At 37.6% G+C, this 72,089-nt stretch overlaps 2 protein-coding genes across 2 annotated transcripts; one reads left to right on the top strand and one right to left on the bottom strand.

Annotated features, from left to right (window-relative positions):
* Positions 1–3,363: 3,363 nt before the first annotated feature.
* On the bottom strand, positions 3,364–5,517 carry LOC136248449 (protein asteroid homolog 1-like). Its single transcript, XM_066040232.1, has one exon. The coding sequence runs from the start codon at positions 5,324–5,326 to the stop codon at positions 3,590–3,592; it is 1,737 nt and encodes a 578-aa protein (XP_065896304.1). The 5' UTR covers positions 5,327–5,517; the 3' UTR covers positions 3,364–3,589.
* Positions 5,518–34,238: 28,721 nt separating this feature from the next.
* On the top strand, positions 34,239–59,579 carry LOC136256085 (uncharacterized). The gene is made up of 9 exons (XM_066049014.1): positions 34,239–34,426; positions 38,733–39,027; positions 39,346–40,442; positions 40,538–40,874; positions 55,759–57,170; positions 57,233–57,376; positions 58,679–58,880; positions 58,934–59,005; positions 59,203–59,579. Exons 1-9 carry the CDS (start codon positions 34,367–34,369, stop codon positions 59,493–59,495), a joined length of 3,912 nt encoding a protein of 1,303 aa, XP_065905086.1. The 5' UTR covers positions 34,239–34,366; the 3' UTR covers positions 59,496–59,579.
* The last annotated feature ends 12,510 nt before the right edge of the window (positions 59,580–72,089 follow it).

The raw sequence follows: 72,089 nt of genomic DNA, 5'->3' as shown, positions 1-72,089 counted from the left end.
TACGCATGTAGGGTTTAGAACATTTTGCTAGGCAAGTGTCTAATTGTCAAGAAAAATGATCCAGTGTATTGTGCCCAACAAATCAAAGCATGGTACAATCCGTTGCGTTTTTCTCAACCTACAATTACTTTACAGAAACATTGTTAATGTATAAATTACTCAGAAAGTGCTCAACTGTTTTGAATGAACTGGTAAGGATTATTACAGGTCTTGTGTACTTTTGTGTATATAAGGCTTAACTTGTGCTTAAGCATACCTTATTATTTATGATTTGGTATTCTGTTATAAATGAGTCAAAAGTGTGTTGTTATAAATTCAGTGACACTGCAATAATTTTCCTAATGATGCAAAAAAATTTAGAATTCTTGTTATTGTTATTAATTGTGTTGGATTACAGTAATTAAAACGCTATTAGTTATTGTTTGTTATTGTTGACAAAAAAATTTAAGCTGTTACAGAAACTATTTTTGATTTAGGTATTGTTTAACAATTACAACACTACTATGGAGTTTCATGGGTGTTTCATAGCTTAATACAGCAACATTGTTTTTGTGATTTTTCATGCATTTTCGTGGCTTTGATTTCGTATAAATTTCACAGCTATTTCATTTCATATTTCATCGCTTTTTACATGTAATGGGTTTTTTATAGCTCAAATTTCATGGGTTGCAATGTATGAATATTCCATTTAAAAAATATTTGCATTATTTTCATGGGTAATTCATGAATAAAATTATTTAGCAGTGTTACTTTACTTAGAGATGCAGCTAACACATTACAAAAGTAAGTTACTTTACTGACTCGAATAGTAAGCAATTGTATTACTACAAGTAAAGGTACTAATCTCATTACTAATCCACTGCATAGCACCTAGCCACAACAAGTATAGGTAAGACAGGCAGTATTAGGATTCTTCAGTGGATTAACAACCTTGAAGGAATGATGTAATAATCATTCCATCATTATCACATCATTCCATTCCTGATTCCTGTAAGTAACCCACATAGTATGCAATTTGTTTGTCAAAGTTTGTGGCTAGGTGTCTAACTGTGTAAGACACCTAACTATGTACAGGTCATTTACCAGAATGATAACCCATAATGCATTACGACCAACACTGGAACTAAGATCAGATTATTGTCGAAAGGAAATTAAACATTTACTACAACACTTTTGTGTGATAAAATACTCATTTTACTTCTAATATCACTTGGAACTGTTCCCCCGACACCTCATACATGATAAGCACCTCTAAAAACAATTATCATTTTGATGTTTTCTACACTTGGTTTCACTTGCATTATGGTAAGATTTAACAGTGAAGCAGAGTGGAACCCTGCTCTCTAAAATCTGTATCCGCCTCTTCAACGATTTGGAAAATTAACAACATAGTAATGTCATGAATGTAAATTAAGTTAAGTTCGTATATCCATGTAATAGAGATATAATTATGTGCCAATTTTCAATAGATCTTTAATCAAGACTAGTCAAATCATACCTACAAACATGTAACAATTTAACTGGATAGCTACGTGGTTACAACCAGCTGAAGGTCTACTGCAGAAATTGTGAATGGTTACAGATATTGGTTTTATATGCCGAGTCTGTCTGTCTGTCACATTTCTCCAGTCTATCTATATGGTGACCTGGTGTCAACTGGGGAGGCAGCCCACCCATCAATGGGTATCTGGTGTTAACCAGAGGAGCAAATACCGACTGTCCATGTCTTGTATAGTGGGTGGAGGTCCAGGTGGGACTTCAGGTGCCCACATTTTCACCTGTGGAACATGGCACAGCCTCCTGCGGGTTACTAGTCCTGCCCCAGGAGGATTTTCCCATGTTGATTCCTAGCACCTGAGTAATGCACAGGTGTGCCAGCGCTGGTTCTACACTGGATAGACATGACTGCATTAGCGGTAGCTGAAAATTTTGCTTTGCTTTGTGGGTGTGAGTGTGTGTGTTTGTGTGCATGTTGTGTGTCTATACTTGCAAGGTTTTATATTTGAATAATTCAAATAAAATTAAAGCAGCCATTGTATGAGAAAGGAAGGCTGTATAGAGTCTGTAAGTAAACTTTCAGACAGGTAGTAACTACCTCCCTTCTGAGGTGGTCCTGTCATAAGGTGAAATAAATTTGAACAAATAAGCAGCTTATAATTTTCTATTTGGCTGTGCAGTTTATGACCGAAATTATAGCATGAGACTTGTAGGCTACTGGAAATAATATCCTTCAATTTGAAAGGGGTGTGTTTGTCTTAAATGTATACAACAATTGGCAGACTCAAGGCTTTGTTGAGAAAGTCAGTTTATACCACAGCATATGAAACAGTTAAAAAGATAATTGACTTTTCTATGTGATTACAACAGTTTGTTCTAACTGGCATAATGAGTTGGAAAATAGTTAATGAACTGCAATAAAGTGCAGTAAATGTTGTATGTGCAAAATTACAAAATCACTTAATTACTAATATAAAGAACTCACTATAGTTATACAGCAAAGGATTGCACATTACGTAGAGTGTGATACTGACACAATAAGCTCGACAATAGGCTTGACTTTTGTTCTTGCTATATAGAAGAATTAGTAGTCATTGAAACTTAGTCTATGAATGCTATTAGCAACTATTAAACATTCTTTGTGTAATTTCCACTACAACACATCATGGCAATATTTCAAGAAGCTATTATTTTATCAATGCATAGTATAAAATGTGTGGTTAGTGTGGATATATGATATGATAATTCTGATTCAATGAAGCCATTATCTTCATTGCATTTTGTGCAGCTTTAAAATCTGTAGTATGCAAAAACACAATAACGTATTAAGGATTCATAATGTAAAGGCATGTACAAATAAAACTGCAAAAGGTGACTATTCTTTTGCCATTGTACCAAGGTACTGCACGAAAGGAAATTATAATCGAAAGATTGACAAATTAGTTAAATTTGTCAAACATCTAGTAAGCACTCCTAAAATATGCGTTTAGACCACAATTACTGGATTTTTGTCAATATTAATAATTTGTCAGTGCTGATGAAGTATAAATTTGTCAAATTTTCCTTTCGTGAAAATTTCCTGTCGTACGATATGAGAACCAGAGCATGTTGAACCATGAAATATCATGAATGCTAGAAAACGTGATAGGGACTACAGGGGATGGGGGCCTACACTGTTAATAATCTTGGGGGAAACATTTCAGCATACTTAACTATAGATCGTTAGAAACCATCTTTTGGTACATTATAATTTAAAAGCATTTATGTATAGTACAACTACAACTCTCATTAGTATGACATACTGTACAGCTGCATGTATGGGTTGGTGCCCCAGATCCCCTGCAACTCCATCTCTGAGCAAACTATGCCCCCTCCCCCATTTTACTTACGTAACAATCAAACTGCAGCATGTTACAAAAGTTAAATATTATTTTACTGTTGCAGCTAAAAGGAAAAAAAAACAGCGTACTGCTACAAGAGGCTTGAGTCTATAAAAGTGCATATACAATCAATCAAACACAAAGATTACTACATTTGTGCACAGCTAATCCTATTAAAACTTCACATGCATAGCTATAATTAATTTATCTGGCTATTTTTTTGCGACAGTTCCAATGGATGGATTAACAATTAAGCTAAACAAGTCCTCGTAAACTTTCTTGCAATTGTCATCTAAGTTCATCTCACATATCAATTTTTGGTCACCATGATCAGTGATGAATTCAAAGAACTTGACTACAGTTGTGCAGTTAAAGGCCTGAGATATCTGCATGGGTGGCAAGGGCTCCAGCAGAAGTTGGTTAAGACAGAGAAGATCATGATAAACCGACTGCCACTGAGACAGTGCATGGACGACTGCAGGGATGGGCTCATTAGGCAAACTAGGTAAATGTGAAGTTGAATATTTAATTGACAGTATTTTTCTCATTGCATAAAGAATAATGGCTCTCAAAACATCGCCTTTACGTTCTTTGAGGCCAAGAATGATGCTCCTCATTCCACTTTCAACAGTGTCATCTTTTGCATTCCAATACCAATAATAGGAAACTAGGAAAAAGAACCAAAACTCTCGCTTTGTAATACTTTTCTTTATTTCAACAGTACAATTTGCAGCTTCAAGGATTATTTCATCTCCACAGGTTTTGATAACACTTGGGTACTGTGGGTTCAGTATAGCACCACTACCTGAGGTGAGCGGCCAAAGCTGACTTGGTATTTTGGTTTTTATCAACTCATCCTGAAAATAGTTTGCCATTCCCTGAACCCGATGGTGTTCAGTCACTCCATACACCCCTCTGATAATACCATAAATGATCTCTCGTATAGGAAACCCTATCAAATGACACCATGGGCGTTTTATGTCTTCAATTGCTACCCGGTGGTCTACTTCACCAAAACAAATAGCATCCATTAACATTTTAGCCCATTTACCTTTTCTGAATTGATCTACAACAAACATTGGGACCTCTTTACCAATGTATCCTCCTCCTTTTAGACGTGTTCCTTCGTGTGGTCTACAGCAGTATATATAACAAGCTGCATGAATATTATATTGGATTTCTGGAGTATTGTGAGGTTCGTAAGTTTTGCAACTGTCCAAAGTAGAAAATTGGGATAAGTATCGCACAACAGCAGCAACCGTTTCTTCTGCTGTATTCTTCACTATAAGACGCAATGATTGTATGCAATTATCACCAAGAATAGCAGGAATCATTACTAATAGGGAAGGATCCTGCAAACCACATTGATGTGCAAACTCATCATAGTAGTAAATACGAGCCCGAACGCTATCTTTCTCCCAGTCTAAACGACCATATGGAATGTATCCCCCTGAGATGGGAAATATGTAGAAATCTGAATCCACACTTAAAACAGGACATTTACGTTCGTTTGCAATACTAGCTATGTAAGCATCAGCATCTCCATCAGCAACATACAACTGTTCCTCACCCAAAACATTAGTAACAGTTTCTATCATCGCCAGTCTGGCTAGATAAGGTAAGTAATCAATCAGTGTATGTAGTTGTCCTTGAAAAAGTGAATACGCTCTTTCAGCATTCTGTTTTCTTCTTTTTTCGTGTGTCTGCCTTTTCGTTTGATCAATGTCGACACCGTCAAAAACAACGTATGGTTTGATGCCGTTTTTCTTCAAGCACCGAAGAAATTTGCTGACGTGTTTAGCAAATGTCACATAATCACCTCCGTAGCCGTCATTTGGTCTATACAGCTCATGACAAAGCGCATAACCATCCACGACAAGGTCACCTGATAGGTGAATCAGCTTCCAATTGCATTTCTTCTCCACGAAATCAGACAATCCTCGTACCATACTTGATGGGTGTAGCTTTAGGGTGTGGCAAATAGAAGGAATATCACATGACAAGGGGTAGTCACTTCCATTCCGCCAATTGATGCGCTCGCGACCGGGATCAAAAAGTTTGATCGCCAAAATATTGCCTTGATCACTTGATTTCAACTTTCCAAGAGCCTTGATTCTTGATCGTCAACCGTAAAAGCTTAGTAAACCCTCGTGTTGTTCAAAGTTAGCTTTCCAAGGGTACTTGATCGTCACTTTTTCGGACGCCTTGATCGCTAGATTCACTGCAAAAATACCCCTTGATCACTTGATAAATCTACCAGTACCTCTTCAGCAGCCTTTTTAGGCTCTTGTTTCAGCTCCCAAGAATTGTGTTATCGTCTGCTCCAGTCTTTTAGTGGGGGTCCTGACGTGTTTCCTTCCATCCCGGATCAGGATGTTGCTACCTCAATTCTGCTGCCCTTGATTAACAGTGATTCCCTTCCTGATCTTATCCATCCAGCTTGTGGGCAGCGTGTTTTCCAACATGAACTTGATATTGCTCGTCAGACCCTTTTGCTTAATTCACTTACCATTCGGGACCAAGCCAGAATTCGTTCAATTTCTGCTGACCCCTGTACCAGTTCATGGCTTCGGGCCATTCCTTGTGATTCTTTAGGCCTATCCATGTTCTCACAGGAGTTTGTATGTTCTCTTCGATACTGGCTTGGTGTCCCTCTCTTTTCTGCCACTTCTCCAGTTCGCTGCCCATGTGGTAGTGTTGTTGATCAATTTGGTGATCATCTGCTGGACATGGACCCATGCGTATACGTAGGCACGATGCTTTATGTGATGTGATATATCATGCTTTACTTCAGGACAACACTGGTTGCCGTAAAGAGCAACGGTGTGCTGGTTCCCGATTGGATCGCCCGGGTGATGTTTTTCACCCTGACTTTGTGCATGGGAAGCCTGCGTACTTCGATGTTACTGTGCGTTGTCCATTACAAGAATCTCTGTTGGGTCGGTCTGCAGTTTCAGCAGGTGTGGCTGCTGCTAAGGGAGAAGAAGATAAGGATGCTCACCATGATGAGCTTGTACAGGCTGCTGGAGGTGTTTTTGTCCCCCTGGTGGTTGAGTCCTTGGGTTTGTGGTCTGCTGCTAGTCCAGCGTTGAAACCGGGTCGGGTCATCTGGGTCAACCGGGTCACATTTTCTCCGGGTCATCCGGGTCTGACCCGGTTTACAAATTATTAGGGTCTGACCCGGATTGGATCACGTGAGAAATGAAATTGATCGTTTAACGACGTGGAACCTATAAACGCTAGTCGCGTAGCTCTTTCGTGAGCCACGCCCACTTATCGCGTTACAAACATACGCTCAGCCACGCCCATTTATTAGTAAGTGCAGTCTGTAGCATGAAACTGTGTCCGTTTCTGTCTGCAAGCTTACGTGGAGCCACGCCCACTAATCGATTAATGTATGAGTTGTATATAGTCTAGGTCTAGTCTTGCAGCAGGATAAGTGTTTTGTGAGCCACACCCATTTTAATATATTGGGAAATTGCAATACTAAGTATGTATGAAGCCACACCCAATTGCTGTCTGTAAACTCACAGTATTATTATTATTATATTGTTTAATTAGCAGAGCCCGCCTGGGGCATAAGTGCTAATGTACATTAAATTAAAAGTGATTGTATAATAATTGTTTGAAGCTGTCAATAGTTTGTTGGTTGATGATGTCTTGTGGTAGTCCATTCCATTCTGGTATTGTTCTTGGAAAAAATGAGTACTTATAATTGTCTATTGATGTATGATAGTGTAGGAATTTTTGTTCATGATTAGATCTTGTAATAGTGACAGGTGATAATGTTGGTAAGTAGCTGTTAGGTATTTCAGTTAGGTTGTGGATAATCTTGTATAGTAGAGATAATCTTGCACATTTTCTCCTTAATTGGAGTGGTGGCCATTCTAATGATGTTAGCATATCAGTTATACTATCTCGCATATTCCTTCTCCATGGTCGATTCAGGACAAATCTAGCTGCTCTATGTTGTATCATTTCTATTTTATTTATGTCCTTTAGGTGGTATGGGTCCCAAATTGCAGCAGCATATTCCAGCACAGGTAAGATAAATTGTTTATAGCTTAGTTCTTTAAGTGCACGTGAACAGCTTCTTAAGTTACGTTGTAAAAAACCGATTAGTCTGGTTGCCTTGTTGCATACATGGTTAACTTGTGGTCCCCAAGAAAGATGGTGATCTATTATTATTCCAAGGTAAGAGTGCTGTTCAACAACTTTGAGGGGTTTGTTTGACATGTGATAAAGAAATGTTGTTTTATGGTGGTGTTTGGATAACTGAAGAATGCAACACTTGTCAACATTAAATTTCATTTGCCATGTTTTAGCCCAAGTATTTAGTGTATTTAAGTCTTGTTGTAATAGCTGATGATCGTTAGAATTTATTGGTCGATAGATAAGACAGTCATCAGCAAATAAACGAACAGTGCTCTGAATATTTGATATTAGATCATTAATATATAGTAGAAATAGTGTTGGTCCTAAAACTGTACCCTGAGGTACTCCAGATGTGACTTTACATGGGGATGAGTATGTGCCCTCAATGACTACTTGCTGTGATCTGTTGTGTAGAAAAGATGTAATCCACTGAAGTGTTTTCCCTCGTATTCCATAATAGTCTAATTTCTTCACAAGCCTGGCATGTGGAACTTTATCAAATGCCTTTGAGAAGTCCAGAATTCCAATGTCGACTTGTAACCTGTTATTTAATGCACGAGCAAAATCATCAATTGTTAGCAGCAGTTGTGATTCGCAAGAGCGTCTAGCTCTAAATCCGTACTGGTTGTTACACAATATACTATTTGTTTCCAGGTGTTTCATAATCTGACTGACTAAAATATGTTCCAACGTTTTGCAGACAATTGATGTTAAGGACACCGGACGATAGTTAGATGGATCATATCTTTTGCCTTTTTTAAATAATGGAGTTACAAATGCAGACTTCCACTCCTGTGGTATATCGCCAGTAGTCAAAGATTGTTGAAATAGGTGTGTAAGCATTGGTGTTAACTGATATGCAAGTTCCTTAAGTATTCGAGCTGGAATGTTGTCTGGCCCCCCTGCTTTGTGTGGATCTGTCTGAGATAAGAGAGCAAAGACACCAGGTTCTGTGATGGTTATCTCTTCTATGGGTGGATGAACTGGTTCTGGTAATGTAGGTAAGGAAGTTTGATCTTCTACTGTAAACACTGATTGAAATGTACTATTGAGAATTTCAGCTTTACTGCTTGGTGTAGTAACTATTCCATCAGGGGTTTGTAGTACACTAATTCCAGTGTGGTCACGGTTCTGAGATTTAATGAAGTTCCAAAAGGGTTTGTTTCCTTTCAGTTTACTTGAAGAATTAAGAATATTGGTAAGGTAGTTGTTATGTTGTAGTCGGATGGATCGGCGTGCTTGTTTTTGAATCTTCTTAAATTGCTTCCAATCAGTAGCTGTCCTGGTTCGCTTTGCTTTATTGTAAAATCTCTGCTTTTTCCTTATTAGTCTTTTAAGGCAAGGTGTCATCCATGGAAGTTTTTTCTGGCTAGAAATATATTTCATTGGTATGTAGGTGTCAACAGCTTGTAAGAGGTTTCCACGTATATAATTCCAGTTTTCTTCAACAGATCTCGAGTTGGTTTCATTTAGTTGTAAATAATCTGCAGAAATGCTGCTTACTTTGTCACGGAGAGAGACCCAGTCTGCTCTTTTAAAACAGTACATTTTCTTTCTAGGTTTGCTATTGCAAGGAATACAATTTAACAGATCAACAATTACTGCATTATGATCACTTAAGCCGGAAACAGTTCTAGATTGGCAAACATAGCTAGGATGTGATATAAAACATAGGTCTAAAATATTTTCTTCTCTAGTAGGATCGGTAACTATTTGCTCTAATAAAAAGTCTTGGGATAGCAAAATTAATGATTCTCTAAATGCTGCTGGCAAATAAGATTCAGTTAAACAACCAAAAGACCAATCAATTCCTGGGCAGTTAAAATCACCCCCAAGAATGAGTACTGCATCAGGAAACATTTGTTGAACTTGTTGTATACATTCAGACAGTTCTTCCCAAATTGATATTGGAGAATGAGGAGGACAGTAGAAGGATCCTAAAATTATATCGGGATGGTTCTGTACATGTACTTGTGCCCACACTACTTCACATGGAGAATCTATTAACACTTGACTAGATGGAACATTTTTGTCAACTAATATGAACACTCCTCCACCATGACTGTTTCGGTCTTTCCTGTATGCATGATAGTCTTTTGGGAATACTTCTGAATTTGTAATTTCTTGATGCAAATGTGATTCTGTACCAATTAAGAAACGTATACTATGTAGAACTAAGAATGTTTCTAGTTCAGCGTGCTTATTTGTTACGCTGCAAAAGTTAATAATTGCAAGATGTTGTAGCAAATTTTTGTTTGGACTACTGGTAGAATTTACAGGTGAACTACCACAGTTTATGCCTATAGTGTTGTGACTAGGGATTGATTCTGTAGGGGTAAAATAATCAGGACAATGATATCTTTTATCAGAATTTAGTCATTGGGAATCAGTGGAAGTAGTGTCCATAGTTTGAGATGGCTCAGGCTGAGATGTATTTGTACTTGTAGCGTCAGAGGAAAGAGGAGCAAGCTGGCTGAGTTGGTTAAACTTTGAATTGGTGACTATGCCATGTGGCTGATTATTGACATAAATGTGAACATTACGAATTTTGATAGATTTGCGAGAATAGCCTTGTTGGATAAGCTTCCATCTTTCTTTAAGTAGTAAGGATTCAGTGTTTCTCTCTTCAGGGGTCATATCAGGCTTGGCAAGTATAGGAGGAGAAAGTTTACTTCTATCATACAGGACAGCTTGAGCATCTAGTGCACGGAGAAACTGTACTAAAAGTGGTCTTGGGCGTTGCTGAGTTGGTTTGAATTTCCCTAGTCGGTGTAAATCTTTAATTGCTGGGCTTTCGATATTGGGTACAGCTGATAGAATGTTTTTAAGATCAGATTGTGATCTAGCAGGTTTAGATGTGTTTGGAGGGCATTCTGCGATACCATAAAATACTACATTGCACTTCCTGTCGGATGACCTTTGCTGATTGATGAGGGGAGTTGTAGGTTGATTTGGGGGATCAGGCAATTGGTTACTAGGCAACATTGGCTGCCGGTGTATAGTTTTAGGATGGCTAGTCTGGTTCCCTTCTAGCTTGCTTATTTTGTCAGTTAGGGTCTTTATGGTCTCTTTTAAAGCACTGATTTCATTATATTGTTTGCTATAGGTGCAGTGTGGACACAAGTATGGAGCGGACTCACTTAGTAACTTCTCAAACACAGGACGAGTAATGCCAGCACAATGTCTATGAATCCACCCCTGACATTCCCCTTCGCAGAATACAGCGTCGTGACCATCTGTGTTTTCTCCAGGCTCTAATATGATGTTGTCACAAATTAAACATTCAATCTGGTTGTCATCCTGAGTTTCCTTAGTCTTCTTAACAACACTGTTGTTAGGAGGAGTGTTGTGAATGGGCTTTTTCCGTTTGATCTTTCTAGTACGTCGACTAGGAGTACTCATTTCATGTATTTCGTATGATGACTGCAAAATAACGACAGAAAACACACAGTTCAATTGTTTAGAATGGTCGAACCTTTACAGGTACCGTTAGTGATGTTAGCCACGGTACAACAGCGTAAACGTTTTGGCGGGAATAGTCCGATGTCCGGGACTATAAGATTCTTCCTCGTCTGGCGTCTACGGTTACTTCTCGTGGTAATTCTTCAGTTTCAGCAGTATAGTTGAGGTATTACAACACCAGAGGACGAAGAAATACTCGGAGGTAGTTTAAGGCTGCAACCCACAATCGATTATAGGCTAGCTACGTGGAACCAAACCCACCGACTGACTTTAAATTATAAACTTACCGGCTTAGTTATCACATAACTACTCGTTTACTCAACACGAATCGAACACTCAAAACGTAGTCTCGCTCGCTCGAGAATACCCGAAACATAGCTCTTATCGCGCGCCTCGGCTTAATTTAATCCGGGTCACATCCGGGTCAAATCCTGGTCTGACCCGGATTGCTATCCGGGTCAGTGGGTCATCCGGGTCAGCAGTAGTGACCCGGTTTCAACGCTGTGCTAGTCGTCCTGTCTTGCAGGATATTGCTTTGAGGACAACTACCAGGAGTGGCATTTCTCGGGGCCTAGCATACCGCCATCTGCTAGAGCAACTCCCTGTTTGTCTGTGGCGCCACAATGCCCGGACATTTTTACATCTATTTAGCCTGTTGCCTGGCAGTCCTTTGTGGGAGTTGAACTCTGTTTCATGCTCCCACTCCCTGCAGTTTGGTCAGTAGTCTGCAGGGCTTTCTTGTTAAGGCCCCTGTCCGGGGGTTTTGCTGTGTGTATGCTGGCGGTCCATGCGGTGTTTTTGTAGGCCTGTGTAGGCTCTGTAGGTTTCAGGGGCGGATCCAGGAGCTGGCTAGGGGAGGGGCACAAACAGGGTAAGTTGTAGGTGGTTGCATGTATGGGGAGAGCCATATTCTCTATAGTTCAGTGCTGCTTTTTTGAAGCAGCAAATAATCACCTCTTAGTGGTGTCCCACTGTTAATTTTTGCCATTTTGGCCTTTTCAGATGGTTATGAAGTCTTAAACTGTTTAAAAGACTCTGAATGTCTTAAATAACAGCAACACGATAATTATTTTTAGAGGCGCTTAGTACGCACGAAGGTGCTGAGTGACTATTTTACAGTTAGTTTGACTTCAGTTTACTTTGGTTTCAGGTGAATTTGTAATAAATGCTAGTATAATGTGTATATTTTCATGAGTTTTAAACTGATCTCGGTTGGCCTGACAAAATTTACTAGCTATTTTAATCAGAAGCATGGCTGGCTCCTCCACAAGGTGGAGAGGGGGGGGGCATTTGCCCCAAATGCCCCATCCTGGATCCGCCATTGGGTTTAGCTGCTTTTTCTTTCTTCTGCTTTTTGTAATTTATAAATTAAATTAGGTTTAACTTCTAACTAGAGATCGGGGAGGATGGGAGTGCCATTAGAGCCGGAATAATTTTTTTTTTTTTTAAACTTGATTAAATCTTGATTCCAGTTGCGAGCGCATCAATTGGTGGTATGAAGGTGACTACCCCTTGCATGATCTAATTTTGCAAAAAGGATCTACTAGCGATATAGCGTTTTCTTGACTGGTCATCTTAGTCGTAATGTTAAACGTTTATTTGTTCCTAGAGTGTTTACCAACTATGGCAAACGAACTTTTTTCTACCGAGGAACTGTTTTATGGAACAACCTTATGTCCACTGTTACTGGGGCTGCCACTTTGTCGTCATTTCGTAATTATTATCTTAATTCTTAATTCCTGTGTAATTTTGTCTATGTATCCTTAGTTGTGTATGTATGTTTGTTTGTTTTTTTTTGTATATTATTAGTTATTGTATGTGTCTATTGTATGTTTGTTCAGGGCTCCACTGAAAATCAGTTTTACTGAGTGGACTCCCTGCTTAAAAATTACAATTACAATTACAATTACAAAACTAATAATTAGGCCACACCAAGTCAAACCTTAATTTCTGGTCAGCCATCCGCTGGAACCCCTAATGATCGAGGACAGTTATTAATATTACAGGCGCTTAAGCGCACATGACCTAAGAACACTGCAAAAGATTGAAATACTCTAATAGAAAAGTTAGAGATTCTAGGCTCTCGTACGGATCCAGGATTGGCAAGGGGAGGGGCACAAACAGGCTAAGCTGGAGGAGAAAAGATTCTTTTGTTAGTTGCTGTATATTTGACACAGCAAATAAGCACCTCCTAGTACTGTCTCACGGTTCATTTTAGCCTTTACAGATGGTTGTGAAGTCTTACAAAGCGGCTCAAAAAGTCTATAGATGTATCAAATAGCTACCGTACGCAAGGAAATTTTGACAATTTGACGAATTTAAACTTCGGCAGATTTGACGAATATTAAATGTTGACGAAAATCAAGAAATTGTATAAGCAAAACCTGTACTTTTAAGGGCGCTTATAAACATTTGACGAATTTAAATTATAAATTTTTTTGACGTCAAAATTTCCTTGCGTACGGTACCAGCAACACGATAATTATTTTAGAGGTGCTTAGTACGCACTGTGATGCTGGCACTGCTGATTGATAGTTTGATTGACAGCCGGCTGCTTTTGTGTTAAGTGAGTTTGCAATAAATGGTAGTAACATGCATATGGGGGGGGGGGGGCACTTGCTCCAAATGCCCCATCCTGGATCCGCCATTGTAGCTATTGATGCTTCTGTTACCAGCAACCAAAGTAACTTCAATATGTTACCTAATAGCATCAAATAGGCCATAGCTGCAATTTTCATAACAATTCAAATATGGTGACCTAATGATTAGTCTAGTAACTCTTCTAGTGGACCTAACCTTCAACTTCTACACTGGCACACTGACTAGAAAGCCGGTAGCATTCGCTGAAATAAAACTTCAACTTTTCCATGACATAACTTTATGGTCCTATACATTGGCAAGTGGCAATCTTTAATTAAAACATTAACTTTCCCACAGGATCACTGAAAAACAGTAGCCTGGAGCACTCAAAACTTTGACAGTCAAATTCTCAAGGTTTACTGAATAGAAGGTTGGAAACACATAGTGATGTTAAGACTTCACATTTGAATGAAGAGTTTCTGAGGTGTAAATGGTTTGATTTAAATTTGGATCATTGGAGACTTTCCAGACATAGCTAATTAAATAATGACACATTTTTACTTGGAAAGCAAAAATATAGTTACATGAGTAGACCTTTCCTATGGTACTTATGTAGTTAGTTATACATTGTTGTGCTTAGTAGTTTTAAAGCAGTGTAGCTAGCCATCAACAATTTTCCCAGTGCAGCATAACTACTTATGCAGCAAGAATGTTGGTTAATACACTAAAATCAACATTAATTGGCTAATTATTGAGCAAATAATACCATATAGTGTGTCATAACAGTATACATTACTGGTGTACATGTGACAGTTTATAGTCCTGAAGTCCTGATCATCCACCTGCCCACATCCTTTCATTAACTAGGGAATGACCAGAAACTAAGGTATGACTTGAAGTGGCCTTATGGTGCTTTTGCATGACCAGTGTTCTCTACCATTATTTTTGTGTAGAAATCAGTAATGTGATTAGCTACAGTGCGCAGTTGTGATTCTGATAATTATCCAGGAGGATACAAAACTGATCATGTGTGGTGGAGTTGATTGTATAGGCGGGAGGGGGGATTGAGCTACTGACCTAGGTATTTGTATTGAGCTACTGACCTAGGTATTTGTATTGAGCTACTGACCTAGGTATTTGTATTGAGCTACTGACCTAAGTATTTGTATTGTGCTACTGACCTAGGTATTTGTATTGAGCTACTGACCTAGGTATTTGTATTGAGCTACTGACCTAGGTATTTGTATTGTGCTACTGACCTAGGTATTTGTATTGTGCTACTGACCTAGGTATTTGTATTGAGCTACTGACCTAGGTATTTGTATTGAGCTACTGACCTAGGTATTTGTATTGTGCTACTGACCTAGGTATTTGTATTGAGCTACTGACCTAGGTATTTGTATTGAGCTACTGACCTAGGTATTTGTATTGAGCTACTGGCCTAGGTATTTGTATTGAGCTACTGACCTAGGTATTTGTATTGAGCTACTGACCTAGGTATTTGTATTGAGCTACTGACCTAGGTATTTGTATTGAGCTACTGACCTAGGTATTTGTATTGAGCTACTGACCTAGGTATTTGTATTGAGCTACTGACCTAGGTATTTGTATTGAGCTACTGACCTACGTATTTGTATTGAGCTACTGACCTAGGTATTTGTATTGAGCTACTGACCTAGGTATTTGTATTGAGCTACTGACCTAGGTATTTGTATTGAGCTACTGACCTAGGTATTTGTATTGAGCTACTGACCTAGGTATTTGTATTGAGCTACTGACCTAGGTATTTGTATTGTGCTACTGACCTAGGTATTTGTATTGTGCTACTGACCTAGGTATTTGTATTGTGCTACTGACCCTACTGACCTAGGTATTTGTATTGAGCTACTGACCTAGGTATTTGTATTGAGCTACTGACCTAGGTATTTGTATTGAGCTACTGACCTAGGTATTTGTATTGTGCTACTGACCTAGGTATTTGTATTGAGCTACTGACCTAGGTATTTGTATTGAGCTACTGACCTAGATATTTGTATTGTGCTACTGACCTAGGTATTTGTATTGAGCTACTGACCTAGGTATTTGTATTGAGCTACTGACCTAGGTATTTGTATTGAGCTACTGACCTAGGTATTTGTATTGTGCTACTGACCTAGGTATTTGTATTGAGCTACTGACCTAGGTATTTGTATTGTGCTACTGACCTAGGTATTTGTATTGAGCTACTGACCTAGGTAATTGTATTGAGCTACTGACCTAGGTATTTGTATTGAGCTACTGACCTAGGTATTTGTATTGTGCTACTGACCTAGGTATTTGTATTGAGCTACTGACCTAGGTATTTGTATTGAGCTACTGACCTAGGTATTTGTATTGAGCTGCTGACCTAGGTATTTGTATTGAGCTACTGACCTAGGTATTTGTATTGAGCTACTGACCTAGGTATTTATGCTACTGACCTAAGTATTTGTATTGAGCTACTGACCTAGGTATTTGTATTGTGCTACTGACCTAGGTATTTGTATTGAGCTACTGACCTAGGTATTTGTATTGAGCTACTGACCTAGGTATTTGTATTGTGCTACTGACCTAGGTATTTGTATTGAGCTACTGACCTAGGTATTTGTATTGTGCTACTGACCTAGGTATTTGTATTGAGCTACTGACCTAGGTATTTGTATTGAGCTACTGACCTAGGTATTTGTATTGAGCTACTGACCTAGGTATTTGTATTGAGCTACTGACCTAGGTATTTGTATTGAGCTACTGACCTAGGTATTTGTATTGAGCTACTGACCTAGGTATTTGTATTGTGCTGTTGTTTTAGCTGATTCTGAGAGAATTTTGAAATAGTTTTTATTTAGAATAGCCTTGTGCAGTACACCCTGAGGATCTTATAAACACTTAGTTTTTAACAATCCTTCATAGGATGGTAAAGTTATAAGCGATTTTGTCATCAAAATAGGCAAAATTTTCGGCTCTATATCTTTCCATTGAAAAGTCCCAAAAATGGCTCAAATGCTCATAACTCAGCTTTGGAAAAACATTTCGAACTTCTGTTCTCTACTATAAATACCTTAGTACATGGACCTCAGTGCAGCCTTATTGTAAGACCCTCTGAACAAAGGTCACCTCAAATAGTTGCATGTATTTACCATTAATGGATGTCAAAACAACACACACATGGTGGAGTGCAAACACTCTGTACCAGTCACCTCCACCCAAAAATACAATGTGCATGCAAAGCAAGGAGCTGTACTGTTGGCTTATATAATTATTTTTGCTCTTAATATAATGTACAGTTCGTTGACAGCTACCAAAATGGTGTGCCAAAGATAAGCTACTTGTGATGCCAAATTCACTGACTTTTAGCATAATAATACTGAAAACTACATGGACAAAAAATGTTCACCTAGGTGTAACTAATATGTGCTGGGTCGTTTCTTGCAAAGAGAACATAACTTTGTGGTAACTATAATGCAAAATAATCTTATAATTCACATAAAACACACGCAAACATAATTATTTGTCACAAAAACTAACTGCACCATTGTATTCCTTTCCCCCAGAACCCTAGAACGTAATGATCTGATTGCTTGATCAATTACTCATACATCAGCAGATTGATTGTGCCAACTAAGATTCGCAGAGAAAAATTTATGCAACATTTATGGAATTTTAGAATTGCTACTATGTGTTTCAGCATAGGGAAGAATGGCTCCACTGACTACTGTGAAGGTAAATGTAAATCAATCAACTTTTTGTGTGTGGTATTAAATAGTACCCTTACTCAAGCCCTTACTTATACCAAGAGTAAATAATGAGAGGAGAGTGTCTAACTTCATGAAGTATGAAAATGAGGGCTTGAAGTCCATAGGCTTCCCTCAAATTTATGGTAGAGGTATTAATATGATCTGTCAAAGTAGCTGCTTTGAGTTTCACTGCTGAGTATTAACTTGCTCCATCAACACTTTAATTAATCATAATTGTAGATTTACTATAATAACCAGAAAGACCTCAAGCCTTCATTTTGACAGACCATACTGAAGTTAGATACTCCCTCTTTCATTATTTACTCTTGCTTATACCCATAAAATGCCCTACTCTTTGTTACATACGTACCACTTTCATACCTCAGATCAAAGGAAAGCTAGTAATATTATATATCTCATATTGCACTGGTTCAGGAAAGTTAACGAGATATATGCACTGTAAACAGTGTGTATATCTCATTAACCCATTCCAAGAAATCCTCACATTCCTTTGATGTTCTTTGCTATCTCTTTGTAGTCCTACATCTTCAGATCAATTGTGGTTAGTTTCTCAAAGCAGCTGAGGAGTTCCTTTTACTGAAATGGAGCTGTTTTAATACAGGTGAGTTCTATAGTTAATGAGTTCTAGACAGCTGTCTCGAAATAACCTAACAAGCTCAAAGTAGATTGAGCCATTATAGCTAGTATAATTGCTTAGCTCCAGTTTTTAAGGATTTGGAGACGAAGCAGACAAAAGTACCAAACCTTTTTCCTGAGCACTTCTATCAAAACTGGAGGGGGAGCAACCTCCAAATAGTATGATTATTGTAACCACCAAAACATGAATACGTATATTATTGACTGCTCTATTAGAGAGTGTGTACAAAGTATATACGAAATTTTAATCACCTACCTATATTACTAAGACTAATATAATTACTGTCGCTATATTTATAATATACTAATGATTATGATTATGATTATGATGTGATTTGGGTTGAGGCTTAGAAGCCTGTACACCCATTCAATTACATACATACACATACATAAATTAGATGCAATAAACAAAAATTGACTATGAATATAATTAATACATTAACATAAATCTATAGTCATAAAAGTAATTATCTATAGCTGATTTAAACTAATGAATACAATTGTTTGCAAAAGTGTATCTAGGCATATTCTAGGCATATGCAAATTACGATTGGTTAGCCAGAGTCCAAATGGTTCTCTTCAATGCCCGCTTTCGACTAGTGCAGTCAAGCATACAAAGGCTCCATGCCCACAATAGTTCTTTGTTGTTATGGTTGGTGGTCTCCATGCATATTGAAGTGACCATACTTATGGAAGACATTTGGTGAGTATCTGGAGTCATCAGGATGAACAAGTGCACGATCAAACTAACAAGTGAAACATTTACAGAATCCATAAACTACTTACACTTAACAGCATAGGCTGCGGAAAAGGAGGTGCTGGGGTGCTCCAGCACCCCCAACTATTTCTGTGCACCCCCAACTCAAAGCTATATTACGTAATAGTTGTCACGTGAAATTCCAGAAACTTGTCAATCACGATCGAAATACTCTAATAGAATTAATTAATAGTCACCTCAATAGAGTAGTCCCCCTAATACAACAGTCAAGCATGAATTAAAAGTACTAGTGTTTGATTACGTGACAGCTAAAACCACCGAATATGCCTCCAAATTCGAATTCAATCTCCTGACATCTAATTTTAAAAATTATCCTGGGGGGGGGGGGGGGGGGGGGCATGCCCCCAGACCCCCTTGCATGCTTGGTGTGCTTTGCACACCTACTACTACCATCATAACCTTTGGGCACCCCCAACTGTAGCACCCTTCCGCCTCCTATGAACAATTACTATCAACAACAAGCAACTGACAACCAGTACTTACTTTAAACTAACCAACACATTTAGCTACCTACCAGCAGACTCCCACCACCCAAACTCTACCAAACAAGGAATACTTAAAGGAGAAATGATCAGAATGTTATGTAACAACTCGGAACAAACAGGACTTTCCCAGGCAGGTATTGCATCCTCAGACACTGCAGATATCTTTCCTTAAGGCATCTCACCTTACTAGAACAAAGCATGCCCCACCAAGCTAATGCTCTAGCCTTGAACAAATTTCAGCATGAAGCCTTCCTTCATAGTTAAGGTGAACACAATGATAGAAGCCTGGAGACAAGCAGCAATTGCCAAGAGTCCTAGCTAGCTACTTTTATTCTTTTGGGTACTGTCTTGAAAATTGAAATTTAGGTCTGGTTTTTGTTCAAGCTCATAGATAAAAAAAACTTCTCTTTGTATGTTGAATCCTTAGAAGCAGTATAGTGCCTTGGTATTTTGGTTTTTTGGTTTTGATCATCATAATTATGCTAGATGGATTCCTGTCCACATCCATGACATAAAAGTCTGCCTTCATCCATTCATGAGCAGTTTGAGGAATGTGGACACTGGGTAATTCAAAAAAAGCTACTAATCATTTCTCAGCAATGCCAATTGATCAGTGTCATAAACAGAAACAATTAAAGGATCAGGTGGAGCTGTAGGACTTCCATCAGCTTTCGAAAGTGGATGATAGCTGGACCAGAACAAGCCAGGCTTTGAATGTGGTTTTATGCCATAAGTGTCTGGTAACCGATTTCATCATGAGGAACGTTTATGGATGCAAAAATCATTCAAAGAGCAAGCACAAAGTTTAGTTGAAGCCATCAAAGAAATGGGTAACCCATTTCTTCATGACAGTGCAGAACTTATCCTGTTAAATACAAGAGATATTCTCAGTGAAACTGTAGTAGCTACTGCTTGCCCATTGTTCGGAGTATGGAGAAACTGGGTACAGATCAGCTAGTATAAAGTTTATTACCAATCTGTCATCACAGAAAAGACCTCTACAATTCATGAGACAATCAAAAAGAATACATTTCCATTATTTAGCCATCCAACACCTAAAGAAAAAGACAAGCAGCAGAACAAATTTCACTACTGAAGCATGGCGTTGAACTTTTTCTTGTTTATATATTGTGGTGTAGCATTGAGATGGTGGTATGGCAACATTCTTTAAGCATGACAATCACCCCTACCCACCCTCTCTTTCTGACATAGGAAAATTGCAACTAGTAAAGAAGTCAGTCTGCTACCTGAGGAAGCAGAAATAGAGCCTTTAGTAGTGTTTGATGCCAAGTTACTAGATGGTGCTGCCATAGTTCACCTTTTGCCTACAACTGGTGTTAGTACATACCATTGATGAATATGCTAGCAATGTGACAGTCTTCATACCATACATAAAGAAACCTCTACTCAAGTTGGTGTAGTATGGGATACTTATGTCATATCGAGCATTAAGGAATCAACCAGGGAGAAAGAGGGAGAAGAAAGTAGCAAGAAGTAGCAGAAAAAAATAAACTATACCAAGCAACAGGATTGATTTTCTTCATGACTCTGAGTAACTCTTCATTTCTCTCTACCAAATTGGAGTGTAGATGGCAAGCTTGTAGTCACTACAGCTGGAATGTCAGTGGCTGCTACAGGTGATACCCACCACATGCAGACATGTAACTATGAGCAAGCAGACACCAGAATGCTAATTCATCTCCAAGATGCCCTTGACCACCTGCTTGGTTAAAGTTACAATCTTTGTAGGCAAATTCCATAGTTTGCTTGAGTGACATCCTTCTGCAGATGTATGGTTGGCATTCAGAATCATAAAATAGTTTAGAAATATTCACATCAATACAATATACAATACTCTGGTGGAAAATACATCCATGGCATTGCCTGTTTTTCACTGCTTAAATTACTGATTGTGATAAAAATTCCTCTTTTTTCAATAAGTCAGCATGGGATGCATTCCCTATTGTTATGTATGACAAGACAAGCTACCTGGAGTATATCAATGAGGCTCGGAAAGAGTTGTTTTGTCAAAAAACAGAACAATGAATTCCACCAACTATGGATGTTTTCTTAAAGCACTGTAAACAAGTTGCCTACCAAGCTGGCATTTGGAACACCAGTGACGTGGCTTGTGTAAACTTGCCAAGTCCTGGAGATTTTGGATGGAAATTAAGTGAAGATTACAAATATTTTGTGTGGATAACATTTCCAGTAGCCTCAAAAGCCTGCACAGAACTGGTCAAATGTAGCTGCAAAAGTTCAAGACTTTGTAGAGGAAGATGTGCATGTAAGGCACGGTGGAAATGTACTGAATTATGCAGTTGTAACTGTGATAAATAGTTCTTATTGCTATTTTAAATGAATTGGTTTAAATAAGCAACTGCATTATTAGAGTGTTTTAAACGATTGTAAGTATTTCCCAAGCACTGTGTAATAAAAGTTTTCAATATCAGTTCACCATTAATACTCCCCTATTAGCAACTTAGCTAATAATGAAATCCTTTAAAGTGCATGCTCAATTTCGTGTAAGTATTTCCAAATGGTTTGTGCTTTATTTTGTATAATTTTTCAAATATGTTATTTTAAGATGAATCTATAACACTAATGGTGTCAATATTGCTATATCAACTGGCCTACATGCCAAACACATGAAGAAGATTGCTTTTTTTTCTTAATGATCAAGATAAATCCAAGTATTTATTATTATTATTGGGGGTACAGGTAAGAAGGCAAAGCCTAATCAAACTTATATAACACAAAAATAATTATACAATGTCATATTGGGGAGCTCAGGTTTCAAACAAGGAAATCCAATTTCAAACATTTTCTTCAAAGATGTCCAACTAGAGGATCTTGAATGTAAGTGTCCTGCATTTAGCAGGCTACACCAACCGAAATTATGTGAAAGACTGTAGCTAGCCTGGCTTGTGTAGGATGGAGTTCCATTCTTCTTAGTTCTTCTTTCTCCCTTCAGATCTCCTGTACCCCAATTTAACAGTATCTCCTAAATCTGCCTATGTTACTTTGTAGCACACAAACTCCATGTGGCTATGTAACTACGCTGATCAAATTTTCTTTTACTCCATCAGTATTTGATTCAACATCTGTTAGTAAACCAGTAGCTAGTTGTTAAAATTTGGGATATCTCAGGTATGCTGCACTCTTCTAGTTATATAGCCAACCATTGGTTGTTACTTTATGCACAATATATACATTGATAATGGAGTTAGCCAAGTTGGTGGTCATTTTAAGACAACTACATAATTATAGTTTAGGAGATTTAATCAGATAGGGTGGACACTCACGATTTCAGCTTACGCCCCATGGCCAATTTCCATTGCAATGGTTATTTCTTTGTTTGAAGCTGCTATTGCTGTATTGTGGGACCATTATTTGGGACTATTTTAAGAATTTTAACTATCATAAATATATCAGTATATTCTTCAAGTAGGGTACAGTGTATGCAATGTGTAGTGGATTTTCCTGTAATTTAGTTGTATATGTAACACGTTCACACCTCAGATCAAAGGAGCCGCCCAAGCTACATACGAAATGTAGACCAGGCTACAACTGGGCAACAATTATATAGATGTTGACGCTGAAATCGATTGTGGAATTGATTAATATTCACGTGATTAGGATAACATGTCAGTAATTCCAGGTGTGTTCAGGTAGCTAGATGCCACCACTAGCTACTTTTAACTAGCAAAACTTAATGTTGTAGCATCTATATTCAAGCAGGAAGCTCGTACTGCTGTTGCATGACTGCATACTTGGTGAGAGGATTTGCCTCATAGTATTTCCATTAGAAATGTACATGAAATAATTAAGATAACTTTGATGCATGCTATCTTCAGTAATGCTTCACAGAATTTACAGGGCAAAATAACATGCACAAATTATGTAGAATTTGTTAAAAGTCAATTATATAGCATATAAATATGTTTTGGCTTAATGGTTCTTCAACAGGTACAGATAGGATGGGTCTATCGGAGGTGGATAATGAAACCAATTTCTTCATTATTCATTATTGCATCACGTGATGTTTAAAGTATGAGCTGCTTAACAAATAATGGTATGTTAGAATGTATTTTGGTAGTACTGTATAACTACGTAGTAGGGATCATGAAGGTTTGAGCTTTCCTAAGCTGCTCAATAAATATCAACCTCGCTTTCCCTTTATGACAGCTTGGCAGTATTGGTTTGGCATAAACATTCCATCAAAGCGTACCCAAACACTACCAACAAGTTAATTTAATTACCTGAATTTTCTGCAAGCTGACTGGTGCCTTTAGCCAAGTATCATATCATGAACCACGTTAGTGGTTCATAATGGAGATCACTTGTTTTTGCCAAAATCTAATAGAAAACTCACTTAAGCACCACCTTAGAAAGCACTCCTAACTACTAAAAAAGCCTTAGAACTTAATTTGGAAGTTAAAAGGAATCAATGAAGGTACTTTTTAACAAGTGTGATAGTTACCTGATAACATGTACTGTGTCATTTACCACAAAGTTGATGCCAGGGCAACCAATGTTGTTTGCTTCCTTTAGTATCTGATGTCAACTCGCTCTGTGCTTAAAGTTATCTATGCTATTGAGCTCTCCATTCTAGAATTTAGTATGTAATATGTAGCAATATTCATGTAATTATAAAAGTCAAAAAATCTAAAGTCATTGCTTTGCACTAGAAAGAAAAAGAGATGGACATGAAGGATCCCACAGGATTTACTTACACAAAGTGATGCATGTGTGTAAAAACCAGTGATGCTAACTGTGGTTGAACTAAGCTTGTCTCAAAGTTATACATAAGTTACTGGAGTGATGTCAAGATTTATAATCATTATCATGTGTAATCACTCTTTACAACTATTACTCTTAGGTAAGTAATGGCTTGCTTGCACAAAGGCCGATCTGTATATTATCTGGACATTTTAAATATAAGCTGAATAGTATACTGAATGAGTTTGATACATTACTAAATGGATTACAAGTATGTTATTGTGCTGACACTACTGATTCAGAAATTCAACTTGAGTAGTGCAATGTAAAATTTATCTGGAGAACTAAACATGCTGAGGGCAACATATGCTTGTCTGTATGTCAATAGAGCTGGTATTAGTGATTACTTCCTTCCAGCCTTAACTTCTCAATTGCTGCTTGAGATGTAGAAAAGTGTGTACAACAACTTTTTCAGCAACAACAACAACACAAAAACAGCACCACAGTCATCACTCTAAAAGTAATAATGGAACAGTACAACAGCTTTGTATGGGACATTTGTGGGATAAGTAATAGGTGGACCACTAAAATACTGTTATTGGGGTGCACCAGATGTTAAGAGGCAAACTAAGATACCATGGCCACTTTAAAAGAAAAGGAGCACTTTCCAACAACCGTGACATGCATTATATAAGATGGTTACTAATGTCTGTACAGGGTATACAATGGATACTCAGCTAAAGAGAACAGTGCTATAATGTATTACTGTATAACCCAGAAACAGATTAGGAAGTAGTTGACCCAGTATACAGTTTAAGAAGTTTCAGAAGGAAAGTTAGGGTTACAGTTAGGGGGTTTTAACATATATCACTGATATACTTGTGTGTGTAACTGTGTATACATGTATGTACTTGTGTGTACCTGTTTGTATCTGTTGTATACTTGCAATTAGGTACCAGCCGATTATGCCGGCATAATTTAAAGTATAATAGGTGCCTGAAAGCATCAAGCATAATAGGCAGAATAATTATGTCATAGCTACTGTAAGCAAAAATGCATGCTACTGAAAGAGGTTGACTTACAGTCAATGCCGCTGGTATGAAAGAGAAACAGTAACTTGACATGACTGTTATTATAGTTTACAATATATGCAGCCAATTCTTATTGCTCAATGAGCATAACTGTTCATAAACCAAAGTTTATCATTATCCGGAAAAATTATTAGTGAAACATGGTAACTGCGGCAAAAAGTTTGAGCATAGTTATGAGCATATAATAGGCCAAATTTTTTAGCACTGCAGCATAGCATAATAGGCTAAATTAAAAATATAATAGACTGGTGCCTAGTTTCAATGCACTGGCAGTCGGCTCTGTCAATATCAGTGCATACATTGCACTAGCTATGTACAGTATGTGTATATACTTGTATACCCTGGATGGTATCGCACCAATCACCAAATTAGCCGATTATTCTGATAAACAGTAAGCAACAGAATTAGCTTATTCCAATAACCCGTCCAATACTAACACTCATACTCATCATGACTCATATTAGTGACATAAGCATTGATGTACAGCTCATTCTAGGTTAAAATGTAAAGTTAAATGTATACCACAAGTAAAAGTTATACTCATGGTAGCCAGGTTTAGGTTTAAGTACATTTTACTTTTAAAAAGTGGTTGATGCTACATAGAAACCTTTACCTCAGGCATGGTTTGTAGTCACCACTATACCATTAACACATAAATTATGTCTAGCCTCCCCCACTACACAGCACAGTGGAGATTAACATCAGCTTAGATTTAATCAAAACTGATTAATTGGCTAGTAGCCATTATCAGCCTGATACTGAATATTGAACTGATTATCAATGCAATACTATAACCCTGGATACATCAAAGTGTTCAATGGAACTTGGCCCTATATCATGCCATATCTCCTTTCCAAAGGAGACCACAAGGTAAAAAGTAACTGGCCAACAATAAAAGGGCTAACGTTCTCATTATACAAAGCCACACCTGTTTTCTTGTCTACTAAGCAATCACCTTCAGTTATTTAGTCATTTATATTAGGGAGTATATAATAAAGCCTTGTCAAGTATAATTGTGCTTATGACTAACCACATTAATCATTAAAATTTTATAGGCATTATTTTTGATCAGCCAAAACATTCAGCAGTTTATAGTCCCTTTAATTATCCTACACCAATACCTTATGTGTGGACAACTTCTGTCAACATATTTAGCACACTGAAGGACACAGAGAAACATAGAGGTTTCAGAATTGTATATTTCTTACTGAACATTCACTTCTTCTTATCTGCACTGCTCTACTTCTATATACACTTTAGTGGATGAAATTTATGATAGAGACATCTATACTGCAATCTTTGTAGTCAAACCTGGTGATGTAATCTGGTGCTTATGAGCCATTTGTTTAGAACCAACATGGCATATTTCTGTTGAAATATTACATTCATCTTTTTTGGAATAGTTATCTTATGTGCTATATGCCATATATTTGACTGGCTTGTGTAACAGTGACAGATCTAAGGGTGGGACCGAGATACTCTAATAGAGCAATCAGTCAAATATTCTGATAGAACAGTCACTGCATTTTATACCGACAATTTACTTTAGACCACAAATTGTACTCAAAACCTGTTAATAATCCCTACAACTTAAAGCAGATCACATTAAAAAAAATGCATAATTTTTTACTATGAATTTTGTGCATAAAACAGCTCTATATCAAAATTTTCAGCCCTGTAATATGAAGGTAGCCTAGACCCATTCTGAGGGCCCAGATCCCTTGCTTCAAACACATACATGCACTATATTCTCAATCATACTTGATGTTTTCTTGCTGGTGTTTTGCTGGGGTTTGTAACATACTGTACAATAATATGATTTCTTAAGCCTCCTGCAGAAGTTACACTGTAGTTTTAAGATATTGTTTGGTGTGGTATAGTGCAGCTTTCCTGTGTTCCCTGATGATGATTGGATCATACGGGGAGATCAGTATAGTAGCCATGCCATCATCTTAGTCCAGCTACTGTATAAGTCATTAAGTCTAAGTCCTTGAAACTAGGTTAGGTAATCCTAAGGCTGCAGCACACGTTGTTGTAGACCTTCAGTGCTGGTCACTGTAAAGTGTTAATAATAAATAATAAAAACGTAATTTACTTGACGGTTTTGGACTACTAACATCTCATGGTAGTGCAGTGAATAGTAGTCCGGGAATCATGTACTGGTACAGCTTACCCCATAAGGCATAACCACTATAGTAATCTGTATTATAATGAACACAGTATGGGCATCACCATGTACTGAAGACCAGCTATTAACCATCATGGTAGCTGTATTTTATGTCTACAATTCCAACCCTTTCACATTTAAAATCCCAATTCTCACAGGTACAGCTACACATAGCTGTAGAGTTGATAAATTGGTCATTATTAAGTCATAGCAAAAAAAACACTATGTCAAGTCAAGTCATTATAATGTCCCATGTCCATGCCAACAAAATTATATTGTAGCAAAAATAATAAAGGTATATTGGCTAAGAATTTCAAGGAAGATCAAAACTCTAGAGATAAGTCTGTTCTTTAGTCTACCTCCAGCATTTGCACTCATTACCATATAATTATCTATTTTGCTCTCTGTGTTATTTGTCATTTCCAACAGTCTATTATAGCTACACCATGTAAGTTGTGACTGTTCTTATAAGAATACCCTGATCTTGAAATACCAGTAGTTTTCTCATGGCAAGAGGCTATATACATAGTGATGAGATTTCAGCATGTGTGATAGCATGTTTTGCTTGCAAAATGTGTTAAACATTTATGTTTCATAGTTATGTTTCATATAGTTTCACTTCCAGTATTTTGTTCACTGCTTTTACCAGCCTACATGTATATACTCTGCCACAAATTTTACCTGCAGAATTGACACATTCCTAAATGAAATTGCAGCATTACACAACTGCGCATGCAGTATTCAATCTAGCCACACGCTTTCATCATCATCATCATCATAAACAGTAACTCTCTCCCACTGGAGATCTCTGTTCTCCACTATCAATCACAGCATGTATGTTTGCCTGTTGGTAGCAGGGGTTGGGGGGTAGTTGTGGCCAACAAGGTAGCTGTAAGTTTGCTATGAGCTATAGTTATTTATATTGGTGATTGGGCTGATTATATGTATATGGTAGATTTGATTTTGGTTAGTAACACTGAGTTAGAAATTAAATCTCTTGTATAAGCTATGCATGCATATTGGAGGATTAACTTTGTTGCAGATAATGGAGGTTCCCTGTAGTCTGGTTGCACAATATGACTTGGAGAAGATGGTTTAATCGCTGATAATGTAGCTTTCAAATGTTTCAGAGTGTACTGGTATGCTTTTCAGCAAAATATTGATGGACAGTTAACTTGGGTAGGTAAAAACAGTGGACCCGAGGACCAGGGGACCCAGGGACCTGACTCTTCTTGGAATTTTATACACTTCACAACATTCTATACTTGTACTAGGTACCTCTACAAGTAGTCTTGCATGGCCAATCCACTTTTTCCCTGTCAGGGTGTCTCACACAATGTTTAAACCAATTACAAATTATAAGCGCCTCTGAAAAAAGGGTCTACAGCTGACTGCATTTACATGATATATAGTCCACTGGCCTGCTGCACAATGAGCACACTAGTCAATAAGCATACTAGTCTATTATGTTGACTTGCTACTAAAATTTAGTGCAAATGCACCACGATGTATGAAGTCTGGTTGAATGTAGCTCCTCGATGTAGCTAGCTAGAGCAGCTGGATGAAACTTGCTTAGCTAGTAATCGCTATTTCCCCTGATTATTTGTTTGCACAATGTTTCTAACTAGTTGAAATAATAGATTAGTACGGCTAATTATGCAGCATGCGAGTGGCCTACAGCTTCAGATCCTTTTTTCAGAGACACTTATAAGTGGTTTAAACATTGTGCGATACACCGTGACAGCGGAGAAAAAGTGGATTGGCCATGTAAGACTACTTGCAAAAGTACCTAGTACAAGTATAGAATATTGTGAAGGGAATAAAATTGCAAGAAGAGTCAGGTCCCTGGGTCCCGGGTCCTCGGTCCCCTGTATTTACCTACCCAGTTAACTTATCTAAACACAAAGTAGTCCCCAGCATTTTGATGCTACTTTGTCATTAGTCGAAGCTGATTAACTTGTGTGATTGATTATGTAACCAAACCAGGGGCGGATTTAGGGAGGGGGCTGTAGCCCCCCCCCCCCCCTTTCCTTTCTAAGTTAATACTTGGCCAATAAAACCCTAAATCTTCTATGTATAACAAAAGCATGCAGGCTTATTTCAGGAACTATGCATCACTACCACAACACAAATAACGTCTATGTACCTATACCTATTGTTCAACCCTGTTCCAGGAGAGTAGAGCTTCCTTTTCCTCAAGAGTTCTTAAAGAAAAGTTTCGATTGTGGGTTGCATCTTTAGTTACAAAAGTTTTAATTGTGGGTTTTGTTTTATTAAGATAATTAACAGTGTTTTCCACTATGACTATAAGAGGTGATTAGTATGGTTTTTAGAATTTATTATATGATTTTAAAAGTGTTAGTTGGTTTAATTAATTGGTTAGAATTATCAGCTTCAGTACAATATATAGTTACCAACTCAGCCATTTAGCAAACTGTAGTCTTTTGGTATTTTATAAGTTGATAAGGCAGTTATAGGACTTTTGTCCATGAATGTAAAATCTGTATCAGTTACCTTCTGATATGACCCCATGCTGTGGGTTATGGTGCTGGTACTTGTCAGTCTTCATAACCCGGCAAATCTAGAAATAAGTTGGCCATCACAACAGTAAATTCATAAACCCCATAAATGCAAATATGGTTGTACTTTGCTAAGGATTTCCAGTGGACTAGCTAATAGCTACTATTACCCTTCACTGCATTCTGCTTTTCAGCACAATTTATTGGTGTTAAGACTAACGAAGTGTCATTAGGCTAAGGAGCATGCATACTAATAATTGTGACGTTCAACACCACTACTACTTAACTATACATGTTTCTGCCTCCGTTTAGCTATACATGTTTCTTCCACACATTATCCCACAAAGGGTTCCCCTATTGTCTGGCTTTATTTGATCATTGGAGTAATTAGAAAAAGCATTCTTCATGCAGACTGCAAAATCATCACAGTCAAACTTGTGTAATTTGTAGTCCTAGTCTCACCCAATGTTGATGAATCCCAAATGGTCTTTAGAACATGATAGTCAAGTGTTCCATAAAGAGAGTTTGCCTTGAATCTGTTGATGTTGAGGCTGGAGTAAGCATTTTCCACAATTCTTCCAACTTCATGTTGTGTGAAATAATCTACTCCAACCTTCCAGTGGGATCCAACAACATTATTTTTATCAGTAAGATAGACAGTTGAGGCTGTTGAAGAGGAGCTGATGCATTATGATATATAGCTAGCTATATCTAAATGCTTGGTAGCTACAAATGAAAAGATTATCATGCATGTATGATAGCTACTCATGCATATTGCAATCAGTCTTGATTTAATGGAAAAGTAAAAGCGTTTTGATAAACTGAAATTCCATTATTTTCCACTGAAAAACTGCTAAAAACACTCAGATTCACCTCTAGAGGGCAAAAAATTTCCTGAAGGGCATGCCCCCACCCCCCCGGCCTAGACTAGCATGCTTTGCACACTAATGTAGTCATTATTCCAAATAGCTAACTTTGACCATGGATACTACATGAATCTTACCATTAGGGCCTTGTGAGAAGGCTTGGCATCTTCTAATGTCTGGCTAGTTACCTATGTCCGTGTCCAGCTTAGCCCCCCCTTTCAAAAAATCCTAGATCCGCCCCTGCAAACTTTGTACCTACATAGCTAGAGATGATGAGATGAATTAATGCAGTATTCGTATATCTCGCAAAGTCAATACTTGACATCAACTTAACTTGCATTAGTTAGGTTAAAAGATTTGTATAGGCTCTTAATCATGCACATACATGTCACATAATTCAAATTACAGGCACATACAAGCATTAGATATTTAATTAGCTACTGCTTGGCAAACTGGCTGAAACTGCAGCAGTACAAAAATTATTAAATGTTCCATTACTGATTCAGTCAATAAAGTTTTTTGTTACAATAGAGATGAAAAAGAATGGCTAATTCACCAGTAAAATAATGTTGGGTGCATAGTTGCACATTCTCTAATAGAGCAGTCATAATTTAATTTGCACAATATACTCTAACAGAGCAGTCATATAAATTCTTAAATTGTACATTGGTTCATGTTTGCTTAGAATTTAACACACATGTTCGTTTTCAACTTTAAAACATTAGCACCATAGCACTAGAAATGAAACACAAAAGTGATAGGAAATAATTGCAAGTAATTAATAAAGCATATCATAGTATTGCATCTTCTACAGTGCACAAAAGGGCATATCTTATGCCAAGGGATGCCTGTTAAATCTGTATTGTTGGAAATGGTTACACTTGTCTCAAGTCATGGATATCTGTGATCATCGATCATCCTTAACATGCGCATGTGTATATCAGACTAATTCTGTATATGTGACCGGATTTGCGAAAAGGGGTCTTCCACACACATCCAATTCTATGAACTTAGGAGACCATAACTTAGTGTTCAGTTAACATATAAACCTGGAAGTTTCACCATTCATTCAGCTATGTTGGTGCTCACCACTGATCAAATTACAAGCCTATAGCTTTTTCCAATCTTAATGTATTAATCGTCAAAGTTGGTAAATTGAGACCCCTTTTTGCAAATCCGGTCACATATTTTACTTTTAGGTTGATTTTAACCAATGCATATTGTATGCATATACATTATCAAGAAATAGCTCCAGTACTGCATTACATATGTATTTCTGATGACACATGTATATATCAATGTGTTTAGTAACTCTCATAGGCAGCTATATAAGTTATATATACTTGTTCCCTCAGCAGGTACGTAAATGAAGCTTAAGTGCAATATTAAAGTCGATTGGTGTATTACTTTGTAGCTTACTTGCATTATCTTGCTGTTTTCAAGCAATGGTCTCTTTCCAGATAAAAGATTTCAGTCAGAAACAGAAGTTTGAATCAAATGCAATTGCACAAGTGTCTATTCTCTGTTATTATAATATGTGTGCTTGCTATACAGCCTTCAGTGCCTAGCTACTATATATGCAGCTTTATAATTATGTATACTGCATATACCTCAAATCTAGGATTTTATATATAAGAGAGATCTGTTGTTGCAACAAAATTGGAGTGGGGTGTTGATATATACAACTATACCCAGTATGTGTGATCCATGTGTGATCCATGTGTGATCCATGTGTGATCCATGTGTGATCCATGTGTGATCCATGTGTGATCCATGTGTGATCCATGTGTGATCCATATCAACAAATTGACATCCAAACCATAAAAAACTCCAACATAGAGCTGTCCGGTGGGTTATATCAGATTATGACAGATTTAGTAGTGTATCAAACATGTTAGAAACTTTAAACTAGCCCACCCTTGAATCAAGCTGTAAGATTAGCAGACTGCAAACTTTTCTGTAAGGGAATCCACAACTTATCTGGCCTATCAATACCATCATACTTCTTAACCACACAACGTTCAACTAGACACCACCACCCAAACTACTTTATCCATCCAGGTACCAGAACCAGTTACTATCAGCACTATCAGCACTCCTTCTTTCCGGTCGACTGGAATAACTTGCCAACCTCAGTGATTAAGTCGGAAAACATTGACATATTTACTAACCAATTACTAGACATATAACTTAATATAGCTGTACCGTAATTATGTGTATGTGTGTAATTTTCCTTGGGGCGTTATTCGCTCCCTAGGCACATTGGCATGCCATCTGATATCAATGAATAAATGTGAAGTGAACTCAGCACAATATGCTGTCAAGGAGGGCCTGGCAACATGCCCCTACAGGATAACTGTGTTTTCTGAAATTGAGTTTGGCCACAATTTGTCTGAAATTTATTATATGCCAGTATGCATGTAAAGTGAGTCATTTGATCGTGATTATCATCAAACATTTGTGGCAATAGTAAAGGCTACATAAATTCTGCAATATGGTTCAGTTTTAAGGGGCTGTATACCTTAAATTCTACAACATTTTAATAGCATACATACTTATATATCTCACTCAAACTGAAAAATGTAACACTAAAAATGCTGGCAGTTACAATGTCTATCTATGTCCGAATTGTTTTAAACCACAGGGTGACACTAAAACATCATGAGTCTTCCAACATGTACTGATGAATATAATTATTATAATAAGTATTATTATACTCTGATGCTAAAACTTTACAACAAACACAGGTAATTAGTGGTAATTAAACATGAACATTTACAATCTCCTTTCTTGTGAGCTGGAACAATTTCCAGTCTGAGAGTTTCTCCTGTTTAAGTGATGGTCACTGTAAGCTTGACAAAATATTAGAGTTAAGCTACGCCTGCAAGGGGCTAGAAAATTTCCCACAATTTTTCAAGGTACTTTGTCAGGGCCACCTGTTTTGTTTAGCTGAAAACTATTATAGTAATTATTCTTCTGTAAGGCTGCATTTCTGGGATTGCTCTTTGTTGAATGGTACGTAGCTGTCAGGAAGGGGTCCATCATCTTCTTTTGTGATTCACAGAACAAAAACATCATTGAAAGGATTTACTTTAGCAGTGTGGGGGTCACTGTTCAGGGCACGAAGTGTCTGGCAAGGCAAACTCCTATATAACTTGACAATACAACAAAGAAGTCATGGATTCTACCCTAGCTTCAACTAGAGCTCCTATATACCGGACATGATAATTGAAGAGCCAAATTCAATTGCCCAAGTGTGTTCTAATGAGTTTATTTAGCTATTTACTAGGCAGGCAGCACAACTGGTTTGCAGTCACTAGAACAGAGAAGTCTGATCCACTTTATGCATGAGTCGGGCGCCGCCAGACTACAGGAGGAGGATGCGAGCCGGGGTGCCTCATCATAGTGTTGTGATTTTTTTTATCATCCGGCCCTAATCATGCGGGCCGGCAATCCCTTCCATACCTTGATGTCTCTAGCTAGAAGTAATGAAAACAAAGATAAAACAAAACACAACTAACCTCTCGCTAACCTTCAGTCAGAGCCTACGAAGACGTAACAAAAATACATAAATAAATATCTAAATAAATAAATAAATTTAAAAAAACACACACACCTGACGATTAGGCTAATTGGAGAACAGGAAACGGTTGTGAGAGCCCACATGATGAGGTCACGCCTTTGTGCTCCATTTAACAGTCGTCCCTTCGATTCATTCCTATAACATTTGCTGCTGATGGTACATCGTGGAAGTGATGAGCAGCGGAGAATCGCGGGCGCATGCCTTGCCAGCGGCAGATGGTGGTACTTCAGAGGTACGTTGATGTAGTGTTCCTTGTGTGGAGTCTATCTCCGTTTTAGAGCTACAATAGTCTATTTTAATTGTTTGGAAAGTGGTACACAGCGAGGTAGCTACACAGTTTGAACCATCACTAATAAGACTATGCTTTGGGTGAAACTGAATCAGTTCGAGCTAGAGCAAAGTCTGGTAGGCCTGCACTTAATAATGTTATTAAACAGAAATCAGGACAAAAGGAGTACAAACTATCAAAATGAGCAGAAGGCTACAATGTTATTTAAGATCATAATCCACCAGATTGATATGAATGCTGACAATCTCCTTATTCCTAACCCTGATCTACCACACCAGAGGACACGATAAAAGATTTATGTTACCAATGACACAGATAAATTCTTACAAATACTCCTTTTTCCCATCCGCTATTCAAATTTGGAATTCCTTACCCTAACACGTGATAGCGGACTTTACAGAGATCGAACAATTCAAGCACAGCCTAACTGGTCTAGAGACCGTATAAGAATGATTGTAATAGTTTTTTTTTTCTTTTTTTGTGCACTACACTCTTTTTGAGGTCTGCACAGTATAATAAAATACAAATAAGGAGCGTAGTCTCGACTAAAAAGGAACTCGTTTGTAGCCATAGTGTAGATATATTTGCAGGTACACAGTGGTTAAATGCATTGGATGGCTTGTACTTAGAGTTTCTATTGGTATTTTAGCTTCATTTTATTAATACCAGTTTTCAATCCATGAAAATGGTGAGTCGGTCTAACCGTGAAACATCAAACTAATCAAGTTAATGTAAGTGTTTGTTAACATATGTAATTGTGTTTTGATTGATTGATTGATGAGTGCCACTACATATCTTCTCGAGTGCTTTAAACTGCTGAAGGCTAGGTAACTATTGTAAATGTTGTATTATTAGCTATTACAGCTCAATAGGTCATTAGTTAGCTTTTATGTTGTGAAGGTCATTTAGTATGTTAAGTTCATCATACCGTTTGATAACAGACATGCTTATAAATCTGCAGACGGTCAAATTCTGCTAGCAGTTGAGTCTTCTATATCTAGCATATTTAATGTTGTTTTCAGAGTCTAAAGGACATGTTAGTTCGAGTTAAACAAACAGAAAATGTGTCTAGGTTATATATACCACCATCTGCCGCTTGTAAGGTAGGGTTGATGGAATAGTCACAAACCCCGAGGGTCAGCATAAACATTATAGTAAATGGATAGTCGTCAAACATTTCACCTTTTGATTGACCAGGTCACCTAGTCACTGTGTACGAGTGTTACATCAAAGTTTGAATCATTGGACTTAATATAGTAGCTGATACCATCGTGCATAAAGGGACTTGCAAGTGATCTACTTGGTAGCTATAAAGTTGCTTGTGCCCCTGACCACATAAATCAGGGCACCGTTATAGCATTTGTTATTATTGTTTGGTTTTTTTTGTTGTTGTTTTTTTTTCTTAATCAGGACACTTGAAAATGAGGACTCCTAAATAATATGGACACTTGGCCATAGCCCCAAGTATCTGTCCTTAATTAAGCACGTTTACTGAACTGGGTACATCTGGTTGGTTCAAATTGCACAGCCTTCATACGGACTCTACCTGATCTCCAGGTGACATGTACACTGAACAATTGAAGGCTTTTTGATATTCATTTCCTCTTTTGATGTGTGTTGTATAGCTCCTACAAGAAGCCTGTTAGTCGGTATTAATTTTCTAAGCCGACTATTGATGTTACCACTATCACATAGTATCACAGTTTCCTCACCATAATATAAATATAACACTCACCCTCTACTATAGAGTTTGTATGTATACAGTCTTGCTAGCACAAACTATCCTGCCAGAAGGATAACTTATGTGTTTTCCAATAAAAATGCTCTGATTAAAAAGTTTTTGTTGCCTTGTAAATGGCGATAATGGCATTCTATTATAATACCTTATGATAACTGGTACACAGCCATAATACAGCTGGTTAACTATGCACAGCATATATAGACAATGTTTATTATGCCGTCAATCACTTGATAAAGTGTACACCATTTTCTTCATTTTTATTGTTTATTATTAAGCCTGCATTAATGGTGTTTGGGGCAACAACCAGAAAATTGTACATACTTTAAATGTATAGGTGATCTTTAGATGATAATTTAGTTACAAATGATTTATTTTGCCACCCAGAAGCATGAGTGGTCATTTTGTAAAGGTGTTGGAAATCCTACTCTGTGAACTAAGCTAAATTGTTGGTAGTATAATGGAGTAGGTAACTAATACTTCATAAATTGTAGGAACCTGCTCTTGTAGCCAAGAGTCAAGCAACACACATAATACCAGAATGCACATCACATGCGCCACACAGCGTAGTTACATAAAACAGTTTCATAATAAAACAAACTGGAGTCCCTTGATACACAATCAACTTAGTTCAATATTTCAGTTCAGTTGAGCCAGTCTCTTCTGCTACTCTCTTCTGAATTGAAACCTTATACATAAGACTCCACTTCAATCCTTCTCACGGGTCCCCACAATTAGGGAATTTAAGATGGGTGGCATTGTTATATGCACAATATGTTAACTAGAACAAGCTTTATTGTTACTGACATTATTATTTAATTTCCAGTATGATAATTACCGTTGGGTTTTTTCCATTGCTTTATATGTATATAGGTATGGCAGGAGTGTAAGCATATATAGTGTGTTGGTGGGGTATTGTTTGTCAGAGGGACAGTATGTTTGATACATACATGACGAAGTTGTGTAACAACACTAATTTACATATAACTTCTTGGGCAGTGTCTGCTGGAATTACATGTTTTTTGTAGTTTGTTCTAATCATATACGTCCACCATTTACAAACAAACAACATCACCAGTGGTGTTCAGTGTAATGTTCAGTGATGTAACTAAACTACTACGCCCTATTATTATTATTATTCACATAAAACTAGAAGTGGTGAACAGTCATTATTAGGAAATACACAACACACCCAATTGTATGAAATAACCCAAAGAGAATGCATAGCAGCCTTCCTAACTTTTCTTTCCAGTTCAGTTTTGATGCCTTCGTTAGGGACCTATGAGAAAGAAATACAAGGAATCAAATCGACACTAAAACTGTGTGAAATGCAAAACAAAATCCCTACACAGTAGTGACCTGGTCCCCAGCAACATGTAGACTGGGCACATATTCAAACACACTGTAATAAGAGCAGTGGTTTCTTAGGTTATGCTGTGTCATTGTTGGTAAGGTTCTCCCCTAGTGGTTTATGTTGATGTGTTTAGTGCCATATTGGGTAAACCAGAAATCCAACTGAACACCCTCAAGTATTGTGATTGTAGTACTTCTTTTATTTATTTTTTTTTTTTTCGAAATGTGTTGTCAAGAGTGTATGAGCTTATAATAAGTAATAAGAATGTCCCTAAATGTGTGTTAGTGTGTATGTGTGTGTATACACTTCAGTGCTGGTCACTGTAAAACAACTATTATAATAATAATAATAATATGCTTGAAATAGTTAACCGCAGGCTATAGGTGAGGCAAACACTATCCCACTACTTGTTAGCTCAACAAGCCTTAAGGGCCAGTTAACGGTTCAAGATTTGTTACTTTATACGCTGGACTGGCAAGACCTGTTGTATACTTCTGTGTTACCAGTGGTTGTCAAGTATTGTTAAATCTTAAATCATAGTTCAGGTCTTACTGAACACGACACATAATATTATGTAAGTGAATTCTATGAATCTATAAATTGTGTGGTTTCCAAAATTCTTTGAAAACAATTTTTCTATGACAACAGGAACTATTACATTTAACCCAATATGTCTATACCCACACAATGTGCTGGTATCCAAGTTACAACTGCTATGTGTGTGGTTTACCTTCGCAGGCTTTCTTATGAGTTTCCAGGGGTATAGCCAGATAGTTCTTTTAAACACATCTTCTGACTTGAAGGAACATACACAGTTTTTACACACAACTGTAAACTAATGTAATCCAATATTTTTCAGGTTCTTCACTTCCTGTTAAACTAATGGGTTTGTTACTCTAATATAAACAGAGTTCATAGAAGTCCACATGTTACCTTCATGCTTACCACTTGTTACCGTTCGCCCACACACCACTTCCTATCTTTCACCTCAAATCTATTGTTCTATCTAACCTTGTACTACTACTGTCTCCAATGGAAGGATATTTAGCAATAGAAAATTTTACCATTACATTTAAACATAAAATTCTATCATTTATATTTTCTGATGTAACGTATCGTATTATGACTTGTAAAATTTAACACTTTTATCCTGACAGGACCAGCTTGCTCTGGCACAAGTCTGTACTGATATAGACCTAGCAACAATCGCCAGCAAGTTGGAGAACTGGGAACCTATCAGTAGCCACTTATCCATTACTAATGCTGAAGCTGTTGAGATTAAGAAAAATCATCAGGGTGATTACAGGCTACAAAAGACACGGCTACTCCAGCTCTGGAAAGCAAAAGTTGGCAAGACAGCCACATATAAATGTCTGGTGGACGTTGTTCAGGCTACAATTGGTGATTCATTTGCTGAAGATATTTATGACATGGCAGTGGAGGCATATCGTGGTATGTTTAAGGTTTAATTTATGTAATACGTAAAGTTTGTACTGCCTTATGTGATCACTGTTTATGAACCAAACTTTTTGTGTGTACTAGCGCGATGGTAAAGTGTGTATATTGTGTGGGTATATTGTGCCACCTTCTATATTTTGATTTAGTTCCATCATTTTCATCTACACCCTAGGCCTGTGGTCTATTTCGTATGCACTGCCGTAGATTGTTATACACCATATTTTCTAAAAATCTGAAAATTATATTTGAATTCTGTGTAACATATACTTAGTTATTTTTCACAGTTGTAGTAGATTTTTATTCACACTGTAGCTATGAAGTCACCACAAGGCAGGGAGAGCTATCATCATGTTAAGCCTACCATGAATGATCTGATGAACCTTCCACCACTGATAGGCTCAAAATGGAGACTAGTCGGTACCAAGTTGGGTATTTGTGAAGATACTCTGACCCAAATATCAGTCACTGGTAATGATATCAGGTGCTCTGCCAAGATGCTCAGGATATGGCATAACACAGAAAAATTTCCAACTTGGGGTGACCTTCTAAGAGTTCTAGAGTTGCCTTATGTTGGTCTACTAGATGCAGCCGAAATGCTTATAGCTGAGCTTAGAAATGCCAGACGCACTATTGGCTTGTCATTTAAAGTACCAACAGAAGTTAGCAAAAAATACATGTGCTTTATAGTAGATCTTGTTGAATTGCTGCCACCAGATTCATGGAGGAAAATGAAGACAGCTTTGGAGCACTACAAGGATCCGATCTCCAGTTTGTACCCAAAAGAAATGGACACTGCTGTGTATGAAAATGTACGCAGTGTTTCCGATATGCTCAAGTCTTTGAAAAAGCATGGCTTGGTATCTTATGTGGAGTTAGGCTGGCTAAAATTTCTTGTCGATGATGTGGTGAAGTGCCCTGAAGCATCAAAAAGAATTAAGCAATATGAAGCTGCTATTGAGTCAGGTAGTCTCTTCGGCAAAGTACACTTTGCCAATAACCCATACCCCACAGATGACACAGCAATGCTTTACTGTAGAACTAGAATCCAGCCTGAGACAGCTACCTGTCAGAATTTAAAACTCGCCAAAGCAGGATGTACCAGCTATGTGGGAGTACAGGAGCATGAGGCTGTACTACATACTGTCCAAGTGGGCTCAATCATTTTCTTCTGGAAAATTCCACTTAGGAGAGCTGTAGAGATGAAGCTGTCAAAATCAGTTAGCCTGGAAACCAAAAGGATGTTTGATGATGCCAACATACTAGACATCAGTGTGATGGTTGGAGACAGTTATGAGAGTGTGTCTGTTGAAGACATGTCAGTGGCAGCAGAAATGAGTGTTCAGACACAGAGGAAACTATCACTACAATCGCCAACAGCTGCTGTCAAGCTTAAACGAAAGTTATCAGATGTAAGTAAACATACAGATTAGCGTGTTTTAGTCTTAGTTTGTTACTATACATGCTAATATCTAGCTGCTTGTGTAACATATTCTTATTTTTGTAGAGTCGAAAATTCTGGCTTGTGTTAAGAAGGAAAGCAGATACATTGGTCTATCAGTTAGAATTTTACATCAACAGGCAAACTGCCATTCGAGGGAGGGATGCCACTAAAGTTATTCTGATCTCAGAAATAACTGATGTTCAACTATCAAAGAATCAGAAGTATTCCATTGAAGTGATGTGTGGTGCTATGGGCTATAGTCTAGGATTGAACTGTGAGGGTGGGGCAGAAAAGCTGATGAGCGACCTTCAATATTTGGTCACTGAGTACAATAAACTGTACCATCATGTTCTCACCCAGTCAAGATGTAGTTCTATTGGTAAACTGTTGGAGGTGGACGGTAAGTGATAATTATGTGGAATGCAAAATTTTGAAAGGGTTACAGTTGATCAGAACACACACACACACACACACACACACACACACACAGTGTGTGCGCACATGCAGCGCACATGCAGCACACATGCGCGTGCACACACAGACATACATACACACATGCACACACTCCTTTTGTGCAGTTATCACCTCATGTATATTCACATCGTAAGTATACAGAATAATTTCAGTATTAATAGACTAGCAAATGGTTCAAGCATTATGCCAGCCATAATAGGGACAACTATTTACAATTTGTGTGCAGTAATAGTAAATGATGAATACACAATGAGCGTTAATTTTTTTATAAGAGTGTCATTGAGAGTATACATAATAGTAGCCAAGAGTATGTAGTAGCCCATGATTCATGTTTTCGTGAAGCAACTCAGTAACTGTTTGCTTATGTTGCTTATAATGGGTGCTGTATTTAGCACCATTTCGATCGCTTAAGGGTGCTCGCGGCTATTTGAAGCCATACAACATGCAATTTTGTATTGTTGCTAATACTCACATAATGTATAAAATGAATCCATATGCTACTTACGTTGGAAGTGCTTCTCTTTCTCTTCAACACAAACCAAACAGAATTCTTCTTTTATAACTATACGTAGTTCTTTATGAAGCGCTTAAATCGAAACTAGTCCTCCATTTTTCACAGTAGCGCACTGGAAACCACGTTGAACAAACTTCAGCTTATAACTCGCAACTCTATGTTTAGTATTAGTACACAGCGTACATAGAACTTAAGTTAGTACTAAAAGTGTGCTACACCATTCAAAACCTCATGTTCTCGGTGCCGTAACTCATGAAGCCATAACACTACGGACAAAATCTAAACATAGACCTCTGGAGAATTTATCAGCGAATCTCCCTACAAAATTTGAAGCCTTCACGGCTATCACTCAAAAACTAGTTTTATTTTTAGTAAACATGTGCAAAGATTGCGTGCGCCCAACATTATTGATACAATAACCACACAAATTCCTATTGACCGCAATCACCAACTTTTCAAAATAACATGTCATAAATGCTGTTCTAAACACAAAAAGCTCTGTTTTCTCTTCTTCACACACAAACAGCTTCTTGCTCCGCCTGGAGTCTCCAGTCGCTCTTGGATAGGTTACGCTAGGCACGCCATCATCAGCAGCTTGTAACGCCTTGTGATTCCAGCTGGTAACATTGTCCCCTATATAAGCAGCTTACAATTACAATACTAACTACCAGCATACCCTATCACTCGAGAAAACAAGGCACGGACGCATGTTGCCTACAAGCGAAAAGTGCGTTCACACTTGTTGCCTTAAATAACACTTAACTTTTAGATTAATTCATAACTGTTGATCCATCAGACAATCATTTGCTAACACTTCAGTGACGATTCTAAAGCGAAAAAACATGCTATTCTTCGAGCTATTCTTCCTCGTGTTCTCTGGCACAAAACATATCCACTTAACACGGATACTACAAGTATGCGTAGTAATGCCAATTATGATGCAATAGCCGCATGTGGTTTCTGGGCTGGTACTTAAACGGCTTCAAATATCAGCGAGCACCCTTAACCACCCTATTGTCATAGAGAGATGGCTAATGTTAGACTTCTGACACTGGTAAATGATCCCTGAAGGTGTGACTAAACGCTTGTTTGTGCCGCTGTTTTCTTGAGCAAGCTGGAGTTATTTTGGGTCCTTACAATATCTGTTGAATACTTGGGTGAATAACATGAGAAACTGGCAAATAAGGACCGGTTGATACATATGCATTTCAAATTAACATTTCACGTAAACAAGCAATTACTGAAATATCTGTGTTATTCTACACAATCATTTATCACAGGGTAACACACAGTTTGACATTCTTGGTTACTGCTATATACTCTCTGTGCACTTTACAAAATAATATCAAGATACTCTAATAGAGCAGTCACTTACTGTGATACAACAGTCACAGGAAATACTGATATACTCTGATAAAACAGTCAGCTAAGGTAACTTCTTCTAGCTGATCTTTCTACAGGGTGATTTGTAAGTAGCTGAACTCTCTACAAGGAAACTTCTTCTAGCTGATCTCTCTACAGGGAGATTTGTTTGTAGTTGAACTCTATACAGGTGATTTGTTTGCAGCTGAACTCTCTACATGATGGTTCTTTGTAGCTGAACTCTCTACAAGGTGACTTCTTCTAGCTGACCTTTCTACAGGGAGATTTGTTTGTAGCTGAACTCTCTACAGGTGATTTGTTTGCAGCTGAACTCTCTACATGATGGTTTCTTTGTAGCTGAACTCTCTACAAGGTAACTTCTTCTAGCTGATCTCTCTACAGAGAGATTCGTTTGTAGCTGAACTCTCTGCAGGTGATTTGTTTGCACCTTAACTCTCTACATGATGGTTTCTTTGTAGCTGAACTCTCCACAAGTTAACTTCTTCTAGCTGATCTCTCTACAGGGAGATTTGTTTGTAGCTGAACTCTATACAGGTGATTTGTTTGCAGCTGAACTCTTTACATGATGGTTTCTTTGTAGCTGAACTCTCTACAAGGTAACTTTTTCTAGCTGATCTCTCTACAGAGAGATTTGTTTGTAGCTGAACTCTCTACAGGTGATTTGTTTGCAGCTGAACTCTCTACATGATGGTTTCTTTGTAGCTGAACTCTCCACAAGGTAACTTCTTCTAGCTGATCTTTCTACAGGGTGATTTGTTTGTAGCTGAACTCTCTACAAGGAAACATCTTTTAGCTGATCTCTCTACAGGGAGATTTGTTTGTAGCTGAACTCTATACAGGTGATTTGTTTGCACCTTAACTCTCTACATGATGGTTTCTTTGTAGCTGAACTCTCCACAAGGTAACTTCTTCTAGTTGATCTCTCTACAGGGAGATTTGTTTGTAGCTGAACTCTATACAGGTGATTTGTTTGCAGCTGAACTCTTTACATGATGGTTTCTTTGTAGCTGAACTCTCTACAAGGTAACTTTTTCTAGCTGATCTCTCTACAGAGAGATTTGTTTGTAGCTGAACTCTCTACAGGTGATTTGTTTGCAGCTGAACTCTCTACATGATGGTTTCTTTGTAGCTGAACTCTCCACAAGGTAACTTCTTCTAGCTGATCTTTCTACAGGGTGATTTGTTTGTAGCTGACCTCTCTACAAGGAAACTTCTTTTAGCTGATCTCTCTACAGGGAGATTTGTTTGTAGCTGAACTTTATACTGGTGATTTGTTTGCAGCTAAACTCTCTACATGATGGTTCTTTGTAGCTGAACTCTCTACAAGGTAACTTCTTCTAGCTGATCTCTCTACAGAGAAATTTGTTTGTAGCTGAACTCTCTACAGGTGATTTGTTTGCAGCTGAACTCTCTACATGATGGTTTCTCTGTAGCTGAACTCTCCTCAAGGTAACTTCTTCTAGCTGATCTTTCTACAGGGTGATTTGTTTGCAGCTGAACTCTCTACAAGGAAACTTCTTTTAGCTGATCTCTCTACAGGGAGATTTGTTTGTAGCTGAACTCTATACAGGTGATTTGTTTGCAGCTGAACTCTCTACATGATGGTTTCTTTGTAGCTGAACTCTCTACAAGGTAACTTCTTCTAGCTGATCTCTCTACAGAGAGATTCGTTTGTAGCTGAACTCTCTGCAGGTGATTTGTTTGCACCTTAACTCTCTACATGATGGTTTCTTTGTAGCTGAACTCTCCACAAGTTAACTTCTTCTAGCTGATCTCTCTACAGGGAGATTTGTTTGTAGCTGAACTCTATACAGGTGATTTGTTTGCAGCTGAACTCTTTACATGATGGTTTCTTTGTAGCTGAACTATCTACAAGGTAACTTTTTCTAGCTGATCTCTCTACAGAGAGATTTGTTTGTAGCTGAACTCTCTACAGGTGATTTGTTTGCAGCTGAACTCTCTACATGATGGTTTCTTTGTAGCTGAACTCTCCACAAGGTAACTTCTTCTAGCTGATCTTTCTACAGGGTGATTTGTTTGTAGCTGAACTCTCTACAAGGAAACTTCTTTTAGCTGATCTCTCTACAGGGAGATTTGTTTGTAGCTGAACTCTATACTGGTGATTTGTTTGCAGCTAAACTCTCTACATGATGGTTCTTTGTAGCTGAACTCTCTACAAGGTAACTTCTTCTACCTGATCTCTCTACAGAGAAATTTGTTTGTAGCTGAACTCTCTACAGGTGATTTGTTTGCAGCTGAACTCTCTACATGATGGTTTCTTTGTAGCTGAACTCTCCACAAGGTAACTTCTTCTAGCTGATCTTTCTACAGGGTGATTTGTTTGCAGCTGAACTCTCTACAAGGAAACTTCTTTTAGCTGATCTCTCTACAGGGAGATTTGTTTGTAGCTGAACTCTATACAGGTGATTTGTTTGCACCTTAACTCTCTACATGATGGTTTCTTTGTAGCTGAACTCTCCACAAGGTAACTTCTTCTAGTTGATCTCTCTACAGGGAGATTTGTTTGTAGCTGAACTCTATACAGGTGATTTGTTTGCAGCTGAACTCTTTACATGATGGTTTCTTTGTAGCTGAACTCTCTACAAGGTAACTTTTTCTAGCTGATCTCTCTACAGAGAGATTTGTTTGTAGCTGAACTCTCTACAGGTGATTTGTTTGCAGCTGAACTCTCTACATGATGGTTTCTTTGTAGCTGAACTCTCCACAAGGTAACTTCTTCTAGCTGATCTTTCTACAGGGTGATTTGTTTGTAGCTGACCTCTCTACAAGGAAACTTCTTTTAGCTGATCTCTCTACAGGGAGATTTGTTTGTAGCTGAACTTTATACTGGTGATTTGTTTGTAGCTAAACTCTCTACATGATGGTTCTTTGTAGCTGAACTCTCTACAAGGTAACTTCTTCTAGCTGATCTCTCTACAGAGAAATTTGTTTGTAGCTGAACTCTCTACAGGTGATTTGTTTGCAGCTGAACTCTCTACATGATGGTTTCTCTGTAGCTGAACTCTCCACAAGGTAACTTCTTCTAGCTGATCTTTCTACAGGGTGATTTGTTTGCAGCTGAACTCTCTACAAGGAAACTTCTTTTAGCTGATCTCTCTACAGGGAGATTTGTTTGTAGCTGAACTCTATACAGGTGATTTATTTGCAGCTGAACTCTCTACATGATGGTTTCTTTGTAGCTGAACTCTCTACAAGGTAACTTCTTCTAGCTGATCTCTCAACAGAGAGATTTGTTTGTAGCTGAACTCTCTATAGGTGATTTGTTTGCACCTTAACTCTCTACATGATGGTTTCTTTGTAGCTGAACTCTCCACAAGGTAACTTCTTCTAGTTGATCTCTCTACAGGGAGATTTGTTTGTAGCTGAACTCTATACAGGTGATTTGTTTGCAGCTAAACTCTTTACATGATGGTTTCTTTGTAGCTGAACTCTCTACAAGGTAACTTCTTCTAGCTGATCTCTCTACAGAGAGATTTGTTTGTACAGGTGATTTGTTTGCAGCTGAACTCTTTACATGATGGTTTCTTTGTAGCTGAACTCTCTACAAGGTAGCTTCTTCTAGCTGATCTCTCTACAGGATGACTTGTTTCTAGCTGAACTCTCTACAGGGTGATCCTTTCGTAGCTGAACTCTCTACAGGGTGATTTGTTTGCAGCTGAAGTCTCTACATGATGGTTTGTTTGCAGCTGAACACTCTACAAGGTAACTTCTTCTAGTTGATTTCTCTACAGGATGACTTGTTTCTAACTGATCTCTCTACAGGGTGATTTGTTTGTAGCTGAACTCTGTACAGTTTGATTTGTTTGCAGTGAACTTTCTGCATGGTTGTTTCTTTGTACCTGAACTCTCTACAAGGTAACTTCTTCTAGTTGATCTCTCTACAGGATGACTTGTTTCTAGCTGAACTCTCGACAGGATGATCTGTTCATAGCTGAATTGTTCATAGCTGAATTCTCTACATGGTAGTTTCTTTGTAGCTAAACTCTTTACAAGGTGACTTCTTCTAGCTGATCTCTCTATAGGGTGATGTGTTTGTAGCTGAACTATCTGCAAGGTGATTTGAACTCTCTACAAGGTGATGTTGTCTAGTTGATCTCTCTACTCAGTCTGGATGACTTGTTTCTAGCTGAACTCTCTACAGTGTGATCTGTTAAGTTTCTACCTGATCTCTCTATAGAGTTATATCTTGTTTGTATAGCTGAACTCTTTTACATGGTGGTTTTTTGATTGGTTGCTGAACTCTCTCTCCACGGTGACTTGTTTGTACTACAGAGTGACTTGTTTGTAGCTGAACTCTCTACAGAGTGACTTACTTGTAGCTGAAAATTGCATAAAGTAACTTGTTTGTAGCTGATCTAGATGAACTCTCTACTAGGTAGCTTTTTTGTAGCTGAACCCTTTACTCAGTGACTTGTTTGTAGCTGAATTCTCTACAGAGTGACTTGTTGTAGCTGAACTCTCTACAAGGTGACTTGTTTATAGTTGAATTCTCTTCAGTGTGACTTATAATGTTCTGAATCTCTACAGCAACATATTTGTAGCTGAACTCTCTACAGGATGACTTGCTTGTAGCTGAATTGTCTATAAGATTAACTGTTTGTAGCTGAACTCCCTACAGAATAACTTGCAATGCCAAAGAAATTCTATAATGGAGTAAGTTATAAACGTAGCTGAATGCTTTATTAGGGTGACTGTTATTTATTTATTTATTTTCCAAAAATGTGCAGCCTTAGTTTGAGGATTAACGCACATATGAAACATGCATACAAAATGTTTTACAATATGATTGATTATGGGATTACTGATTGGTAGGGGAAAGTAATAATAATTTCAGTTGGTACTTAAAAATTTGTAATGATTGTTGTTGGATTAGGTCAGGTGGGAGTGAATTCCACAGTCTAATTGATCTAGGGAAGAATGAATTACTGTACTGATTGGTCCTTGCGTAGATATGATGAAATCTTTGATCATGTCCTCTGGTGTTAGAAGTAACAGGGATTAAATCAACTGGAGATATATCAATGAGATTATGAACAATTTTGTAGAGGAGGGTGATACTAGATACTTGTCTGCGGTGTTCTAAGCTGGGAATGTTAAGGTCAATGAGCATGTTAGTTACGCTGCTGAAACGCGAGAAGTCAGCCATAATGAATCTGGCAGATTGCCTCTGTACTCGTTCAAGCTTATCAATGTCTCTTCTTATGTGAGGGGACCAGACAGGATTGGCGTATTCTAAGATTGGTCTTATCATGGCATTATAACATTTCAATTTGATTTGAGTTGGGCAGGACTTAAGATTTCTCTGTAGGAATGGTTTGACTGATAGAGCTTTGGATGTGATGTTAGTAATGTGTGTGGACCAAGACAAGTCATTGGTGATTGTAACTCCTAAATATTTAGTAGATGAAACTTCTTGGATAGAGATGTCATTAATGGTGTAGTTGTACGTGTTCTATTAGAGTATCTCGATCTCGCATATGATACACGTTGTTGGCTTTGGAATCATAACTCAGTGGTTTGTAATCCGATTCTTCTGTACTACTGTAAGGACTTTCTATGATAATTATTCCAGCTACACACCGATTTTCAGCTCACTGTTCTAAGCGGTTTGGCTGGTAGGCGTGAAAACTAATAGTTTTTTTATTCATAAAAGTCGATCGCGTAATTGTGACATAGGTTGGGTTTTGTGTCATATCTCGATGGCCTTTAACTGGATTCCTTTCAAACCACAAAAAGGCACTCCTACGATAGTTACTCCATCTACATAGCAATTTACAGCTCATTCCTTCAAGCCGTTTACCCTGTGGGCGTGACAGACCTTCGACCTTATTTTACGCAGATAATCGGTCATAACTCCGTGAATGTTCATCGGATTCCTACCAAGCTTGGTACTGAGATTCGCCTTAATAAGCCCTTTAAGTGTGCCAAATTTCAGCCCGATCCAAGCACGCATTCGTGTTTTATTGCGGATTTTGCAAAGTGTGCGAAAAGAAGTAGAAGAAAAAAACGAAGAAAAAATACCAAAACTTTGGCCGCTCGTATCTCGGAAATGGCTGGAGCGATTTTCTTCAAATTTGGTATGTGGACTCCCCTACCTCGCCGGCATGTCTGTAGCAACTTTGGTTTTAATAGGATAAAGAATCACGGAGCTACAAAGGTGTGAAAATCGCGTTTACTTTCTTCCTGTAAATATACTCACGGTGTGGCGCGCCGGCTACTTGGGCCGCACGACACACTACCGTGTGTCTTGATTATTATTATTATTATTATTATTCACTAGGACCGCGTCACATACAACCAAGTACATACACCAACGTGAGGCTATTAGGTGGTGAATGCATTATCCCCAAATCAACTCAATATGTCACAGTAGTGACAGATACAACACAACAGTGGCATCGTAACTAATGGCCACCAGTAGCTAAGTGCCAGTACATCATTGGTGTGGTATAAATGGCACAGTGATGTGTACAAAGTATATGTATACAAAACATACAGGAGAGAACTATACATTATTGCAGTATTGTATGCAGCAATACATTATAGGCAACATCACCATGCAGATAAAAATTATTAGCCAATATACAGCAATGCATATCAACATCAACTAGAGCTAAGTAAGGTTCATCAGTGATGTAGCAATGGCACAGTGATGGGTGATACACTATAGTTATGCATACACAACTTGCAGGAGATAGCTACACAATGCTGTAGGCATATGCAAGCCAGATGAACCAGATAAAGGAAGACAGCCAAGCCACTAGAGGCTAGTAGCTACGCCAGGTGAAGGCAAAAAAGATTAAGCACGTATTGAATTGCCTGACACCAACACAAAGAAAGTTCGCCATGCCAGCTGCACAAGACAAAATTGTTTACTTGTATTTTATATGTAACTGTAAGCTTATTGTAAAGAGCTTTAGTGGCATATGTCAGTTTAATGTTTTCTTGTATTGTTTATTTACGTGAATGAATCCGCTGGCAGCTGGCATGGAGACTTGAGATGTTACAAACATAAAAACTTACTTGTAATCTTCTTGTTTACACAAGTGGCTTCTGGCTCTCCTGCACCGGCATCACTAATCTTCTTCGCGCAATATGTAAGTAATTAAGCAAGGGTGTGGTACTGGGCGTTATATAGAATTACACGTATGGTCAAGTCATCGGCACAAACAGGAGCGACGATTATACGTTTGTGCCTTCATTCATAGGCGAATCTATCCCCGATTAGTTCATGTCTCTAGGCCTCGTAGTTTTCTCAAACATTAATTATTAATTAATTATTTATTTATTTATGACGTAATTTTAACCGCGTTTCGTATTATTCTTAGTACTTGGTTATATAATTATATAATAATATTATTTTGTTTCACTCATGTACAGCAAAAGTTATCCACGTTTTCGTCCTAAAAACTATATAGCCATGCTTACCGAGTCCTTCCGCATGTCCATGACCTATTAATAAGCCCGTATTCCACAGATCGCCAACCACCCTACACCTCGAAAATTTTCTAAGTTCTCTTCGCCATTACACTATTGGCAGCAGCTCCGTATATTAAAGAAGCCGTATAACAATAAAATTACAGGATTCCATTGTGTGAGCTTCTTTGGGTTTTGTTGCAGAATTAATCAAAGTACTCAACAGCACTTCTTAGACTTAGAAGATCGCGCATAGCGTCTCTGCGTGGTGAGTATAGTCTACTTCTTCCTGTAAGCGCACAGTCGCAATTCGCTACGAGCGGCACATACAAGCGCTCTCTCAGAGACATAAAGAAGTGATAGTGCCTACACCAGAGATTATTCATTGTTATGAATATAGTTTCTATAAACCATATTTCCTTCCACGTAAAGCCTAAAGTTGGGTGGAGTCAGTATTAGTGTTAATTAAAATATTCGTGAGTGCCATAATTGTCTGACCACATTGTGTAAACAACATGGCTTCATGCTGTTGATAACCCATGGTTTAGCATTGCAGCTATACACAGTACCTGACTGTTGTTATGAATGATGTGTGTGCATGCACATTAGCTTCAGACCTTCAGTGCTGGTCACTGTAAAGTGTTAATAACACATAACGTTTATGGGAAGTCATGCATTCATATACATTTCAACATAGATTTCTTCACTGTGGTATACTCAATGAATACAATACTCACATGAACAACAAACTCTAGCTACACAAACTATATTGTACGTAGCATTATATTATCATTTATACTACTGTGCACCAGTGAGCCAATGTTGTAGTCCATGCACCCATGGAAAATCTGTACATGATTCTTCTTATTATGTACGGTCTTGGCTGAAATAATAAATGCACAGCCACTGACTATTTTAACTTACAATTATATGCTTGTCAGAGTTCCATGTCTTCAATTGTCTTATGACTGGTAGCTATAGCTCAGTATCATACTATTTGGTGTGTGTATATTCATGAACACTGCATTAGGATGCTAATGTGAGTAAGAGACTAGAGTCCTGACACATGTAGTAAGACAAGGTAGACAACAGCTGCTCACTGTTGTGTGTAATGTATAGTCTCGTCCACAGTCAAGAGCAGTCAGGTAAATACTCTAATAATGCAGTCAAGTGTACCTGATAACAACAAAGCTTACACCGAACTTGACAGCCACTAATTGTAAACTGCTCTACGTATATCTGCAACAATTATCATTATCAGTAAAACAAATCCATTACTGGGTTAATAAAAAGTACACAAACTAGATGAATAAAAATTGGAAATTTTAAAATGGGAATAGAGATCGCTAAAAAAGCCACCAAACAAGAAGGGATCGCTGGGGTGGTAATGCAAACCACAAATCCCTATTTTGACTCATTTTAAAATGACTCAGGGGAGCATGTAACTAAATATTTATGACAGAGTGTCAAAATAGGGATTTGTGGTTTGCATTACCACCCCAGCGATCCCTTCTTGTTTGGTGGCTTTTTTAGCGATCCCTATTCCCATTTTAAAATTTCCAATTTTTATTCATCTAGTTATTATTATTATTCATAATATTATTATTCTTTCACAGACGTAGCAAAGTTTACAAGGAGAATCCTGGGATAAAAAGTAGCAAGGCTTGCTGAATGGATCATTGTGCATGTCCATGACCTATTTTTGATTTCGTTTTCGGATGGAAACAGCCTAAACCGGGCCATTTCTTCTTGCCAAAATGCCATTACGCTCGAGAAGCCATACAAGATCACGCTCAAAGTTAAGTTTTTTGGTGTGCGCTACTTGTGGCTAATACAATCCGTCTTTATTAAACTCAGTATAGGCCAGGAAGCTTCATCTGGGCTGACGACTTTGTTGCAAGGTGGATTTTTCGCTCCGTGATTATTGTACGTGGGCGGGTTATCCAGATTAAATACTCTAATAGAGCAGTCACTTAAATACTCTAATAATGCAGTCAAGTGTATAACTACAATCCTTGCACTGAATTTGACAGCTAATAAAGGCACCAGTAATGTAAATTGTAGCTCATATTAGGAGACTCTCAGTCTGTATGCACATTGCAATTTGATCAGTTTCATGTGTGTACTGAAATGTTGACAGTGTTACTATGCAGAATGCAAAATTACACTATTCACAACAGTCTTTATTATCAATAAAAGAAATCTCAATCCATTACTGGATTAATTAAAAAGTACACAAACTAGATGAATTAAAAATGGAAATTTTAAAATGGGAATAGGGATCGCTGAAAAAAGCCACAAAACAAGAAGGGATCACTGGGGTGGTAATGTAAACCACAAATCCCTATTTTGACTTTCTGTCGGTGGTAATGTAAACCACAAATCCCTACTCACTTCAAAATGACAGAGCATGTAACTAAAGATTTATGACAGAGTCAAAATAGGGATTTGTGGTTTACATTACCACCCCAGCGATCCCTTCTTGTTTTGTGGCTTTTTTCAGCAATCCCTATTCCCATTTTAAAATTTCCAATTTTTAATTCATCTAGTGCTGAATATATCTTGGGAATGGCTATGTGAGATGCTCACTTTAACAATAATCATAATAGTGGAATTAAGTTTTAGTTAGCTGTGCCTTACCATACTGTATCCCTTTCTGTATATGCAAGGTGGATACTGATGTTGTGACTGTTGGCAGGTGAGTTTATGGTCAATGGACAAATTGCGCAAATGGTGAAGTAAAATTAATAAGTGGTACCAAGACCCAATTGTGAACTCTTGGTGGTACTTCATAGCCAAACACTAGTGTATCTGGCTTCTTGTGCTATTGTAGTCATTTTTTTAATTTTATGGGATCATCATAATGCAAATGTTTACTATTACAATATATCATGCTATCATTAAAGAGTTTCTATAATTGTGGGTTAAGTGTGCTGAAAGGTGATGCGCTGATGCTGGCTTTTTAAGTGAACACTAGTTTCAGAGGCACTGAAGAGCTGGGGCGGGATTAAAGACGTGCACGGGTAATGTAGCAGTAAGTTACTTCAACTGTATCAGGTATGAAACAGCTGGCTATAGCTATGTACGGCCCTGCATTGGCCGAAGTCACGCTATAACGAGTCAGTGGAGGCACAGCTACCGTGGCGAATTTAAAACAAATCAGTGACTGGACTCACAATTAAACCAAGAGTTGACAGCACAATGTCTATCAAATCAGTCAGCTCGCTATGGCTAATGACCTTGCCCACTTCCACACTGTTTGGTTGGGTTTGGGAATTGAGGCGGGCGCCTCACACCTCGACGTCATGGTGGCAAGTTTGAATCTTCAAAGAGCACAAAAGCGATCTCATAAACTAACGAACAACTTTTAGCAAAATTAAATGTACAGATACATTGTGTAAAAAGCCCCTGATAGCCGCAGCCTTTTTACAATACGACTTCGTGGTTGAAAGAAAATCGCTCCAATGGGATGCGATGACGAAGAAATTGAAAAAAAAAACGATGCACATTTGAATAAATAATTTAATTAATGCATTGTAAATGGGTGGGCGATGGAACAAACTACTCCAACAATTCGCCTGACTTTTCATGTGGTAGTTACTCATTGTACAAAGGTTACATGCCCCTGGTTTCGAGGCGGAATCTTTTAGTAAGGCTGAGATTTCGCCATGTGGATTTTAAAAGATTGCGTAATCGATCCCTCTTGTAAATGACTCACAGCAGTGGTCGCGTGTTTATTATTTTTGTGGGCGCACGCTTTGTGCTTCTTGGCCTCGCGACTCACTACCGTTAGTCTTGATTTGGCTGCATTATAAACTATAATAAAAGTGGTGTGAGATAACTATTTAATGCTATATCAGTAGTATCAACTGTTCTATTATTGCAAGTCAACCTTTTTCTGTGACATGCATTTTTGCTTACAGTATGACAATTATTCTGCCTATTATGCTAGCATTATGCTTGATGCTTTCAGCCACCTATTATGCTCAAAATTATGCCAGCATAATAGGCTAGTGCTTACCTGTTAAGAATCACAAACAACAAATTGTGCTTGAATGTTGCATGTAAATACCTCTTGCACCAGTGGTTCTATGCATAAATGCTTTATAGTATACTAGTAGCTACTTCATTTATCTTGCATAAAAATGGAAAGTATACGTTCTTCATTTGTTGTGACTTGAGAAGAACTGATGCACAGCATTGTACCGTAAACGTAGAAAATTTCGTTGTGTATAAATTTTTGTGGATTTCATGGTTTGCAGCTGATCCACGAAATTAATTCACATAAAGCTGATCACAAAAATTAATCCATTTTGAAACTCACGTCTCAGCCCGAGCAGTGCTATTAACTATTGCCACCAATACACTTTCCTTATACTATTAACACACATAAGGCCACTCCAAATAAGACTGGCTGTAGTTTCCCGTCCTGAGGTTTTCGTTTTCGGTGCGGGCGGGAGGCTTATTATCATTGTTGATTATTAAAGATTCAACTGCTCTATTAGAGTATCTCGATCTTGAGAGGATTTCAAGGTCATGATAATGGATTTTTTTGCAAGCTAGCAACCATTAGAACCATTCATTTTAGGTTTCATTGTGCTTTTTAGCAATGCAAAATAAAGGCTCCATGAGAAGTTTCCAGAAAGTAGCACAGGAAGTGATTTTGGAAAAATAATGACAATAATGACCATTTAATGTGGGAGCCCAGACGTGATGCGGGCAGAGGACAGGAAATTACACTCTCATTTGGAGTGGCCTAATATAATTCTATGCAATGCGCTACGTATGACCTGACAACAACACGTACACCTGTTCACCATGTGAACAGATACTGATGGCCTTGTTCAAGTATCTAAGACCCGTTTCCTCCGATTCCAGCAGGCAAGATTCTTTTGTGGTAAGTCAACCCCACAAAATGGTTTGCTTAGTACCAGATAAGTACGCCAGTGTAAATGGAGTAGCTAGCTAAAGCTGTTAAGATGTAAACCTTAAACGCAACCTTAAAGCACAAATTTCACTCCCCACAGCTCCTTGAGAAAATAAACTGGATTGTCAAAATTAAACCACGGAAATTATACCCACAAAATTTAATACACATGCAAACCTGTCTTTTTGGCAAACCACGAAAATTTTACCTACGAAATTTAATATGCTTACGGTAGCAATTTCTGACTTATACAAATGAGAACCAATTGGTAAGAAAAATTTCAGATAAACTTTAAGGTGTGCAACCGTACATAATTATAAGATGGCTGGAGGTGCCCAACTCAGTGAACCCATCCACTGAATTGGTTTGTTTCCATCGTATTATGGGTGTGCATTATTAAAGGTAGTGTCTGTATATGCATGCATCTGTACATGTCTTTTTGTCGCATTGGTTTCCTTTTTCCACATCACAAGTATATGTTATAAATAATGTACACTTAGTTTTTAGCCACAAATGCATGCTGTATAACAGGCTGTATCTTCTGTATAGTAACACTTACAAGTGAGGTAAATAATTCTTGTCTGTCAGTTCAGTTGGATCATCGGGAACTGAATGTCATCAATTACAATATCAGTGTTCAAGGAGCAGATAAAATAGTGACCGTTATACCTCAGGCTCTATCACTGGAAAAGTTTGTTATTTCAAATAGCAAAGCAAGTTTAGCAGATTTGTTCAAGATGATTATATCTGTAAACGTTTCTTCATTACAAGTTCTTAGAATCAGAAACAGTGCTGTTGGTGATAACCATGTAAATGATATTGTTGCTATTATTCACAATAATTTTTTGTTAGAAGATGTAAACCTTGGTGGTAATGAATTATCTTCTATTGGAATCGCCTCAATTGTCAATGAATTGTCATTCCGCAATAGAATCTTAAAACTTGACATCAGCAATAATCGTCTCTCAGATGGCAATGTTAAAATTATGGCAACAGCCTTACATAACTGTGCAACACTACAAGAACTGAACCTATCCAGCAATTTGCTAATGTTCAGTGATATGATAAGAGTTGTTCAAGCATTTCAAGGCCATCCTAATCTTAGGATTTTAAACATGGAAAACAAAACTGTTTTATTTATTTCAGAATGTGAATTTTTGATTGATGTTATTTTATCAATTAACCAACCACTACAATACCTGAATGTATGTAGTAGAGACATTAGACCAAGGTTTAAAAATGGATACTTACTTCTTCATGAGAAATGTGATAGGTTTGTAATCCAAAATCTTTACTTGTCTTACTACCTGTTGTTGGATTCTATTTCTGAATCAATATCAGAGAGCAGTCCTACATACCCCATTGTAACAAGCACCCAAAATACTGTTATTAAAGTTACAGAATCATGCCCTTTAAACACTGAAGATATATTTTCTTACTATGTGGATCATAATGGAAATACATTTTATAACAAACCTCACAATTTTGCTTTTGTTATTCCTCCTGGGGCTGTTTCACAAGGAGACTGCATTGAAATACAGGCAACTGCAAGTCGTTTTGGTCCTTTCCATCTTCCAGATGGGTGCTATCCTATCAGTAGTTATTTCTGGATTACTGCTAACTACACTTTTAAAGTGCCAGTGTTTTTGATTTTAAGTCATCATGCCAGTTTCAGAGATGTCGATGATGTTAATAAAGTATTTGCAATGGAAGTTTGTTCACAGAATAGTAACAAAACTACTGAAGGAAAGCTAGTTATGAATAAACTACTAGATGGAGTTTATTTTGACTACAAAATTGGATTTTGTCTCATTTCCACAAATCACTTTTGCTCCTATTGCTTAGGGAAGGATGATATTAATGTTCCAAATAAATTTTATATCTCATACTACACATATAATTTCAAGGGATATCTAAAAGCTGAAATTTGCATATGTCATGTAAACAAAGAATGCATCAAGGTAATGTATGTATGCATGCATGTTAGTGTAAATATACATGGTGCATTGTCTGTTTGGTATAGGAGGTTCAAAGGCAGTATTGTTCAAAAGAAGCAGAATTGATGGAAGCTCCAGTTATATTTTCATTAAATCATCAGCAAGATTTAATGATTACTGTTCATCCTGAAAGAGTTCCAGGTTGGAATGTGACAGTTTTAACAGATAAGGTTAAGATGTATGTATGTATTGTTTGTTTGTTTGTTTCCTTTCTTTGGCATGAACACTGCAGGCTGTATAGCTGTGGGCTCACCAAAGTTTCTTGAGGAAACTGTGTGTATGTTTTTCATGTCTCTCCATGCCCATGTCAGTACTTTTAAGAGGAGGCTTCACAAGGTCACATGGATAATGTATACATATGCACTGTATTGAATTGCTAGGAGGTGAGCTTTCTCACAGTATAGGCTTTTTCATTGCTTAATGTTCAATGCACTTATCAGGGCTTAGACTTGGGTACCAGCTTATTGTGCTGGAGTAATTTTTACATGATATAGGGGATGCATTGCAGTAAATCTTGTTACTGAAAGTGCATGTTTTGAAAAGATTTTATAAAATATACATTAATTCTTATAGAGAGGCAAGCAGCTCTTTGACATTTTGACATGACTTTTTTATTAATGAGATACGTACATACTTCAAAAGTGATAAATTTTCCAGACAGGCAATTGCTTTTACTTTTACTCAAAATTTATCATTACCTCCTCCACATAAAACTATACAAAAATTGAGATACTCTAATAGAGCAGTCATTCAAATACTCTAATAGAACGGTCACCACACATAACACTATTGATAATCCTCCACAGTTGCTGAGTATGAAAAATAGCATCTGCAGCACTATCCCATGCATGGGAACACTTAGCCTGCTAAGACTATTTTGCAGTTTGAATCCTGGAGTAGGAGAGATTTTTTCCTTTTTTTGGCCATTTTCTGTTTCACCTTATTGTTAGCTAGGTTAAGTAATCATTTAAAATCTCCAGTTCTTGTTTGGTTAGGTTATCCAAAGGCTGTAGCACATGTTGCTGTCAGACCTTCAGTGCTGGTCACTGTAAAGTACTAATAATGATAACAAAATGAAATGCACATGGTCTTTTGTATGGCTCATTTGCTGAACTATACATATGATTGTTACTGATCCCTATACAATTGATCAATGCAGTCTACTTAGAAAGCAATATGATTTGGATATTTGTACATAAAACTGTTCTACACCAAAAATTTGTGTACTGAAACATATGAAATACAAATTAGCTTCTACAGGGCACAGCCCCCTCCTCCCCACTCCATATACTTATTACCCTGGTGAATCCCTTTGCCAACCCTGGATGTGCCCCTGTGTAATAGGATGAAGGTTTGAGCACTGTGCAGCATAGCATAATAGGTGTGCATAATAGGCTGCAGGTGCCAAGCTTAATACATACAGTATAGTGCATGCATATGTGTTTCTGGTACATTATCAGATTTGCCTACAGGTCTGCTATGATGATTTTGACTTTCGTCAATATGATAAACTAACTTTGCAAACATTGGAAGAAACTTTCACCTTTCCACCACGATTTGTTGTTAACTACAAGAGGACTGATCCTAATGCGCAGCTCGGTTCAACAATAATTGTATCTAATGAAGATCATAAAGTGAAACTTCAATTAGACTATGTTTCTGATCCAGTACAAGGTAGCTATAACTATAAAAATTAATGTAAGGAGCTACATGTTTATATTTTGTAGGAAAACCTGTTTCTTCTACAAAGTTACGTTTTACTATTCATCCATTTGGTGGTGATGTCGTAGGACATTTTTGTAAGGATCTTTATGAGTAAATATTTAAAGCTAAATAATACAAATGCAATGCTTTTGAAAATTGAATGTTCTAAGACATGGCAGTGAATTCTGTACTAAAACGCATGTAGCCAGCTGGTAATTTTGTACGTGTGATCATGAGTATTGTTGATAAATACATGTAAGTCTATGTCATGCCATTTATGTTGTTTCTACAGCTAACATATGCCAAATTAAGCCAAAGCCAGCTATGCTGTCAAAATTCAAGATTGCTCTTTGTCAAGATTGGTTCTATATTGGATTAAGTTTGGGAATTCCCCCAGAAAATTTAAACGAAATCAATAAAGATCAAATTAGATCACGAGATAAATGCTACCATATGTTGGAGGAATGGCTGAGACTAGACATTTCAGCATGTTACTGCAAACTGATATCTGCTGTGGTAGCTGAGAGGAACTTTACATTAGCTGAAGACATTAAACAACATATTTTGCTTTACAGCACTGTATAGCTGTGTGTGAGGTGTAGTATAGTTGCATTAAATTTCACTAATATATCTATGTGAGACATTTTATCATTTATTCATTTATCCTAATTTTCTCAGCTAGCAAATATAAAATTTGAGGGGTGTAACTAATCACTGGAGTGGATTACTGGACTGACATATTTTTGACTCTTACACATGTTATGTTATTAAGTCATGCAAACTACTGTAAATGTCTTCAGGTAATCTCTTGTCCACTAATGACAAACATACATACAAGCAGAGAAAACTGTCCTAAGGATTTCACTACTCTACAAATACTTATACACTTGTGTATCGCAATGTTGTAGGGTTGTGATACTGAGCAATGGTTAACCAATGAAATCCTTTTGCCAATAATAATATCCTTGAATGATGTAGAGTAACGTTTGCCATACAGTCTGAGATATGCGAGCTGTACAGTCCATCCTGGAATTATCTATGTACAAAACTATTACACAACTAAAGAGTTTTTTCTTCCTGCCATAGCTACTTGCTTGTGCTAGATGTCCCATTATATTTGAGACTGAATTTATTAGAATTGCACCACTTGTTAGCATTATACACAAGGGTGAGGAATGCATAAGTATTGTAATTAGAAGACAGTTTCTTGCTGCTTGTATTTGGTATTTAGTGATCTGAAGGTTCTCTAAAGGTATTTAGCTAGTTTGATTTAATAAAATCCCATAACATGTGTAAAAGCTGAAATATGTCAGTCCAGTTCAGTGATTAGTAACACTAAAATTTGAGAGATGCTAACACACCAGTATATGTACACTCTATTCCACAAGTTGCACAATAATTACAGACTGCACCTGTTGACGTGTCAGGTTTCTGTTGCCTGATAACAAAAACACCTCTTTGGTGGTATTGCATCATACAGTACTTGTAGCTATAGCTATTACAGCATCAAGGTGGTGTTTTGTTAGACAAAAATTTGAGCTGCATAACCAATAAACCAATAAATATGTCAACAGTTAAGTATGCATGCAGATCATTGGCATTGCAAGGGGACCATTAACATCGCATAATATACAAGTATAATAGTGCAGTAACAGCTATATATGCATAAGATATGATATATTGAATTACTGTAGGTATAAGGGAATAAAGGTGATGTGGATCAACTAGCTAAAGTAACTATTTGTAGTATAGCTAGTTATTTAGTTTTGAATGTGTATTGGTGTGCTGTATATGTGTGTGTGCTCTGGTAGGGAAAAACGGCTATTGACGACTACTATAACATTAAACTGAAATCAAATCAAACTATAAATCTAGCAACAGTAGCTAGTGGAGTCCTCAGCCCTCAGGAGCTATTAGAATTATGTTATTTGTGTAGCTATGTCAAGAAGTAGCTATTGTCAAAAAGATATAAAATGTTTTCTTTAATTTGCTTCTCCCACTTAGACCAGAAGTTATAGCTATAAGGTTAATTCGATTGTGGTATTCAGTAGCACTGAATTGACATCATACTCATATTCGTAATCAGAATATCTGACAACTAGGTATCCGGATATGCTGGTCATGGGAACAGTGGGAAGTCTTGGAAGTAGCCCCATTGAAATCTTCTCACATCAAAAATCTTTTCAAGGCTGGTGAGTCCAGTGTAGTGAGTTATTGTTGTATCAATAGTTAATAATGCGCCTATCAATGTAATGCCCGACTACCACAGGTATGGGCTGAACACATACGGGTGAGGGAAGGTTCAAGGGGTCCCTCACAGTCAAAATTGCATACGATATTTGAAATTTTAAAAGATTTTTGCAAAATTTCAAGGTTTGAGCTTGAAATTTCAAATAGAGTTATAAATACCTACAATTAACTCCTGAATGATCCAGTAAGATGTAGTTACACGCATGCAGTGATAATTACACTATTGCAGTTGTCTCCAATATTATCAGAACCAGTTTATAGACTACTTCTTTAACTTGCAAGATAAACCTTGCATAACAAGGGATATCCCCTAAATAGGTCACGTGATAATTGCCAGTCAGGTGTAACTTATTTATTTCCATTAATGCACCATGGAGCTTGTGTTGTGGCTTTCATTAATTGATCATTATGCACATACCATGGTGCAACAAAGTTTGTAACAAATTGCTGGAATGTGGTTCGTGGTTTGCTGGTATGAGCTTCTGTTGTGGCTTTCAACTTTTGTAACAGATTGCTTGAATGTACATATGCATGTGGTTCGTGAGTGTGTATATGAGTTGGGGTTGTTCCACACAGCTTGAACAATATTCAGATGTCTGCATGACGACACAAGTTTAAGTGAGACCTGTAAAAGAACAAGCAGGCACTGAACTTAACCTTAAATTAAACACACATACAACTAACTTGGAACATCAGTCGCAACACCAAAGACGCTTGCTTGGATATCCTCATGGCTTAACTATGGAGTGACATGTGTAATTAACCGGCACTAAACAGTATCTACAACACAATTTTCTTTTCTGCAAGAACTTTTTAGCACCAAGTAAAAAAGGCACTACCATCTCTCCTACAAGAACATTTCACAAGAGATGTGATATTAACTTGAGTACAACCAATATGTGGTGTATGTTTGTGAACATGTGTGTATAGTGTTTGCACATTTTGTGTGCATCTTGTGCTTGTATATGATGTAAGCGTGTGTTTGTATGTAGTGAAATAAAAATAATAGTACGATGTTTGTGATCTTTTTCATAACCCTTAGCAAAGCATCTAGCTCTACGAGTGGCAAACCAAGTTGATAGGTCGTCCTCATGGCACTATGGTAGTGGTCATAGCAGGTTTTATTCATTGACAAGTACAGAATGATTGATATACTCCAATAGAACAGTCAAGCAATAAATACTTTAATAGAACAGTCAGGCAATAAAACACTCTAATAGAACAGTCATTGAACAATATAGCTGAATATTTACATCTCTGTCTGAAAACACTCCCAGATCCCAGATGCAATCTCAGAGTTGCTATTTCAAGATGGTTAAGATGGTTAAAATTAAGTTAATACAACTTACTACAATTATAAACGTGCAACATTGAATCCTAATCATTCAACTGTGTTCTATACATTCACCTTTGCTACATCCTAAATTAATTCTTTGTAACTCTAATTGACTGGTAATTTGGTCACCTTTTTTTCTCAGTTTACTCTGACTATTGAAAAAGGCGGCCAAATTACTAGCCAATTATAGTTACAAAGAATTAATTTAGGATGTAGCAAGGGTGAATGTATAGAACACAGTTGAATTATTAGGATTCAATGTTGCAAGTTTATAATTGTAGTAAGTTGTATCAACTTAATTTTTATTCTTGGCCGCTTTAGATATCAGCTGTTTTGGTTGCCAGTTACTTTTATTTACCTGTTCTACAGCCAAGGTATTCTTTGGTAATCATAGTCAGTTGTAGTAACATTATTGATTCTTGGCCGCTCTAGATATCAGCTCTTTCAGTTACCCATTAATTTCATGGAGTGTTTTTCTACAGCTTATCTGTTTTACATTGGGTTACAGATACTTGTAGTTTCTTGGACGCACCTTTTTTTACAGCAAAGGTATTTTTGGGGGGATTTTTAATACAAAAATATATTTGAAATACTTAAATATTGGGACTCTATAGTGCACCATGTTGGGTTTTTGCGTGGGCGCTGGCTACCCCTGTCAAGTTCAGCTTATAACTCATGAAAATATACACATTTACTAGCATTTATTCAGGGGCGTAGGCATCAATAATTTGAGATACTCTAATCATAGATTATATATAATCTATGATTAAATGTACAGATACATTGTGTAAAAAGCCCCTGATAGCCGCAGCCTTTTTACAATACGACTTCATGGTTGAAAGAAAATCGCTCCAATGGCATGCGATGACGATGAAAATGAAAAAAAGAACGATGCAGATTTGAATAAATAATTTAATTAATGCATTGTAAATGGGTGGGCGATGGAACAAACTACTCCAACAATTCGCCTGACTTTTCGTGTGGTAGTTACTCATTATACAAAGGTTACATGTCCCTGGTTTCGAGGTGGAATCTTTTAGTAAGGCTGAGATTTTGCCATGCATATTAAAAGATTGCATAATCGATCCCTCATGTAAATGACTCACAGTAGTGGTCGCGTGTTTATTATTGTGGGCGCACGCTTTGTGCTTCTTGGTAGGGTTTCCAACTCAAAATAGGAAGGTGCTTCCTTTTGTTGTTTCTGGTGATTTTCACACAGACTGACCTTTAAGATAAAGCAAACAAGTGCTAATTTATTATTGGATTGCTTGTAGGATTGGGTATCAGCATAAGTTTAACACACAAAACATACGGTCACGTGACCAAAATCAACATAGTTAAATTGGGCAGCTCATTAGAAAATTATTGTATTTTAGGGTGACCAAAGTAACAATTAGTATATTTTCTTATCTTATAATGAAGACTTCTACATCTTGTAGTGCTTTAGCATCCTGTATAGCTGTGATGGCCACGTGACCACTTTTTGGGTATATACAGTTAAAACTGCACTGATATTGAAAGTAATAGACAGTTTACTAATATATTAGCACTTGTTTGTTTTATCTTAAGGTCAGCCTACATGAAAACCATCATCAGAAATAATGAAAAAGGCTGAGGCATCATCTTATTTTGCAGTGGAAATCCTATATGAAGGTATTTTTGGTCACGTGACCACTTTTTGGATATTTACATATGTGATGATAGCGACTGCTGCAAACGTTTCAATAACAAATTAGTACTTGTTTGCTTTATCTTAAAGGTAAATCTGTGTGAAAATCTCTAGAAACAAGAAAATGAAGTACCTTCCAATTTTGAGTGGAAACCCTATTCTTGGCCTCGCGACTCACTACCGTGAGTCTTGATACCATTGGTTATAATTAGCTCCTTTACTGCATGGTGAATCCTGTTGGATTAAAATTTATAATTTAAAAGTGTGTGAGCTGTGTCATGATATGAGTAGTGTAAAGACCCTCATTTCACCATGGTCATGAGTTCATGGATATGCCTTGCCTCTGGTAAGACCCACTGCTTTGCATAGTGAAAGTCAAAGGGAATCACCAGCCATAAATGTCCAACAGACATGCAAACCAACACATACAGAGTGGTCAGCCTGAGCTTTCATAAGGAAGCCTGTACACACACGTAATAAACAAGCCAACAATTTAAAAGCTGATGCCAGGATATATCTCAGTTGAATGAATATGTGTATCCTCAGCGCCTTTGGCACTTAAAGCCCCTGTACATAGTATTTATAGTACAATATGGAAATGGTTATTCAATGCGGATATGCATTGTGTTAAAGTGTACACTTGATCATGAAATGTTTCTATCACAATTACTGTGATATAAGATATATTGTGGCATCGCTTATGGAGACACCTTAGAATCAATCACCAATAGTGTCTATCTGTCCAGTTCATGAACTAAGATACTGTACCTTTACTAAGTCCTATTGACAGATTCCTCCTAGTGCAGGCAAATCCTTGTACAGGATAGTGTATGTGTGTGGTGTAAGCACCATGCAGTCCACCCAGCCATTAAATGGGGACCCTGTGTCAATCCGGGAAGCAGCCGGCCCATGTACCCAGCTTTAACATCAATGGGTACCTGGTGTAAACTGGGGAAGCAAATGCCCAACTGTCCTTGTCTCGCTTAGAGTTGGGGTCGTTGTGGAACTTTAAGTTGTGGGACCTCTCTCCGTGAGACATGGACAGTCCCTTGTGGGTTACTAGCCCTGCCCCAGGAGGATTTCCTGCACAAGGTTCAAGTGCCCAAGTGGTGTACAGGCATCCCAGTGCTGGTGGCAATAGCTGTGTTTTGCACGGCTGCCGTAGGCTTTGCTTGCACTATCTACATACATTGTATGCATCCATGCTGTACATGCACACACACTACGCCACATAAGCGTCCCCATTAATAATAGCATCTATCAGTCTCTTCTTCTCCCATATTATGTACTATTGCTCACACATGTATCACATGACCTTCACCACACCCACTAATTTCACAAATGATAAACTAGTTTCACAATACCTCTATATGTAGCAACCCTACATCTACATGTTATGTCTATACAATTTTTATGGTATTAAGATTTTCTCTTCTGTGTGTAGGTGGAGCTGACTTGTCCGATGATACCACAAAACTACTAATATAAAGTGTTACTGTATAATAAGATACTGATACTAGTCTCACAGCCTGACCAGAAGATATTACTAGTAATGAAGAACTACCTCCCCTGACCTCTGCTACAAAGATGTTCAGGTGCATTTGCCCTGAGGTAGCAGCCAGCAGTGGTTATAATATTAACTGTACAAGTATTTACTAGACTGAGACAGTGGCACAGTAGCTGTGTATGAATTTTGGATGATGATAATACTCAAATGATGAAAATGTAGTTAGACTCATTCAATGATTGCTGGCCTAAGCCAAATATGATAATAAGGTGACATGGTATCCCAAGGAAGGAACGACAGGCAGTTGTGCATAAGCAGAATCCATGGCATCGTAACTAGTATTATTGTCACATGGATTAGGTCATTGTCATGGATATTGAAACCCTGTTGTTCTCATCCTTGAGGATGGTATGCAGCCATATCTGGTATTGCAGACATTTCTACCCTATTGTGTATTTGCTATGAAATCATTCATTGTTTATTTACTATGTTGCATATAAAGTGTTGATCAAGGTGAATTACTGAATTACACAATAGTCTTTCCTACATACAGCAAACCACTATAGTTGTAATTTAATTGCTGCTTTCTGTTAGATAAGAAGTTTCTAAGGATGACTATGAATGCCCAATGAAGTTAATGTTGGCAACAAACGTTGGTGTGGGACAGTGTCAAATACTTTTTGAAAATCTAAGTAGATTGCGTCAACACAGTAGCCATTATCCAGATACTGAGTAGGGTAATCCAATACCTGTTATTATCAGTAATAACTGGGTAGAACTGTAGCACGATCTGCCTGGCCAAATTGGTAAGGGTAAAATAGATCGTTTCTATAACAGATGACTCGGTATGTGATTGACATTCCATCAACTTGCTGAAGATGGAGACTAGCTGGTCTGTAGTTACTAGCAAGATTCCATGCACCTTTCTTATGAATCTGTGTTACAATGGCACACACTTCCAATCTGTTGGTAGTACCACCCATAAATGTGACTTGTTGAATAAAATGGATAGTGGATGAATTAAGTACAATACCATACCAATTGTCACATCACACCTTTTCTTGACTCAGTAGATGACTTATTCTTATTCCAACATGTTACCAAACCAACAAGGATCAGGTTGGATTTAGTGTTTACAAATGAGCAGGGCATGAAGAAATGAGTAACTTCAGTGAAAGAATGAGACACTGGTACTGAGGGGACTTGAAGGACTACGATAAATACAACATGATCAGAGTCATTGGTGGTTGATCCATAACACTAATGCTGCTGCCATCTTGCAAGCTTGTCAGTTGCTGGTGCCTGTGTTTCTTCCCCACATACACTGTCATTGGAAATGTCCTGTGAGGTGACCAATTTTCAGAAGGGATTACGTTGAGTGCTATTGGTAAAGTTGTTTGCAAATACCTACAGTTTAATTATAAACAAAACATAATTAATGCCAAAATCCTAAAGTACATATATATATGGTCAGAGCTTTTGAGAAGACAAGTTTACAAAATAGGTAGTTCAGTTGCATTATAATACATCACATCTGCAATTTTTAAAAACATTTTTAAAAAAATCACATTTTGTGCCTTGACATGTACATGAGGGTGTGTATGTGTGTGCAGTACCACGACAATATCAAGCGTAAGCCAAGGAAGCAAATGTTAACACCACTGTCCATGTCTTGCATGGTGGGTGAAGGTACAGGTGAGACATTGGTCTCCTCGCAAGTCATGGTACAGCCTCCCGCGGGTTACTAGTCCTGCCCCAGGAGGATTTGCACTAATTCAGCATCTGAGTAGCACACAGATGAGTAGGCATGTCCATGTTAGAATGTTACTGTAGCCTGTGTAGTGTTTTGTGTGTGTGTGTGTGCACGCACATGTAGGTAGTGTGTGTAGCACATTTCTGCAAATGTATTGGCAGTGGCAGCAGCTAAAAATATTCAGAGGGGATTTCAGTTGTAGTGGCTGTTGTCCAGGTGGGGCTGTTAGGTTGAACGTAATAGCCTTAGTACTCCAAACTTTATTCTCAGAAGGAAAGCCAAGCTAGCATTCCGCAGTTGGTCAAAGGACAAGCACAGTTTGTAAAGTGTCTACCACAATCAATAAATTTAGAATAGCAATAAGAACGTAAATTTGGTGAAGCACAGTTTTTAGTAAAAGTCAAGGCTTATCATAGAGGGTTTGTAACAGGAAGTTGTTTCCAGTGGTGGAGAATGGTCTAATAACTACTGCAATTCCCACCACGGTCTCACCTGAAGTAATTTGGTAGGTTAGGTGTGACACTGATAGGTGCACTCAATATGACTCGATACTTTAACAGAGAAAATTTTCTGATAAAAACACTGGAAAAAATGACCTGATGAAATCTCTTTTCATTACCAGTCATTCAGCGCTATGCATACACAAGTACATACGTAGACAAGTTTATACCTTCCACATTGAAGCTAGTATTGAAGCTGTCCACTAGTACAGTGGCTATGCATGTATATCTGACACTCAATCTGGCAACTTGAAACAACCACCAGGTGATGGTACTAAAAGGTCATTTATAATAATTTGTTCCGCGGAAAAACACAGTTGACCACAAAGCACTTAACTCACGTGAGCGCGCGCACCATGTTAAAGTCTGCACATAACGAGATTCATAATGTATACCCAGAAGGAAGTATTGCCAACTAAGCGAATCGATTGTGGAGGGTTCCCATGTGCTAGAAAATTTGAAGTTGGCTGTCTGGAAGTGAAGATTAAGTTAGTTATTATTATTATTAGTGATTATTGTACAGAACTCAAAGTTGAGTGTAAAACTAAAAGTACAATTAATTATAAAGATTACTTAAACTGTTCTTGAATTGAGACAAGGACTCTGACATTACCACGACACTTGGTAACCTGTTCCACATACAAATAGTTGATGGTAATAGCTACAATAGGTTTATAGTTTCTATAACTTTAAGCTGCATTAATGGTACCCATCTATCAAGTAAATGAGCAAATGTTGTACCAACTTTGATACTTTATCAAAAAGTGAATGAACCATAATATCACATGATGATAGGGGTGGATCCAGGACCTGGAAAGGGGTGGGGCACAAACAGGAAAGTTATAGGTGGTTAGAGAGAACCAGATCCTCTCGTTAGTTGCTGCATTTTTGAAGCAGCAAATAATACACCTCTTAGTAATATCTCACTGTTGATTTTTACCATTTTGGATGGTTGTAAAGTCTTTAAAGCTATTTAAAAGGCTTCGAGTGTCTTATTAAAGCAATACGATAATTATTTTAGAGGCGCTTAGTAAGCACGAAGGTGCTAGGTGACAATTTCATAGTTAGTTTGACTTTGGTTCGCTTTAGTTTCAGGTGAATTGGTAATAAATGCAGGGGCGTAGCCAGACTTTTGGTGATTCCAGGGCCTAGCTGTAAGCTAATGACCAAAAGTCAAGTGGAATGTTCTAGGGGGAAGGCCTGGGTGCTTCCCCCTAGACCACATCTGAACAAAAACCATGCATATACAAAATGTGCCTTTATGCAGTAACATTAAAAGGTGCTGTTTGTGCATCTAGCAAGCTAAAACCTACACACTGCTGTTTATTACCAATCATGTTGCACACAAAGAACCAGACAGCTAAAACCAATGCAAAATGTGTGGTGAAGCCATAAAGTGTCTACTAGTGGCGATTTTGGGAGAATTTAAAAAAATAGTTTTAATGTAGCATACATAGCCTAGTGCAGTACTCCCTAAGGATCTCATAAACACCTAGTTTTTAAAAATCCATCATAGGATGGTGGAGTTAGACTATAAGCAATTTTGTCCTGGAAAATAGGCAAAATTTTCTCCACATCTTCCATTGAAAATAGTCCCAAAAATGGCACAATTGAATGAATGCTTATAACTGAACTTTGCAATAACATTTTGAACTTCTGTTTTCTGCTATCAATACCTTAATACATGGACCACAGTGTAACCTTATACATGTAATACCCTCTGAATAAAGGTCACCTCCATAAAAACCCACTAAATAGTTGCATGCATTTAGGATCTTGCGGATGGCAAAGCAGCATACACATGGTGAAGTGCAACCACTCTGTAGCAGTCACCTCCACTCAAAATACAATAAAGCAAGGAGTTGTACTGTTGATTTATACATGTAGTTGCTTATATGATTATTTTTTCTCTTAATGTACAGCTCCTTGACAGCTACCAAAATGGTGCAACAAAGAGCTGAGCTATTTGTGGTGCAAATTTGCAGACTTTTAGCATAGTAATATTGAAAACTACATGGACTAAAATGCTCACCTTGGTGTAACTAACACATGCAGGGTCCTTTCATGCAAAGAGAACATAAAATTGTGGTGGCTATATTGCAAAATAATCTTATAATTGGCATAAAACTTCTCACAAATATTTGTAGCAGAAAACATCCAATTACACCATCGTTTTCCTTGCCCCCAGAAACCCTAGAAACCATCCAATTGTTTGTGATCAATCACTCGTATGGCAGCAAATTGATTGTGCCAACTCTCCAATAGAAGATTCATGGAGAAAATGTATGTAAAATTTACGGAATTCTGAAATCGCTACTAATAGTAAACTTATTATCTTCGTAGATAAGCAAGGTTGCAATCTTAAGAAGCACAGAGGATTTTATGCTATACATGAACTCATTGATTTGCAACATATATTATATTATTATATTGTGTTAAGTACAGAACTCAGATTGAGTATTATATGTACAAATTTACAATGTTGTTCTTAAATTGATTAAAAGATTCTGCACCGATGATGGTAAACTGTTCCACATAGTAATAGTTGATGGAAAAAATGAGAATTTGTAGGAGTCAACTCTGGTTGCTGGCTGAGAAAGCTTGTAAGAGTGACCACGGAGGGTACTGTGTAAGTTTGAATATGTTAGGGGTAAGCTATGCTGCACATACACAAGACCATTAATTATTTTATACATCATCAATTTTAGCTGGTTTCTTCTTATGATTATGATTATGATTATGATTATGATTAAATACGGGTAAAGGCACAGCCTGCATACCCGATCAATGCAGTAATTATACAAAAATAACTCTTGAATCAATTAAATGACTTATACAAAAATAAATCTTGAATCAATTAAATGACTATCTAATAATGATTTAAAAGTGTTAATCGAAGAACTATTTACAACATAATTAGGCAAACTATTCCAATTGTTGGTGATTCTATTGATAAAGTAATTAGATCTACACAATAGTCTTGAGCGTTCCTTAAACAATTTGAATTGATGCCCCCTGGTAATAGATCTTGAGTACGTATATATATCAGTAAAATCGGTGGTGAAATAATTGTTAAGAATTTTGAAAAGAAATATTAGATCACCTCTCAAACGTCTATAATGAAAAGATGGCAAATCTAGTTGTGTCAACCTCTCTGAGTAAGATTTGTCTTGAAGTTGTGGGATGAGACGAGTAGCCCTTCGTTGTATCTTCTCTACCTTTCTGTTGTCTAGGATGTAATGAGGCCCCCAAATAGGATTATTGTATTCCAAGATAGGTCGAACTAATGTATTGAACAAACAAGTTAGCATGGTAGAGTCAAGATATTCAAATGATTTCTTAATCAAAACCAAGTACTCGGTTAGCTTTGGTAGTAGCTTGAGTGGTGTGATGGTGGAATTTGAGCTGATCGTCAAAAACAATACCGAGGTCGCTGTGCGTTGCATTGATGTCAATAAATATTCCGTTGAGACAGTAAGGACCATAGTGGTGGGCTGGGCCGAAGTGAAGGTGTTTGCACTTGGAAATATTGAAATTCAAAAGCCACTGTTGTGACCATCTTTGAAGTAAGTCTAAGTCACTCTGTAACGCAGTATAGTCTTCTCTATTTCTAATGACTCGAAAGATTTTTGTATCATCAGCAAACAATAGCACCGGACTTGATACAATTGATGGTATCTCATTTACAAACATCGTGAATAGTAGGGGACCCAGCACAGAACCCTGGGGGACACCACTAGTAACTGGAATGGTGGAAGATTTATGGCCATTAAGTACAACTTGTTGCACTCTGTTAGATAAAAAGCTATCAATCCATTTTAGCACATTTCCATGAATACCAAACGATGTTAACTTTTGCAATAAACGTCGGTGTGGAACAGAATCGAAGGCTTTTTGGAAATCTAAATAGATTACGTCAATAGAATAGCCCTCATCAAGATGATGAGTTAAATAATCCAGCATCAGAAGCAATTGAGTGGAACACGATCTTCCTGGTATCTAGGCATATGCAAATTACGATTGGTTAGCCAGAGTCCAAACGGTTCTCTTCAATTCCTGCTTTCGACTAGTGCAGTCAGGCATACAAAGGCTCCATGCCCACAATAGTTCTTTGTTGTTATGGTTGGTGGTCTCCATGCATATTGAAATGACCATACTTATGGA

The sequence above is a fragment of the Dysidea avara genome, chromosome 1 (genome assembly GCF_963678975.1).
Source record: "Dysidea avara chromosome 1, odDysAvar1.4, whole genome shotgun sequence".
Classification (NCBI taxonomy): domain Eukaryota; kingdom Metazoa; phylum Porifera; class Demospongiae; order Dictyoceratida; family Dysideidae; genus Dysidea; species Dysidea avara.
The sequence above is the reverse complement of the archived record's forward strand: the minus strand, read 5'-3'. Positions and strand labels throughout refer to the sequence as shown.

What these genes read in the sequence shown, in the direction of transcription:
- LOC136256085 (XM_066049014.1), top strand. Translation starts at nt 34,367, where the DNA reads ATGAGCAGCGGAGAATCGCGGGCGCATGCCTTGCCAGCGGCAGATGGT. An exon ending in GGCAGTGGAGGCATATCGTG is followed by an intron (nt 39,028 to 39,345) that starts GTATGTTTAAGG and finishes TTCACACTGTAG; the next exon opens with CTATGAAGTCACCACAAGGC. An exon ending in TAAACTGTTGGAGGTGGACG is followed by an intron (nt 40,875 to 55,758) that starts GTAAGTGATAAT and finishes TCTTCTGTATAG; the next exon opens with TAACACTTACAAGTGAGGTA.
- LOC136248449 (XM_066040232.1), bottom strand. Translation starts at nt 5,326, where the DNA reads ATGGTACGAGGATTGTCTGATTTCGTGGAGAAGAAATGCAATTGGAAG.